At 34.8% G+C, this 71,000-nt stretch overlaps 3 protein-coding genes and 1 non-coding gene across 4 annotated transcripts; 1 reads left to right on the top strand and 3 right to left on the bottom strand.

The window, feature by feature from the left end:
- Nucleotides 1-24,656: 24,656 nt before the first annotated feature.
- On the bottom strand, nt 24,657-25,409 carry LOC148869201 (transcription repressor OFP14-like). Its single transcript, XM_088969901.1, has one exon. It carries the CDS (start codon nt 25,407-25,409, stop codon nt 24,657-24,659), a length of 753 nt encoding a protein of 250 aa, XP_088826027.1.
- A 3,360-nt stretch (nt 25,410-28,769) lies between these two features.
- On the top strand, nt 28,770-28,853 carry TRNAL-CAA (transfer RNA leucine (anticodon CAA)). Its single transcript has one exon. It is a non-coding gene; the product is annotated as a tRNA-Leu (tRNA).
- Nucleotides 28,854-43,016: 14,163 nt separating this feature from the next.
- Nucleotides 43,017-52,617, bottom strand: LOC148869199 (aldehyde dehydrogenase family 2 member C4-like). The gene is made up of 9 exons (XM_088967822.1): nt 52,391-52,617; nt 51,719-51,861; nt 48,106-48,489; nt 45,016-45,105; nt 44,718-44,891; nt 44,495-44,632; nt 44,119-44,256; nt 43,907-43,968; nt 43,017-43,343 (listed from the first exon to the last, which is right to left on the bottom strand). The coding sequence occupies exons 1-9, from the start codon at nt 52,491-52,493 to the stop codon at nt 43,070-43,072; spliced, it is 1,506 nt and encodes a 501-aa protein (XP_088823948.1). The 5' UTR covers nt 52,494-52,617; the 3' UTR covers nt 43,017-43,069.
- Nucleotides 52,618-63,517: 10,900 nt separating this feature from the next.
- LOC148869198 (aldehyde dehydrogenase family 2 member C4-like) lies at nt 63,518-70,721 on the bottom strand. Its single transcript, XM_088970350.1, has 9 exons — nt 70,263-70,721; nt 68,600-68,742; nt 66,207-66,590; nt 65,974-66,063; nt 65,712-65,885; nt 65,484-65,621; nt 64,425-64,562; nt 64,216-64,277; nt 63,518-63,887 (listed from the first exon to the last, which is right to left on the bottom strand). The coding sequence occupies exons 1-9, from the start codon at nt 70,363-70,365 to the stop codon at nt 63,614-63,616; spliced, it is 1,506 nt and encodes a 501-aa protein (XP_088826476.1). The 5' UTR covers nt 70,366-70,721; the 3' UTR covers nt 63,518-63,613.
- Nucleotides 70,722-71,000: the final 279 nt, after the last annotated feature.

Raw genomic sequence — 71,000 nt, 5'->3', positions numbered from 1 at the left:
ATGAGATTTCATTTCCAAGAGAGGGGCAAGGAATGGCCATTCCCTCAAATGGGGGAATGCCATTCCAGCAGGAATGGGAATGGGATTCCGATTCCCCCCAACCAAACAGTTGGAATCGGAATAGCCCATTCCGATTCCGATTCCAGACCCCTATTCCTACAAACCAAACAGACCCATGGAGCATGGTTATATCATTAGAGCTCATACCGTACTTGAGCTCAACAATGGACTGAGATGAATCACTAGACCTAGTTGTTGACTAACTAGTATATTGGCTAGCAAAGGGTTCTTGAAACCAACATGAGACTCCTCCCCTAAGAGAAGTATATTGAGGTGGTTAAAGCCGTTGTTTACAATAAACAAGCTCCTAAAATTGAAAATCAGAGGTTGATGAAGCCTCTGGTTTTCAAATACCTAATTATGAAGGAAAGGCCCTTTTGGGCAGCTGAAAAGCTTTGTAAATAGAGCCACATAATACACCCTAATTCATACTGGAAGCAACCAAATCCTAAGTGGAGTTTCTCTGTTCGGTTTTGTAGTTCAGCTAAGGGAGAGAAGCTCACCAGTTTGTTTTTTGGTATAGAAGAGAAGAGCAGAAGGAAATGAAGTTTAAGAGAAGATTCTAAAGCTCTTAGATGTCTAAAAGAAGCTATCAAAGTTGCATTTTCTAACATGCTTAGAAAGCTATGTTAAGGCAAACATATACAATATGAATAGGAATGAAATCAGATGCTTTTTATTCAAAAAGAATGTTATATGATCAATTTGATTGGCCAACCATGAGATAGGGCACATCCATCTAAAATTACAGGGATCGTTTAGCTATGGGATACACATAACTTCAACCAAGGGTTGTTTTAACCATCAAATTGGGACAAACATGAAATATAACATGTATGAATACATGTATAACATCAAGGAACATTATAGTAGAATGCTCGAGCCCAAATATGCTGCACATCTTGTGTCCCCATCGATGACGGTATAAAACATGTTTGAGATGTATGACTCTTTAGTCTCTGAAATATCAAGGTTTGATGGGAGCCCTCACTTAGTTGCCCTTTTATATTTTCTATCAAACCAAACACAACCTTAAGTTGAGGCCAGATATTAATTTTGTGGGTAATCTATGATGCTAGAAAGGTATGATATTCCAATACATGATTTGAATAACATAAATGTAGACAAAAAAGGGCAAAGAGAAAAAGCCAGGTTGTTGATAATTCATGTTGCTTAAAAAAACAGAATATAAAGGAAAAAGAAAACACTTTTTGGCATTAAAAGAATCTACTATGGTGGATCTAAATGGTTGTGGAATCTAGGCCCCAGTTGGTTTTTGGTAATTTATTTATTTGGGTAAATGCAATACTTGGGTAACTTTTTCCTAGGAAACACTTACCTAGGTAAGTGCATTTATCCATGTTCTTTTATTTCTAAGGTAAATAAGGCAATGACCATTTTAGCCATAAAAATCTATTAATTGAAGGGGCATTTTTGTTCCATTCAAGTGGTGGCAACTTTCTGCTCCAGTGGAAAATCTATTTATCCACCTAGGAGATGAATATATACCTAGGAAAAATAAACTATCCCTTGTCCCCACATAAATCTTAAAAAAGAACATGAGATTCTTGGTCAATGGGAACCCATTGACCGACTTTCCCCTCTATCAAAATCCAAAAAAAAGAACACCCCCTAATGAAATTCTATATATGTTGTATCTAGGGTAGGGATGGCCATTTGAGCCTGGCCTAGAAATTCTGAGCTCGGGAGTAGGTTTTTTGTTCAGGTGCACTAAGGCCACAAGTTTTATGGCCAGGCTTGGGCCTAATTCTTCAAACCCGACACCACCTGAATATATTTAAATATATGTTATTTGTACATAATATACATGTTTTTTATGTTATACTATATATTTTATGTATATAATATGACACTTATAATATGTATTATATAATATTTTATATTATATAATGTATCATATTATGTGCCATTTTACCTTAAATATATCATATATTTTATACTACATACATATGTAATATTTTATATATAAAAAACATAGGCCCAGAATCATGTCCAACCCATCTGGGCCTAGGCCTAGGCTCTAGGCAAAGCCCGGTCCAATCTAGCCCATGACCACCCCTAATTTAGGGGTCACATCTGGGCCAGTTGAGGCCATCTAAAAATGAGTATTATATGCTGTTTTGTGGTGTATTTGGTAATAGGAAATGATTCTTCAAAATTGTTTTCACTTATTCAAGACTCACAAATTCTGAGGCAGGCTTAGAGCAAAATTGCTTTGGATGGAATTCTGGAAATAAGGTAGGTTGTTGCACATTATATCATTATTGGATTGGACATTAGTACCGGCATTGACACATCACAAGGACATTAAAAGCTGCTAGGAGAATCACCCCAATTTCACAAAGTCATCTCCTCAACTTTGAGAAATTGCCCATAATCAATGTTGTTTAGGACATTACTGGCATGCATAAACACAAACCTTGATATTGACTGATTCTTTTGATTTTTCTGAGGAATCAACTTACCAAATGCAATTGCTTAGAGTGATTTATCAAATCAGTTAGTGAAAAGTTGAATCAGAATATCATTTTGCCCAAACTAGAAACGTAATCAGCCGAGGTCACTTTTGCCTATTCTCAATTTGGGTGAGGTCACTTTTTTTTTACCAAAAAAAAGGTTTGGGTGAGGTTCGAGTTATGATCCAACCAAAGGCCAGCTTTAGGCCTTTAACTAGTGGCATATATTTTGGAATGAAAGATCACTTAAGAGAAATGATACAATAGATGTGTTGTAGGGTAAAAATATAAAATTATAGGAAGCCAAACATTTTATTGCTTTTTAATAAGGGCTAGTGCTCTTAAAACTTTTCACTTTCACATGTTTTCATGTGAAAAATTATAAAAAAGCTTATATATTAAAAGAAATCCATTGGAGGAGGTCACTGAGTCACTCTCTTAAAATAATTTGTTTAGGCTCAGTTTGGAAACAAGACAAATACAAATATGTACAATGTAAATACATACAAAATAATACAAAATATAAGGTTTTGCACTCTATATATTTACATTTGTACTCCTTCCCAACTCAGCCTTAACGGGTAAAATGGATCTGAATAAAGGCAGATTTTGTTAACATTTACCCTCCCTTGTCTCTACCGGAAAAAAAAAAAAAAACACTTGTCATGTTTTAACCCCCCACTCCCCCCCTCCCACACACACAGAAGAAAAAGAGAAAAAAAAAATAAAAAAGAAAAAAGAAAAAGAATTGGTTTATTGTGGAAACAGCCAACAGGTTCGAGCATGAACATACGTAGACTCTCCATGCTTAAGTTGACAGATTTACCATCCAATATCATCCTTGGTTCTAGCTTTTCTATTTCTCTTATTATGGCTGAAAGATGCAAACTAGAAGATGTTTGGGGTTGTGCTTCTTCTCGACCTTGTCTGTACTCTGTACCCAATGTTACGGAATAAAAAAAAAATCTATTCTAAAATCTCCAAGTTTGGTAATTGTAATCATCTCTTCTAAACTTTTTAACATAGTTGCAATTAGACCATTTTTGTTAGAATCCTACAACAAGAGGTACAAAAATGTCCAAAATACCTGTGCAATTACAATTGAGGCTGGTTTTTAAAGAAAAAACAATAGAAACTTTATTAACAAAAAAAAGAGAGTTTAAAGTTGTAGCTTTACTTTTGAGCAATTGATATGAAGGGCAAATTTGGAAAATAAAACAATTTCAGAAAAGAGATTGAAAGGGCTTAGGGTAGAGTTGATACGAAGAGAAAATTTGGAAAATGAACAATTTGGTCAAAAGTAATTGCATAGGTGTTTTGAACATTTTCATGCCTCTTGTTAGATGATTCTAATAGAGGGGGTCTACTCACAATTGTGTTAGAAAGTTTAGGCCTTTAGAGGAGGTGATTGCAATTATCGAACTTCAAGGGAGATTTCAACAATGACTAGAAACTTAAGGGAAGGTTTTAGCAATTTACCTTTTTCTTTTTATAAAAGATGGCATCTAACAACATAAGTGTTTAGATTGAACAATTCCTTGAGATGGTACTACGGTCTATTTGACTAAATGATGGTATTCAATCCTTGTTTGCCCCGTTATAGTTAATTAAAGTGGTTTGACATTTTTGTTATTTTGAGTAGAAAATATGAAAGAAGTAGACACTTCGTAGGTGACATTGAGAAACCACATTAGTCTCATGAAATAGTTTGAGGCTGCATTTGGTTGAATTTGCACTTCTGCCAAACTAGGAATGACAACGGGTAGGTACCTATGAAAATTTCCCTTTCCCAAAACCCGTTTAGGCACCCTTGATCCCAAATCCATTTACCTTTTCTTCCCAATTTCTCAAACCCATCCAGTACCAAACCTGTTTAATTCATTTTGGGCCATTCCAACCATGATTTTTAAAGCCGGATCGGATTGGAAAAACCGGGAACCGGTCATCTAACCGGTTCCGTTTTCCCCCAAAACTGTTGATTTTGGTCAACAAACTACTAAACCGGCCGGTTAATCGTTCGAATGGTTTTGACCATTTTCCAATTTTTTTATTATTTTTATTTTTTTGTTAGAACAGGCCAGTCGTTCGGGTCCAATGGTTGGACCGTTCGAACCGGTAACCGGACCCCTGACTGGTTCGGTTTTAAAAACCATGATTCCAACTGATTATTATTTGACATATCCTATTATCGTTATTTCAAGTTTGAAATCCAAATTTAATTACCGTAATTAATACCCATTAAATCACCATAATTGATTCTATTTAACATTTCATTTATCATAATAGACTCCATAACTAACCTTATTTAACACACCACTTACAACATTAATTAGCTTTATTAATTATTTTCATCTCATAATTAATTCAATTAATTTCATTTAAAGCCTTGTTTATTTAAAAATTTCTAACTTACCTGGGTAAATGCACTTGCCCAGAAACACTTACCCGGGTAAGTTCACTTGCCTAGGTAAGTGTCTCCTAAGTAACACTTACCCATGTTCTTTTGATTCCCAAATAAGTGATATAATGACCTTTTTATCCATAAACTTTTCCCCCAAGTGGGAAAGTTACTTATGACTAGGAGATGAAAAACTTTTACTCGAATAAAAGAAGTTATCTTTATTGTGTGGCTCAATGCCCATTAACCAACTTCCCCCTCTTATTTACCGGTAAATGAACATGGCCTAAGTATATTTAAAACCAACATTATATAAAATTAAGATGAGAAGGATTTGAACCTATGTTTCTTACATGAAACTTAAGTATTTTAACCACTAGGTTATTTCATAATATCTTGTTAAATTAACATTAATAAACAACCATATTATATCCATGAGTATTAAAGTACAAAATATATTCATTTGCAAATACTTGGGTTTCGAGTCATAAATCCCATAATCAAACCAGCCCCGAATACTATTTCCTCTATAATCTCAATTATCCATTTAATAGACTTTTTTTATGACTACTTTCTAGGAGAATGTACTTCTACTACATATAACGCCATCTCTCTCTCTCTCTCTCTCTCTCTCTCTCTCTCTCTCTATATATATATATATATATATATATATATATATATATTAAAATTGGACGGTCCATGTCAGCATGTTTCTCCTTTGAGAAAAGCTACTTATCTATTTTCTTTATTTTTTGCATTTTTTTATATTTTTTGTTTTAAAAATATAAAACATAAATCATTACTTATCTTGATTAGATTAATAAAGAATCTTTGGATTTTCTAAGGCCTCTTATTTTAATGCATGTTATTATTACATTTGAAAAATACATTTAACAGAGATAGATTCTTTGGGTTTTCAAAGGCCTCTTATTTTAATCCATGTTATTATTACATTTAAGAGAGAGAGAGAGAATAGTAATAATATAAATCAAGATTTTTAAAATTGAATCGTACAACGAACTGATCAAAGGTCTGGTTCCCGGGTCGAATGGTCCGATCATTCAAACCGAACGGATGACCTGTACTGACAAAAAAAAAAGGCCAAAATTGTTGGATGGTTCAAATGTTTTGACCGCTCGGGTCAGCGGTTTGCTCACCAAATCAACGATTTTTGGCGAAATAACGGTTCTAGGGTAAAATGGAACCGGTCACCTGACCGATTCCCGGTTTTACCGGTCTGGTCCGGTTTTGAAAACCATGATGTAAATCAAATAATATAAATAGGTTGAGGTTAAAGAATAAAAAAATTATTAATTTAAAAATCCACTAAACTTTCACTAAAAAAAATATTAACAAAACTTAGTAAATATTAAAAGTGTGTTTCAATTCCACTTAAAAATCCAACTTAATCAACACTAATAAAAATAAAATTTAAATATAAAAATATTAATCGATAGTCTTAATAATATTATTAAATAACCTATCAGTTGAGACCTTAATAAACGCTAATAAAAATATTAATTGATAGTTTTAAAATACCAACAATTAATTAAAAATCCAAAAAATTTTGCAAAACCTAAACATAATTAAAATACTAAAAATAATTAAAAATATTTTATATTAATAAGGGTATTTACTGAAAATAATTAAAAGTACAATTAATAGTATGTTATTATTAAAAATACAAAAAATATTAAAAAATACCCAAGCCAGAAATTATTGAAAATTAGCTATATTTTTTATTAACTATGGTATTTATTAGTTATTTAATTTATTTTTATTGAAAGCAAATGCAAATTATTTTTGTAGTGACTAATATGAAAAAATAAATGATGAAAATACTTAAATTTATTGAAAAATACTCATATGCAAAAATTATTGAATAATAATGAAAAAAACTAAAAATTAATTAAAAATCTGAAAATTCTGAAAACCTAAAGCTTAATTAAAATACTAAAAATAATTAAAAAATAAATTAGTTGTGTTTTATTGCTAAAATTACTGAATAATAATGAAAAAAATAATGTATTTTAATTATTAATAGTAATATAATTAACAATAATTATTTTTAAACTGTAATTAACATTTATTATAAATTAAGCTATAAATAGTAGAAAATTACGTTTAATTACCAAAAGTTATATTTAATGACCATCAAATTACATTTAATTAGTTTTAGCCAAGAAATTAGCAATACTTCTAAAAATATGATAATTTTCAGAAATTTATAATATTTTAATAATTAATAATAAAAAGTAACAAACCATTTATAACTTAACCTAACCTGATTAGATCTATAAATTTGCAGGCTCAAACAATTATTTTTCTTTTGAGTTAGTTCTAATTGAGATATGCACCATGCCCACACATTATTAGGGGTAATCAAATCAGAAGTCTAATTGGGTATCAAACTTTTGGAGTCCAACGATGGCTCTAGCGGATAGGGCCCAAGCTAAACAACCCCTAATAAGCTCAACTTGGAAGTTAAATGCATATATGGTAAATATTATATAATATTTAAATAGTAAATTTTATATTAATAAATATAAAAATGCTATATATATTTTTTATACTATACTAGAATTAAATAAAAAAATTAATTTGTAAAAAATCATAGTTTTATAATTAACACGTGCCTCTTTGTCAATAGAAAATGTGCAAGCCCAAGCACGAGCCCGGCCCGACCATCGGATGTAGATCTTGAGCCCGATCCCAGCCCTTATATAAAGCCCGAAGCTTGATCTGTACACAAAATGTCTTATTTTTAGTATACTTTTATAAACTAATATTATATTAATTTATTAATAATTTAATAAACTATAAACTAATTTATATTTTCTAATAGTAAATTGATATTTATTAATAATTTAAGAAGCATATATATAACATAAGTACTTTTCTATATATGTAATAGTATCGGGCCGGGCCTATTTGAGAAAGCCCGAGCTCGAGCCCACGAGCCTAAAATTTTGCCCAAGCCTGAAAAATAACGGATCAGGCCGGACTGGACCATCAGGCTACCTGGCCCATGGATATGTTTAATTGTATAAATAAAAAAACATATGAAATAAAAATTTAAACATTTTTTTCATTTTTTTTAAATGGACATCTCATAACTTGGCCCAGTCTGTGGCCTGGCTTGGCCCAAGACTCAGCCCAGCACGACCTGATTTACACCTCCACTTGAACCCACCCAATACTAGGGACAAGGTGGGGAAATTTGAGGATTCCCCATCCTTGATGAGGAGTGGGGTGTCTTGCACCCCTGAACTCGTCTGACATTGAGGAGTGGTTGCCTTGCCTTGGACCCACCTGACATTAGGGACGTGGTAGGGATGGGGTAGAGTGTCTTGACTATAAGGCGGGAACAGGGATGGGGTGCCCCGCCTTGAACCCACCCCGTTGTCATTCCTATATAATTGTTAATTATTAGTGAAATTAATAAAAATGCTAGCTTTTGTAATTATTTTTATTTATTTAAAGTTAATCAAAATTTTATTTAAAAATAATAACAATTATTAAAATTACTACAAATTATTAATAAAACTAAATTATTAAAAAATATTTGTTCATATTAAATTAACAATAATTATTTTCTATAAATCAACATTAAATGAAAAATACAATTATTAACATTTTGGATATTAACAATAAATGTGAATACTTTTAGTTAATTAACAACAAATTTTGATTATTAATTTAATATTAATTAATAATAAATAAAATTATTAAATCTTTCAGATTTTCCCGTGCATCGCATGGGTCCCTACTAGTTATCTATTAAACTTTGTTTATTTTAAAATTTGCAACCTTTTACATGATCATTAATGAGATTTATAGTATTAGTTTGTTAAGCTATGTATATATGTGTATATCAATGTTTCCTTGGGACATTTTGATGGTTTATACATATCATTTTTATGGTGAAATTACACTTTACATTAAGTCATAAGCTATAAAAAAAACATTTTTCTTATGTATAGAGTTACTAAAGTTGTAGATTATATAAAATTCATATATTTTTAATTGCATCTTCAATATTCTTTGCATATTTCAACATTTTGAACCTTGCACCCGATTTTACACCACATAAGTAAAATGCAATGCCCCAAATAGTGTGTTATGCCGGTGTTAAAGATGCTTATAATAGATAGATAGATAGATACATAGATAGATATACGGGTTTATAATTGGGTATCAAGAGTGGGTACCTGTGTTACATATAATTGGATTCGAGTACCGGGTATTCTAAGGTCAAAACCCAAACCCACCCCAAACCCTATAGAGTTTGAATATAAAATTCAAAACCCATCCGAAACCCTAAAATTCTTGCAAAATTGCCATCCTTATGCAAAACTATGGTAGTGTAAATGATTTGAGTGTAGAATCGGATTTATTTTTGTTTCAAATGTTACCTTATTTTTGTTTGATTGCAATACAAATGAAGTAAAATAAAATCTGAAACAGAATAAAAGTAAAACCCAAAACAAAATTATATCAGAATTTGCATTCTTTTCATTTATACTCTCATGCATTTGTACTAATACAAAATAAGATACCACTGTAACCAAGCACAGCCTTAAGATTTGGAAAATGAAAAAACATAACCAAACTGCTTTTGCCATCCACCTTTATTTTACATCAACAAAATTTATTATAGAACTCGGACACTAGGCACTAATACTTCTTGTTGCACTTTTGAGAACAATTGTTGACACAGTCTCCCACTTTCTTATCAGCTGTAAAGTGTAATCAAGCAATCAAAACAGAGAGAGAGAGAGAGAGAGAGAGAGAGAGAGAGAGAGATGTCTTACCAGGGTTTTGCGGGGTGCTGATGTTGGAGCACGAAGACAATGCACAATTCAAGATGCACTTGTTATGAGGATCATCAACAGAAGAACCGTGGAAGATGCAATGTTTTAAACATTTCCAAGCACATGATACAACAGTTCCTTCAGGTGTCTTAATACACCAAACATAGCATGAGCGGTAACAATCATCAAAGGAGCCCTCTGCACTCTGCCCTGCGAGCAAGCCCAACGCCATGATCATCACCATGAGTACTATTACGGAATTACCATCCATCTTCATTGTCAACAAAACAAAATAAATTAAACCAAAGCTGATGATGGATTGATGATTCTTCTTTACAGAACTCTATTTTACACAGTTTCTCACTCTAGGGTTCTGTGTTGTGCCATTAAACCCCTCTAGGGGCTGAATTTATAGAAATAGGACCCAACCCTCAAAGCTGTCACATAATAATTTTCATAACTTAGTCAGTTATTTCTTTACCAAAAAGAACTTGTACTTAATTACCAGATATGGTCCGGGGTACTCTATTCTGCCAAGTCTTGAGACAGTATTTGCCGTATTGCCTCGTAGTCCAGTTCTAATGCTTTTTTCTTTGTGCAGTTGAGGCAATTTGGATTTTGAAGGACGTAAATTACAAGGACGAAGGATTGAAGTTAATCCCTGAAATTTGTTGGTTGAATATATCCTGACTTTTTTTTGTCTAAATTATTTGTTTCAACTTGACACTACAAAAAGGAAATGGTATCACTGATGCAGGTGTATATCAACCCTCTACTCCTGGGGCCGTTTGATAACAGCTGAAGTTGATGAACCTAAAGATTTATTGTTTTATTTTTTAGTTGGTAAAATTATTAAATAATAAAATTTTCAAGGATATAGTGGTTTATCCAACTTCAGTTTCAGTCATTAAAGAGCCCACAATTTCCTTAAATTCTAATTCACTAAAAAGACAATGATAATTTCTATTGGACCAAGGGGGTATTCCTTTTTTCAGATTTGGAGAGGGGGAAGTTGGTCAATGGGATTTTGGTTCCCATTGACCAAGAAACCTATGTTCTTTTATCAGATTTATGTGGGGATTAGGGAAAGTTTATTTTTTTAAGTGATACCCATCGCTTAGGTGGGTAAATAACTTTTCCACCTGAGAGGAAAATTGCCAACACTTGAATGAGACAAAAATGCCCCATTCAATAATGAATTTTTATGGCTAAAATGGTCATTGCCTTATTTACATGGGTAAATGCACTTACCCGAGTAAGTCTTTCTTGAGAAACACACATTTACCTGAGTAAATAATTTACCAAAAAACGAACGAGGCCTAAGAAAAAAGCAAAAGCAGACAGTATTAGAGACTAGGGATGTCAATAGGTCAGATTATGTAGGGTCTTACCTCAACCCTAACATGGCCTAGTACTAGTGGACCTCCAGTTAGGGGTGTAAATGGATTGAATTCGAATCAGATAAGGCAATATCTGAATTTGAATTCGATTAGAAAATCCAATATCCGAATTCAACTCGATACCTGATGGATATTGAAAGTCAATATCCGAATCCGAATCCGATTAAATATTTGAATATTCGATTCGATTCAAATTTGATTAATTAATTATTTTAGATAATTAATAAATATTTAAAATAAATATCTTATTGATATAAAATATTTATAATTTAATTATTATATAAAAATTATATAAAATATTTTATATATTATATATAAGAATTAAATAATCGGTCGAATTCAGATATTTATCGAATTGAATCAGGTCATATCCGAATTTGAATCCGATTAACTATTCTATAAGAATAAAATATCCAAATTCAACTGATTAAATATTCGAATTATCTGAATTCGATTCAATTATGTTGAATATCAAATTTAAAATCAGATTTTCAAATACCATTAATACACCTCATCCGACTAAATGATATATAATTTCCAAGTCTGTTCCGATAGATCCTATAGGGTTCAATTAGACATTGATCCAAATGATAGCAAAACGAACATCAAAATTCTGATTTGACTTATTTTTTGTGGTGTTGATGTGAAAGTGTAGGATTACAAATGATTTGAATACAAATTCTGATTTGTTTTTGTTTTAGCTGTTGTCTTATTTGGATTGTTTGACTATGATACCAAAAAAAAAAAATGATACTGAAAAAAGTTACAACCAATCAATCAGTATCATGAATTGAAAGTGTCAAGAACTCATGGGTAGAGATGTAAATGGATCGGATGGATTCAAATTAGGGTATATCCGAATCTGATTCGACATTGTTAATTGTAGATATGATACAATCCAAAGATTTGACCGAATCTGATAGATATGGATCTGAATTCGGATATTTGGATATGATCCAATTCAATTTGTTTTCTTTAAAATAAAAAAAATATTAAAAAAATAAAATATACCGATTTAAATAAAGAAAAACAAAAAAAATATTAGTATTTTTTAGTTATTTTCATCATATATATATATATATATCGTGTTTTTTATAAAAAATAAATAATATAACAAATTTACAAAAATGCTATCAAATTAGATAAGGGGTGATCCGAATTCGACCAAATAGGATCAGATCATGATTCGATCCATTTGCACCCTTACTCATGGGGGTTTGATTGGTCAATGCTTTTCCGGTATCATACCTTTCTGGCCTCATAGATTTTCATTAATATAACATGAAGAATAAAATAAAACTTGAAACATGGACCAAAAAAGGTGTCAACTGGCTATAATTGGTAAGATCTCTGACTGGTTGTAACAAACTTGGGATCGAATAATGCCTTTACCAGGGTTGGGGGATGGGATACTTTGGTTGTATAGCACAATGGATCTAAGAAAATCATAGAATTTTGTCCTCTAACTTGTCTAAATCGAAAGCAGAATTTGTTTCTACGAAGTGGCTTCCGATAACTAAAATTGGGTATTTAATTTGTTATAATAGATTTGCATCGTCTGTCCCCTAAGTTCAGTTTGAAAGGAGTATAAATGCAATTATGTAGAGTGTAAAAATTAAAGTGATTTTGCCGGCCAGCCGATTTTCTCATTTCAAAATTAAAGTTATTTTTTTAAATGATGTGGCAGATTTCTATTGGTCCAGTACAGAAAACTTTCTGTACCAAAGGAATGATGTGAACTCTTTTTCCTAGCATTGTTTTGGCAAAAGAGAAGTTTTCAGGGTTTATGATTTTTATATGATTGTACAGTTCACGCATTCAGAAGATACAGAGAAAGAATTGTTTTTTTTTTCTCCTCTTTGGGTTTAATGGCTAATTTGGAACCTTTCATTAATAAATAGGATAAATTGCATATTAATATACCCGGGTCTCACTTTATACCTGAACTTTAAAATGTTCTGTTGCAGTACCTAAACTCCTAAGAACGCCATTTTAGTCCAATATTCTTAACAGATGTTACAGTGGGTAGTTGCCCTTTTGCTGTGACAAGCAATCATATATGTATATATAGAACCAGCGACTTGGTCTCTTCCATATATCACCTATATCGAGGGGACTTGCTTCGTTCATCCAAGATTGTCAAGTGTTGGGTCAAGGAATTCTTGACTGACTACAAGGGATGACTTTGAGATGGCATTGGAGCATTTTGAGAAGGTGGATTATTGGTGGGTTTGATTTGAGACTATTCATATCTGTTTTGGTTTATTCGCGAGGAAGAAGATGATGAATAATATCTTTTTGGCATCATGTGCATCAAATAACTGACAAATTGCAGTTGCATGGTTTAAAGTTTGGGTATTAAAGTGAACTACCCTCAAAATATAGGTTATTAATATGCAATTTACTATAATAAATATTATTAGTGTAGATTGTATATCTTTTTTTTTCCCATTTTTTTTGAAGGTTACATGAAAATAGAATATAATGTTTATTCTCCAATATTAGTGAGAAACGTTTTTTTTTTTTTTTATTTGTTAGGATCATAAAGGATTTTGCATTTAATTGTTTGAGATTTGCTTTTGAGTGCAGATCTAATGGTTTTTTATGTGATGGATCCTTATCGAATTTATTTAACAGCACGTAATAAAAAAAAAGTTTGAAATGGACTTGGTACCACCCAAGGTTTTTAAAACTGGACCAAACAGGAACTGTTCTGGATCTGATTCCCAGGTCAAATGGTCCGACCATTTGGACGGAATAGACAGCTCACTCTAATAAAAAATGGCTAAAAATCATGTCCAAGTCAATGGTCAACCACCTGAGTCAATAATTCATTAATCAAGTCAATAGTATTGGCCAAAAAGTGGTTTTAGCGTGAAGCGGGCCAACTCCCGATTTTCTGGTCTGATTATCCAGTCCCATCCGGTTTTGAAAACTCTGGATAAGGCTCTTGTGCTAATTTCTTAACAACACCCCTTTATTGCATGGGCCCGACTATGGTAAATATAAAGAAAATTGCCAATGTATTTACTTGCTCAAAGATACACCTTTGAGAGAATGCCTATGCTTTTCCTCACTAGTAGGGGTGATCATGGGCCGGGCCGGGCTGAGCTTTGCACTTATGATAATGGTTATAGTTTAGGCCTAGGGTTCTGGGCCCAAAACATAAGCCTTAGCCCAGGTCTGTAGGGCCCGGGCTGAGCCAGGCCTGATTCTGTGCCAATGTCACTTCTATATAAATCATTACATATCCATATATCAAATGACATAACATGCATATAAACTTATTTTATATATTATATAATATAAAATATTACATATAATATAAATTATACATGTCGTGTTATAATATATATATATATAATATAATATAATATAATGTAAAATATTATGATAACATTATACACAAAATGTGTAAGTTTAAATATATGCGGGCCGGGCTGAGCTTGAAGTATTAAGCCCAAGCCCAATCCTAAAATTTGTGGGCCTGGGCCCAAGTCGAGCCAGAACACAAAACTTAGGCCCAGGCTCAGGGTTTCCAGGCCGAGCTGAAATGATTACCCCTACTCACTAGGTTCCATTCAAAGCGCATTTGAGAGGATTGAACAAAAGATAAGCTTTAGTTCAGCTGCATCAATAATGTTTGTTGCAACTAGCTTATCTGCCTCTGATCACAAATTATTTGGCTCTTTGGATTTTTTTTTCACCAAACATAACTAATGGGAGTTCAAATCAGCCCCCCACAACGTCCCACAACACATTGTCGCCATAGAGACCGGATCTGCTCCTCACAAAGGGTGTTTCACATGCACATCTTACCATGCTTTGGGAACATCTCCTGTACTTTTAAGTTATTGTTCGCAGGAGATGTTCCCAATGCATGATGGATGTGCATGTGAGGCTCCCAAGTGTGAGGAGCAGATCCCGTCTTGCTGCCATGTGCTGGGAACATCTCCCAATAAAATATCCAGAATGATTATGTCATTATCGGGAGATGTTCCTAATACAAGGCGGGGATGTGCTGTGGGACATTGTGGAGGGCTGATTCAGTTACAACTAATGGCTGTTCGCATGGCCCCGCACACAAACAGCCAAAGCTGTTGTGCTTCACCCCTCCCAATCGGGTACTCATAGGATGAGGTGGTACATCTTTGCATATGAAATGGTGTATTCTTAACTAGCCACATGCTAAATATCAAGTCTATATCAGCTACATAAAACACAATCAATTACTGATGAATAGTGATCATTTCTTAACTGCTGGTTGAGAGCGACGCCCTCACTTTAATCAGATGTTTGTTGGTAGATTCATTGGATCATCGTGGTGTATTAGCGTCTTAGTTGCTGACTGCAAACAACTGCTGCGTTGCTTCTCAAGCTACTCGGTTTATCACATTCCTAGAAGAGATAACATGGCTACACATAAATTAGCTAAATTTGTTATTACTTGTACAAGAGTTAAAAACTTAGTCTCAAGCTCCTGATTTCCTCCTCAATAGCATTGTACAAGAGATGTAAACCGAGTTTGTTGATGAATGAATTTGCCCTATGGGGCCTTCTAAAAAAAATATTTGAAGGGTTCCAAAGATAGAGGTTTGCCTTGCCATGGCAAAGTAGATACCGAGCTGCAAGCTCCAGCTACTGTTGCTTTTTTTTTTCTGTCTGAAAATGTGTATAGATGAGCCCACATTTTTTGCAAGCAAAAATTCTGCTCACATAGCATTCAGCGGCATGTTGGTAATATCTCCCATACATGTATTCAATTTATGAGGTAATGTTTTTAGGCCTCATTTGTCTCAATTTGTTATTTATTTGGGTAAATGCACATATCCGAGCAATTGTTTCTTAGGAAATACTTAACTAGATAAATACACTTGCCAATGTTCTTTTATTCCACAGTTAAAGTTACACAATGGCCGTAATCCATATACCTTTTATAAAAGAGATAGTTTTATGCTCTCTCATTTTGTCTATGATGTAACTTTTATTTTCCAAAATTATCCTTATAAATTTTTAAAATTTATTATATACTAAGTATCTATATATCTATAATGTGGCACAAAATATCTAACTATTTATGGTCATGCCACCATATAAAACAAAAACAATGAAATCCATCTCTTTCTTCTCTCTCACCTTATTCTTCTCCTCCTCTCTCTCCTCCAATATTTAAGATTGTTAATGGGTCGGGTCTGATTCCGGATAGCCTATATCAGTCCCATCCTAATAAACTTTACTTATTCATTTATTTATTTTATTAAAATAAATAAATTATTATCTATAAAATTTTATTTATTTAACATACTAATTTATTTATTTATTTAGAAATAATTTACTAACAAATTATTACTAGCCCAATATTTAGGACTGTCAATGGGTTAGGTCTTGTTTGGGATAGCATGTATTAATCCAATACCAATATATTTTCATCTATTCATTTTTAAAATTAAATAAATTGTTATCTATAAAATTTTATTTATTTAATTTACTATATTATTTATTTATTTAGAAATAATTTACTAACAAATTATTATTAACCCAATATTTGGGGTTGTTAATAGGTCGGGTCTGGTTTGGGATAGCATGTACCAGGCTACCAGTCCTATCCCAATAAACTTTTATTTATTCATTTATTTATTTTGTTAAATTAAATTAATAGTTATATACATAATTTTAATTTTTTTAATTTACTAAATTATTTATTTATTTATTGATAAATAATTTACTTACAAATGATTGTTATTAGCAAAAAATAGACCCAAAACTATCCCGATTAATGCTTTCTCTCTCTTTCTCTCTCTTTCTCTCTCTCTCTCTCTCTCTCTCTCTCTCCTAGAGTCCAATATTTAGAGCTATTAATAGGTCATGTTTGGTTTGGGATAGCTTGTACCAATCTCATCCCAGTAATAAATAAACTTTATTTATTTATTTTTTGTTAATTAATTACTTAATTTCTTTATTTATTTGCCCCACTCTCTCTCCCCCTTGAGCCCAATATTTATGGTTGTCAAAGGATTAGGTCTGGTTTAGTATAGCTTGTACCAATCCTAACTCAATAAAGTTTTATTTATTCATTCACTTATTTTGCTATATTAAACTAAATGAATTTTTATCTATAAACTCTTGTTTATTTGATTTACTAAATTATTTACTTATTTACAAATAATTTACAAACAAAAATTAGACTCAAGACTATCTATAAACTCTCTGTCTCTCTCTCTCTCTCCTCAAGTCTAGTATTTATGGATATCAATGAATCGATAAATTATTATTTTGTCAATACCCTTTGTGACAATGTCATTTATTGATTATTTTCTGATTCTCTAAAAAAATTTATTGTTGTTATTGATTTTTTATTTTTATATAATAAAAATGAAAATCAAGGGAACATTCTCTTAGAATTTATAATGACAAGCTTGGCATTAATTAATGTTCACAACTTTTAATCTAAATGACTATGAGATGAAAAACAATGTTTTGCTCATTTCCTAGAGAAAGAAGGTGATGGTGGATAATTGTTAGGAATGGCATTAGGGCGAGGTAAGGATGGGGAGTAGACTTGTTAATGGGTCGGGCTTTGGACCTGACTTACATTGTGTCAGGTGTGGGATTTGGGCTGGGCCCCATTCAAATTTTAGCAAAAGTCAAGCTCGAGCTAGGCCCATGAACATGTCTAATGGGGAGCCACTCCCCATCCCTATCCTTGTGGAAATCCCTATTCCCATCCTTGTTGGTGGGGACAAGGTTATCTCCATCCTTATGACTCCCTGTAATTTTTTCATGATATCAATAACTTTGTTTTTTGTTTTTTTTGTTTTTATTTCATTTACAAAAATTAAAATAAAATAGCTAAAATTTACATTTTCCTATTAAAAATATCCAAATATATTCAAACATATCCAACCATGTTTTAAAAAATATTAATATACATACATATATAGATACATGCATACACATGTACATATATATGCAGGGATCCCCATAGGACGAGGATTGGAGGCCCCAAGGAAAATTTCCATCTCTAATAATTGTCAATATATTGTTAATTTTCTAGAGAAACAATAATTTTATTTTCTCTTTGTATATATTATTATTATTCTTATTTATTCTCAACTGACCCCATTTGTACCTTTGTGTCTGTTGAGAGAAAACTCTAAGAGAAATTAAAAAGTAAAAGACAAATAATGCTTACCTAACTAAAAAAAATGGTTTTGTACTCTTTAGATTTTTTTTTGTATATTATTGATAATTATTGATTGGAATAATTATCTTGTAATTGATTATTATTCAAAGTTGTAATAATCTTTGTGCAATAGGGTTATGAATGAAATGTATTTTTTCATAATGCAATTTTTTTATTTTATTTTAATAAATTATTTTTCATATTAAATAACTTTTACTACTATATATATTTTCACATTAGATGCACGTGCGTAGCATGTGCCCTTTTGCTAGTATCCAAAAAAGTGACAGTATTGAAGGGACAATTGTCCCATACATATTAGCAATTTTCTACACATATGGGTAAGTGATTTATACAAGTCTCTAGAAAGTATTACTTGCCCAAGTAAATGAGTCACTTAATAATCATTATTTTTTCCAAGATTTTATTTCTTTTCTAACTTGTACTTTTTCTTGGTAGGAAATAGGAGGAGCTACACATGACAGGGGGTAGCTCGGTCCCAAACATCTACTCTGGAAATGGATACTAAGTCTATAGGAATGTCAAAAGAGCAAAAATGGAGAGGAATATCACAAGAAGAGAAGGCTTTCCGAGCAGCCCAGTTCGTAGCTTTGTTGGCTTCACAAAACACGTGTTGATAAGAGATTCCAAACTCTAGCAAATCGCTTGTCTTGTTCAATAATCTTCAATCTTAAGAGGATTTCGGTCTTCTTGTTTAGACAAGAAATGATCAGAAGGGCATCACCCTCAATACAAATAGGGGAGTTGGCATAATTTAGCGCCACATTGTGAGCTTCCCAAGCAACCCAATCTTTAAAGAGGTTAATGGTGGTGGATTCAAAAGAATAGGCCTTAACCTCGAGAACCTCTCCAAAACTATTTCTGACCACCCAAGCAGAGGCACGCGAACCATCACCAAGGCAGGAAGCGTCGGTCAAAGTTTATCTTGATACCCTCCCCTTTTGGTGGTCTCCACCAAAATTGTCTCTAGATACTGTTCCTATATATCTTGCTTACTAGTTACTATCAAGACAAAGCTCTGGATGGAGCTCCATGAACATTCCTATTTAGACTCCAGATCTCCTACCCACTAGAACTTTGCCCACGTCTACCCACAACACACTACCCCTATGCATTGGGAACATCTCCCCATCATAATACCTAGCGGTGGCAATTGGGCGGGTTGGGTTGGATTTGGTTTGGGTTGAGTTTTAACCCAACCCATCTAACCTGCCAACCCATTAATGACCCGATTATATAAAATTAAATGGGTTGGGTTCAACCCAAACCCGCTTTAACCCAATCCAACCCACCCAAACCCATTAATCTTATATTTATGGAGTTAAAAAACAAACTCTCTCTTAACAAATAAGTTGATCATAGCTTGGTGGTAATTGTAGTTACTATTTACAGAAGTGGTGAAGGTTCAAATCACATTACATGCATGTTATTTTTACACAAGTGGCGAAACCATTTGAGTATGTTCGGATTTCAAGTTTGACCGAACCACTTAGGTTCAAATTGGTCAGACCAACTTGATCTATCTAATTGGATTATCTTCAAGCTAATCACATCAAGGGTGGTTGAACCGTTTAGATTTGGATCAATCCGGTTAGATCAGACCGGACTGGTTGAGTCAATAATGTTGGATTGACTTGGACCGGACCATATCAGATTTGTACACGGGTTTGGGACCGAATTGACTGAACCGAAGCGGGTCAACATAAGTAAATCGAGTCAGTCCATATTTGGGTCGGGTTGTGTGGATATTGGTTGGACGGATGGTCCAGACCATGCAAAGTGTGTGGACACCAAATCATCTCGCTCGAAACCATTTCGGATTCAGGTCAACCAGAATCAACTTGTGTCGGGTTGGGCTATGTGCGTACTAGTTGGACTGGACAACCCAAACCAGGTAGAGCAAGCGTTACCGAACCATCCCGCCTAGGGTATATTTTTGGATTTGAGTTGACCCGAGTCGGTATATGTTGGATCAGGTCAAACCACGTTGAACTGGTCTGGAGTCAGGTCAAATTGATTTGGATTTGTTGGGTGAAGTGTGTTGATTGAAGACAAAACTAAATTTAGTCAACAATTAATATAAAATTAATGCATTAATTATAAGTTATTTAATTCAAATAAAGAAAATAAAAAAAAGGCTAAGGAATTAATACTTATGTCTGTAATGGTTAACCCAATGGTTATCCACAACCCATCCTAACCCATTTAAATGGGCGGGTTGGGTGATGGGTTGATCACACAACTCGCCAAGTAAATGGGTTGGGTGAAAAATTGCCACCCATAATAATACAATGTAGGAGGATGAGATGTTCTCCATGTGTGGTTGACTGGTTGTGATGTTATATGGATAAACATGGGTAGGAGATATGGACTCCAAGGCCCTGTTCTCTTTTCGACAAGTTACTTAACTGGGTAAATGCAATTACCTAGGTAAGTTTTTCTTGGGAAATACTTACCTAGGTAAGTGCACTTACTCATGTTCTTTTATTTCTCATATAAATAAGGTAATGACCATTTTAGCCATAAAAATCCATTATTAAAAAGGGCATTTTTGTCCCATTCAAGTGTTGAGAACTTTCCCCATAGGTGGAAAAGTTAATTTACCCACACAAGAAAATAAACTTTCCCCGGTCCCCACATAAATCTGAAAAAATAACATGGGATTCTTGGTCAATGGGAGCCAAAATCCCATTGACCAACTTTCCCACTCTCTAAATCTGAAAAAAGAATGCCCCCCAAAATGTATCATGTATGAATCGATTCATGTGTTTTAAGAATATGTGCAATATTTTTGTTTGTAGGGAATCCCATTGCTGTATTGAGAGAAGTCACATCTGCCTCCCACAAAATGTGCCCCAAAAATGTCCCACAACACATCCCAACTTTGCATTGGGAACACCTCCCAGTGACAAGTATGGGAGATGTTCTCAATGCACTCTGAGATGTGCATCTGGGGCATTTTTGGGGCGTGTTCTATGGGGAGCAGATGTGAACTCGTATTGAGATAGTCTTCTAAACCCGTTTATGAAGCACTCCAGATCTAGTGCTTTGGACTCAAACGGATTTTCTCTTTCGAGTCCATTAAAATTTTGACATGTCAATACCTGCTCAACTAGTCATCACCTGCAACGGGTTGAAACTTTATCATTGATAACAACATTTTTAAATAAAAAATTAATGTTATAAAATTTTTATAAAGAAACGATTTCTCATACTCAAACCCTATTCCCCCAAACCAACCACCTCTCCATCATGTTCAAACCGCAACAAAAACAATAATATATTAGGTGTATTAAAGGGTATATACCAGGCATGTTCATTGAAGAAGATCAGAAGCAATGTGGTAATGGAATAGCTGCTTGCAACAATGGCAGAGTTCAGAAAGAAAAAAAATATTAGTATTGGAGGTTCCTTAATGGCGGGTCTTTAGTTAGGCAAGGCTTTTGAAGGTAAGACTGGTGGTGGAAATGGAGGAGATGGCAGGGTGTTGAAAGAGGTCGAAGATGGGTGCTTTGAAGGTAAGGTTCAAGAGGGAGAGGGGTTTCTGTGACAAAGTATAACCCATCATGGTCGGAGAGGTTTTGATTTTTGTCGAGGTGAAGCTTGAATCGGAAGCTACTGTGATGAGCGCATTGCCATTTGAAGATTATGAAGGTTATAGGAAATATGTTGTTGTTGGAGATGAGTGGGGTAGGGTTTTTGTCTTCTTTCCAAATGGAGATGTCTTGGTTGAATTCTACACTATGTGATTCCCCCATTATGGCCATGCTTTTTTACCTATCTGTCAACAAGAACGAGAGTTTTTTGGTGACTGGATACAAAAATGGGGTGGTCTTAGTACATCGTGTTTGGAAGGCTTCGAAGATTAGCATTCCCTTTTCATGGTGAATTTTGGAGCACTTTTCCTCATGGAGAATGGTGCTGGGTCTTTAGATTTGAGGAGCATGACAGTTGGGGAATCTGAATGTGAAGGGATGGACCACTCACAGTTGCGGTTTGAACAACATTGATGGAGATATTAATGCATGGTTGAGTTGAGGGAGTAGGGTTTGAGTGTGAGAACAAAGAATGTGAGGGGTTTAGAATTTTCCATCGGTTTAGTTTACAAATATTTTATGAAGTTTCAATCAGTTGCAGGTAGGGGTGGTAATTGGCCGTGTTGGGTTGGGTTTGGTCTGGGCTGAGCTTCAACCCAATCCATCTAACCCACCAACCCATTAATGACCTAGTTATATAAAATTAAATGGGTCGTGTTCAACCCAAAGTTGCTTTAACCCAATCCAACCCGCCCAAATCCATTAATCTTATATTTATGTTCTTAAAACAAAAAACCAACTCTCTCTTAATAAATAAGTTGGTCATAGCTTGGTAGTAATAACAATTGTTATTTACACAAGTGGTGAAGGTTCAAATCACATTACATGCATGTTATTTTTACACAAGTGGTGAGGCCATTTGACCATGTTTGGGTTTAAGGTTTGACCGAACCACTTAGGTTCAAACCGATCAGACCAACTTGAACTATCTGACTGGATCGTCTTCGAGCTAATCACATAAAGGGTGGTTGAACCATTTAGATCTGGATCAGTTCATTTGTACCAAACTGGACCAGTTCAGTCAATGGTGGATTTACATGGACCGGACTATATTAGGTTTGTGCACGGGTCTAGGACTGAACCGACTGGTTTGAAGTGGGGCAAGAGAATTAAATCGGATCGGTTCGGATTTGGGTCGAATTGTGCGGATGTGGGCCGACTTATCCAAACCGGGCAAATCAAGTGGGGCGCCGAACCATCTTGTCCGGACCTATTTCGAAATCGAGTCGACCCAGATCAACATGTATTGGGTCGGGTTTGGACCGGGCTGATTTGGATTTGTGTTGATTCGAGACAAAACTAATTTTAGTTAATAATTATTATAAAGTTAATGCATTAATTATAAATTATTTAATTTAAATGAAGAAAATTAAAAAAAAAGGCTAAGGAATTAATACTTATATATGTAGTGGTTAACCCAATGGTTATCCACAACCCAACCCATTTAAATTGACCCAATGGGTGATCAACCCATTTCCAACCCGCCAAGTAAATGGGCGGGTTAGATATTGGGTGGGTTCAATGAGTTGGGTGAAAAATCGCCACCCCTAGTTGCAGGTGATGACTAGTTGAGTAGGGATTGATGTGTCAAAATGTTAATGGACTCGAAGAGAAAATCCCTTTGAGTCTAAACACATTGGATCTGAAGTGACTGGTTCAATATCTGTTTTTGGGAGTCCATCGTGGTCTCATTGTGTCTATATTTTCTTTAATCGTCTCGGGATAATGTGAGGGAAAGTTCCCGATTAGTATCTTGTACTTTGGGTCTATTGCCACTTTGATCCCCAAACTTTAAAACATGACAATTCAGTACCCGAACTTTCAAAAAGTGTCAATCCAGTACCTGTCATTAACTAATCCTTTAACCAACCGTTAAGTGATATTTGAAAAGACACAAATGCCCTTTGAGTGTCATCTAATTTTCTTTATCAACCATCCACATGTTGATAAAAATGAACAGTCTCAAATCTTTGCCTCTGCTATTCAAGAAAGTTGGGATTATGTCTCAGTGGGCATTCTGGTGACCCCAACTTTCTTGAACAAAAGAGGCAAGGGTTTGGGATTATTCATTTTTTGTCAATATTTTAATGATTGATAAAGAGAATTGGATGACACTCAAAAAGTATTTATCTTTTCAAATGGCACTTAATAACTGGTTAGCGGACTAATTAATGGCAGTTGGTACTAAATTGCTTTTAAAATTCTAATATCATCTATTTTAAATTTGGATGACCAAAATAGCACTAAACTCAAAATACAATATACTAATATAAAATTTTCCCATATTGTTACACAGAATCAAACACGTGCATGCAAATCTCAGCATGCATTGAGAACATCCCCGCGTGTCCCCGCACATTAATTAAACACGTGCATGCTAGCGAAGGAAATTAAAAAGCAATTTAGGTAATGTCATGAAACACGTGGACATCGGGGTCATAAGGGAACGATGAAACCATGTTTGCAGCAGAAGTAAATTTCTCCTGCCAAAGAGAGTATTATTTGGAAAGGTTGGATCAACTTAGAAATGCGAATTCCTTCCCGAAGATATCAAATTCCGGCTGGGCATGGAATGCCACGTTGAACAAACACAAACCTAAATGCAACGCAGAAAGGACGGACCAACAAGGCGGATATTTGACTATTTGTGAAATCTTCGCCAAATAAGGGCCGGGCGAGAATCAGTGAATAAACAAATAGGAAACCATTACCAATGACCGGAATATTTTGGTGCCTTTGCCGGAATCCTGCAGGTGTTCTGGCGTAAAGTCGCAATCAGGTCCACGAACGCACCAAGTATGTACTTATGTGACTTCTTCTCGTTTAGTATCAAGTAGCAAAAGAGCAGTTCTTCCATGAAATCCCAGTCGATTGTCCGGTATCGCCAGAAATAGGCATCTACCATTTCCTTCATTGATCGCTGGAAGTCGTCGTACGGGTTCGAAGAGTACGTTAGGATGGCAATACTGTCATCAGGGAGATTCAGACTCTTCATCTGAGCTGATAGTGCTATAGATTCTGGTATATAGTCAGGGAGAGTGTTAGAGCTAGAACCGATGTCATCAAACGTTGTCGTGCTCCTGCTCGATCGAGCTTCTTCGATTAGTGAATTCGATGAGCTTGGCAATACAAAGAATCTTTGCGATGGACCGGCGTCAGGTGGAGGGCCAACAAGCCCGGACGACTCGAGAAGAAAGCTAGTCGAATTTCCTAAGTCATGAGTATCTTTGTGGTAGAAATAGTCGACGTCGACGTCGGCGAGCGCTGCAGTTTCATCGCTGTTATGGGAATCTGGTCGGTGACGACCGGCGGCAAATGAAGGGGTCTTGGGGTGCTTGCACCCAGGTAAGGTCCAACAAGTAGAAGAGGTGATGGCTCTGTGAGAGATACGAAGTTGTGGAGTTGGTTTTTTGAGCTTGGAGAGATAAATCTGGAGAGATTTCTTGAGTTTTATGGGCATCATTGGGCTGTGAAGGATAGTTGAATAGTTGAGTGGAAAATGTGCAGATGGGGAGGTTTTATATAGGCAAGATGAGGTAATTAAGTAATGTTTTGAATGTAGTATCTGGGCGGAGTAAAGGTTAATTTTCTTTGAAGGGGTCATTTATCACATATATCTCTCCAGAGATATTTTGACCGTTTTAGGTTTAAATTTATGAAAGAAATGTATTGAAGTACATCTCACTATTCAGGTAAGAATAGATCTTGGATGGATTTTGTGCAAACTCTTTACATGAAATGTGAGAGGTACTGATTTTACAACTTACAAATAACAATGCCTCCGTTCAAATCAGCCCATCATAAAACTGTCCCCCACAACGTCTCACAGCACATCTCCGCTATGTGTTGGGAACATCTCCGGGTGATAATATCTAAAATGATGATATTATTATATGTAAGAGTGACAGTATTGATGTTAGATGCATAGTTGGATGAGATAACATGTCGTCCACATGTTGAAGGTGGATAGGCAAAGTTGTCTGATCTATTAATGTGTCATGTAGGGAGAGCCCTGCCAGTAGCATTATTCGGGATCTCCTAATGGGCATAGACCGGATTGAGTGAACATGCCAGTGATCCATACAGATAGGGTGCCTATGTTTGACATAAATGCATCCAAATTGATATTGTTATTATGAATCCATGTTACTTAAATGTTATGTGGAGAGTTTTGTTGGCATCCTAGCTAGGCTGTTGAATTTAGATCGTCATTTTTCCATTGTTGAATATAAATAGCCAATTTTTCCCTTAAAAAAAAGTATTGGTTTAAATTAGGAAGTTAAGGGGATATTTGGAAACATGGTTGATTTGGGAAAAATATTTTCACTCCTTGATAACGACCAATATTGTATTAAGGCTGGGTTTTTTTCCCAACATGACACACAATTAAATTACCTATCCATAAGTAGAGTGCTTGGAAGGATTCTTGGAAGAATGAACAAAGGTAAGCTTGGTGTTTGGTATCATTTTCGTTAATTTCTGCATATGGGTTTTGTTTGAGACATGCCAGATTTTAGGTAATTCCACCACAACGTATATTCTGAATCCTGATTTATCTTTTCATGTTCATGCTAGAGTGTTTCTTGGCAGTTGACACTAAATAGAAACTTATACTGAAATAAGATTCATATAACCAACCCTATGGGATTTGGGTTTAGGTTTAGACGATGATGTCAAAACCACATAAGTAAGTGATGCATGAACACTTGTCCAGAATTTACTTCCGCTACTTCTTAAATGAAGGGGCACTCACTAATGACAAATGACAGCCTGCCAAAAAAAGCCTTAATACAATGCTGGTTACTATTGATTAATGAGGTTATTTGCGTCTTCATTGAAGTAGCAAAAAAAATATTTTCATAGTATAAGGCTAAGTTTGAGAAGAATGCCAATGCAAAATCTTACATACTGTTTTTAAACCTTGTATTTGCACTCGTTCCAAACTGAGCCTAATTAAGCACTTGAGTCTAATGGTAGCAATAAAAAAAAAAAAAAAAAACAAATGATAGCATAATACCAAGGTATCAAAAATTACCCAAATGGGTAACTGCTAATTTGATCTTGCTTTTTTTTGTTTTTTTTTTCTCTTTCTTTGGTGGCAAAACTTACTATATTAATACTTCTCTTTTCATTTATTATATAATAATTATGTTGACCTAGACAATAGACTTTCTCGAATATATATGGAAATTAACTGGTTTCATGTTTAATTATCTTAATGCTCCATGGAATTTCCATTTTGAATGATAATGATGGAGGGGTTACTTCTAAGTTCTAACCTCTAACAATATTATTAATTGTAGGGCCTTTAGGAATAATTAAAAGGGAAAAATTACTTATACCTCCTTTGATTCCAAGTATGATACATTTTAAAATATGACTAATTACATTGAAATTCCAACTAATCATGTTAAAGACATACATTAATGTTTGAGTTATGTGCATTCAATTTCCATGGAATACATTATAGATTTTGTCACTTCCTTTTTGTTTTCTATCAAATACTTAAAGCCTCCTCGTACTTTTGAGTTTTGACCTCTTAGAGACCTTCTTTTTTCACCTCAAACTTTATTTAAGGTGAAAGGGTAACGGCCTAAAATTTTATTAACCATTTATCAAAAGAGTGAACGATAAAAGCCAAATTGATTTTGAACTTAAACTTCTCATATTAGTAGAAACCCTATACTCAAAGTCTCAAACAATATAAAAAGTAAACAACGGTGTTCAGTGTGAACTTTCATGATAAGGGCATGGTTGTAATTTCAATCTGTGGTATAGGGTTATCAATGAAAGGGGTGTATTAGTGTTGCCATATTTATTTGAAACTTGAAGGTAGGTTTTTCATGGAGTCAATGTATCATACAAAATGAAGCTTTAGTTTCATAACCATACGCCCATCTTATTATGTTGATTGTCCACCTATGATGGGCTGAGGAAGGAGGGGGCTGATTGATTATAACAAAACTGTGTCGACTCAAACTTGGTTAGACTGAATCAAGAATTGGGGCTTAAAGTTTCAAGTGCTCTCTTTATTACCAGCTGGGTTGACTCATAAAAAAAAATTAAAATTTAAACCTAGTCTCAAACGAGTAAATATCGTATTCTCTGCTTATAATAGTTGAACTATACTTGCTGTTGTATTTATTATATAACCCATTTGGGACTTGGGAGAGCTGAAGACCAAGTTTGGTGAAAAATCAGGAGAGCCCAAGTCGGACTTCAGTCAATCTTTTTATGGGTTGTCTGCTTCAGCTTCTTTAGATAATTTATCTTGAGAACTTCAGGGCAGCTGAACCAGTTTAGCTGAAATTCTCAGTTCAGCCCTTCCAAATGGGCCCTTACTCATCTGAGGGACTGTCCGCTTCAGCCTCCTTGAAAAAGTGCCCATTTGGGAGGGTTGAGCTGAACATTCAATTAAACTGATTCAGCAGAAGATATTTAAAGAGGCTGAAATGGACATGGTCATTCAAATGATTGACACTTGGGCTCTTTGGATTTTTCACTGAATAAAACTTATCCATCTCAAAAAGCTAGAAGCTGCTGCACTTCATCCCCCCAAATCTCAAATGTAAGTTGGGATTATTGAGAATATCTCCTGCACATGCATATAAAATTCACGGGATGATGTTTTTAATGTGTGGCTAGATTTCAGTGCTAAATAATAAAGGTTGTTTATTAATTTCTAATGGGCCCAAAAATAAGAGTGTGTAAAATTCTTCATCCAAAAAACAAAAACAAAAAAAAGGAATAATAAGAAAAAAAAAAACTTTTCTTGATTAAATAGTTTTAAGGAAAAACGAAGGAAAAATCAACTGTCATCGTCAGGATGGCCGAGTGGTCTAAGGCGCCAGACTCAAGTTCTGGTCTTCGAAAGGAGGCGTGGGTTCAAATCCCACTTCTGACATTTCTTAAGCATTTTGCATATTCTAATGTTTTAACCATTCACACCCATCGACCAGATACTACTAAAACGAGTTCACATCTCTGCCTCACAACACCTTATACAACATTCCCGCCGTATATTAGAAATATCTCCGATAATATTATAATTGATAATGTCATCGGAGAACTCCTAATTATACATACATTTGGAACATCTCCATAGCGCTCTTGTGGGTAGCGTAGATAGAAGATTCGAGTTCACTGGACTTTGATAACATGTTCGCTACCTGCGGCAAAGTTTTTACATTGGAAATCGGGAGAGCATGTGATTTGTTCACAGACCTTGGTGTACATTTGTTGGTTCTGTTTAAAGACACTGGGGAACAATCAAATGCCACGTAGGATGGAATAGGTGAAAATATCCTTAGGAGCAAGACACACACAAAAAAAAAATGTTAATTTCACATAAACCAAAACAATACATTTTACTTGAATTGCCCCAACCACTAACACCAATGATTTAAATATCGAGTCGTATTGATATTAGTCAATAATGATATAAGATAGCTATGAATACAAGCATATTCTGTCAGTATCGTCTTGTGATTTCAAACCACTAAATCATACTTTATTTTGCGATATAAAGTGAAATAAAATAAATTTTATTAATCTTTTATGTTCACATGCAATTTAAATAAAAAAAATATAAATTTATATTTAACAAATTTAACTAAAAATTAAAAAATAATATTTAAAAATAGTATTTTATAAACTAATAGAATAAATAATGTATCAAATCCACATTTATATAAAAATATAATTTTTAATACCAAGAAATTTATACAAATAGAATATTAATAATAGAATAATTATTTTAATACTTAAAATTTATAAATTTGCACATGATATAAATCTTCAAAATTTTTATATACTTTTATTAGTTATTAACTAATAATTTAATTTACATTAATACGTAATAACAACATATTTATTATTTACAAAAAATAAAATATTTATATACAAAATATTGAAGAATATAATATTAAATTGAATCTATCAAATCCACTAATCTACATTTATTTCAAAAAATGATTTTTTATTTCATAAAATTTCTAGAAATAAAAAAATTAATAATGGAATAATTATTTTAGTAATTAAAAACTATAAATTTGTATTTGATATGTATCTTAGAAATTTTAACAAATTTGATATACTTTAAGTTAAGATTATATTTTTTATAAATTATTAATTGATATTTTAATTTGCACTTGAAAATTTAATATTTAGTTGAATTTTTCTTATTGTTAAAAAATTAAAATAGTAAAATAAAAAAATAATTGATATAATAATTAAAATATAATAGGTGTATATGATTAGTATCTTGGACTCTTGACTAATGCACTATAAATAAAATTATGCATCTCGATTCACTAATCGTAATAGATTTCTTCATATATTTCCTTAATATTTACACCTTCTATATATTTATATACTATTTTGTGATCATTTTGATCTTAAATTTAGTGTTATTAATATATTTATGAAATTTGTATGTATTTCCCTAGTGTATCCATATGTTTTCATTTTTTTCGTCTGTATCCATGCATTTCCAAAGCGTATTCATATCCACATCCATATCCGAGTTGTTCGATACGATACTGATACTTTAATCCTTGATTGGCACTCCACATGCACATCTTAGCATGCATTGGAAACATCTTCCATACACACATGGATTGTGCTATGGTGCCTGTATGGGGCGCCAATCTAAAGCAATGTGGGGTTGGTAGAAGCCTATATGGGCTACATTGGTGAAGATTTTGTAACACGTGACGACTCCTAGTATCAACAGGCTAGGCTAGGTTTAAGGTCAACCTAAGCCCAACCTTAAGAATTGGGCTTAAGGCTGGAGATCAGACCTGGCCTGAGGCCATATGAGACTTTTCCAACTCAGTCATAGCCCACAATGAAATTTGGCATAGTTGGATTGGTTAATAAGTCCACACTAAAATATGGCATGCATGTATATCTATGCATGTGTATAGGGATGGAAACATGGCAGGTTCGGAGAGGGTTTTGTAAATTCTAGGCCCTATCTGCTTTTCTAAACCTCCCAACCCGTACCGACCCCAAAACCCGTTGTGAGTTGGATTTTGAGAATTCAAACCCTCATTGCACATGAAAATGCAAAACCCTCCTTGACCCTACCCTCATCGCATTCATGGGTAGGGGCGGGTTAGGTTTAGAACTCACATTTAATTTCCTATTATTTCTTGTCATATATATATATATATATATATATAAGCAATAAATAAATAAAATAACATAAATATACAACAAAGTTTCCAAATATTTAATTAAAACATGTAGAAAACACAAACTTTCGATTGTCCTTCACATAAAATTCAAAACATTATTAAATTCAACACCTAGTACATAAAGTTTATATGCTTTCTAATAATATATAGGCCAGGGAGGATTGGGTTTAGCCTAATACCGTACCCTACTTGTACCCGTACAGATTGTAGAAACCCAAAACCCATCCCCGCCGTAAAACCCATGTTTCAAGTAAAAAAAATCCGCTCCATTGGGGAGGGTAGGAGCAGATACCCACCGGATAAGGTAGAAATTGCCATCCCTACATGCATGTGTAGTCAGACTAGCTCGGGTGGGCTATCTAAGGGTTAAGCTTGGACCTTACCTCAAAAATAAAAAAGCCCAAAATTTTGGACCCAAGCCCATTAAGTCCATTTTGAGGATCAAAAAGTTTGGGTTTGGATTGAGCTCACCCAAGCTGAACCTTTACTTGGTATCTCTTTATCAACATTGTATTGAAGTTGGAAATTAGAATTCTTTTTTCTTTATTCCATTTTTTTCCAAGTGGAAATGAGATTATGGGTCGACGAAGTCTGAGTATGTATTTTTTTTTCTTTAAAGATAAAATTGGACTTCATTAAAGGGAAGGTTAAGGGAACATTTGGATCCCTTTACATGATTCCACAAAAAGATGAGTTAAGTTTACTGAGCTGGCATAACTATTTACAAAAGAGTTCATATACTGAGCTCTCATTGCCAGTTCGTGGGCTGGCAAAACAACATCCCTGCTTACATACATGATTTTAATATTAAAAAAAAAGATAGAAATTAAAAAATATGATCATATAGTGCTTGTTGGATCCATGGTATTTGCTTGTTTGTCCCATTGAGCTTTGTTAACATTGCTTTAGCATTTGAAAACAAAAATCTTGTCTTTACACCCATACAAAAAAACTTTCTCAGTCCTTTAATCACTGCCCAGAGCTTAGCTATTGCTAGTGATCTTGCCAAGCATGGTTCTCCTTCTGCAAGGATAAGACGAGACTTGTGAGTGAACATATATATACTAGTAGATGCAGTTTGTGTGAATGGATTCCATGAGCCATCACCAAGAATGATAAGAAAGTTTGAGGAGAAAACTTGTTCTAAGTCCCATTCTGAATGAGAATCTAATGGATTTAGGAGTTTATGCCCTGATTCTTTATAGCTGCAGTAGTTTTCAGCCTTTCTTAGTATTTGAAGAGGGTCTGGGTTCACTTTGTTAAATATTTGATCATTTCTTGCATCCCATAGGCTTTTGAAGATGGCACGTATCTTTGCAATATAGTTATATTTTATCACTTTATTTTTCAAATGGGAGTTATGCTGCCACCACCACTGAATTCGGTCATCTTGGCCAGAATTCAAAAAGATTTCTTGAACCAAACCAACCTGAGCCTAAATCTAGACTGCCCTAGAGAGAGGGCACTACAGGAAAAGGTGCTCTTGGGTTTTTGGAGATTCTTTACAGAAAGTGCATCCAGTTTCTTCTTTTCTCCTACAACTCCATATTTTTGTCTTAGTTTGAACAACTCTATGGAGAACCTTCCACATGAAGATTTCACACCTGTGGGAGCATGGGCTTTTCCAGATTCTAGGCCAACGTAGAGGGCTTATTTGTGTTTGGAGTGGAGTTTCTAGGAGTGAGTGATAAGCTGAGTTTACTGTGAGTTCTCCATTGCTTGTATTCTTCCAAAGAAGTCTATCAGGCTGTTGCATGTTCATCAAAGGAATATTTAGTATTGCTTCAACACTTCTTTCTTCAAACAGGTTGTTGAGGAGACCAACATTCCAGGTCTGATGATCCGTGATTAGTTCACACACTTTCATGTGGAGGAGTTTGGAACTCTCAGTTCTTTTGGCTGGGATGTTGCTCTTAAGTTGAGGCACCCACGGGTCCATAAATGCTAAAATAGATCTGTCATCTCCAAGCTTCTAGAAAAAGTGATTCTTTAGTTCATTTTTTTTATTTGATAATACATTTCTACCAAAGGGAGTCTATGGCTTCTGCCTTTAACTCGAAGAAACATTTTCCCTTGAAATATTTTGCTTCTAGTTGTTGGGACCAAAAGCTGCTCCTTGAGTTTAGGAGTTTCCAAATTATCTTTAGCATTAGTGCTTTGTTCATAAAAGAGATCTTTCTTATTCACAAACCTCCCAAGGATTTTGAAGAGCATATTGTTACCCATTTCAAATTATAGTTTCTTGCTATGGTACAATTGCCAGCCAACTAGAAGTTTTTTTGCATTCTATCAATGGTTCTACATAAGACTGAAGAGAGGAGATTTGTTTGCATGGTGTACACCGGTATGATTTGGGTAATTGCTTTTATTAGAATTGTATGACCTGCTTGGGATAGGGTTTTTGCTTGCCAGTGCTCTACCCTTTGGGTGACGTTGTCTAACAACTAATGTTTGTTGTGATTTACACCATTTTCTTTGTTGTGATTTATAATTTTCATTTTGACTATACGGCTCAACAACTTTTGGTGGGTTCTGTGCATGTTTTTGCTAAACATCACACCGGATTTTGTAGTATTAACATGCTGTCCTGAGATTTGTTTGAAGAGATGGAGGGTAGATTTTATATGGTGGAACAACTCAGGGTCTGCTTTGTAGAACAAGAAACAGTCATCTGCAAACAACAGATGGGTGATGGGTTGTGAATTTTTTGAAATTTTTATACCTTAGATCTTTGAGAGGTTTTCTTCTCTATTAAGGAGGGATAAAAGAGCCTGCATTCCTATAATAAAGAGGTAAGGTGAGAGAGGATCTCCTTTCCTTAGACCTCTTTTGGTGTGAAATAAACCCATTTCCGTTCCATTGAGTTTGATTGAGAAAGCCCATTCTCTTCATTGACTCCACTATAAAATTCTAGCCCATTCTGTCAAAAGCCTGTGCCATGTCGATTTTCATGGCTGCCCATTTCCTTTTCCCTTTCTGGGTTTTGAGTTTGTGGGTGATTTCCTTAGCTAGGATGACATTATTTGTGATACTCCTCCCTTGAATGAAAGCAGCCTGGTTTTCTTGGATTAGGTTTTGGAGAAGTGGCTTCATTCTGTTGGCTAGGACCTTGGCTAGGATTTTGTATAGGACATTACTTAGGCAGATTGGTCTGAAATGTTTGGTTTTCTCATCATCTCTCTTCTTTGGTATGAAAACCAGATTGCTGTGGTTTAATTTTTTAAAATTCTTTTTGAGTGAAAGAAGCTTTGTATCATCCCTATAATATCATCACCCACCAACGACCAGAAGTGTTGGAAGAAAAAAGGTAGTGAAACCATCAGGCCAAGGGCTTTATGAGGATTCATTTGGAACAAGGCTAGCTTGACTTCCTCTTTTAGGGGAGGTAACATAAGCTTTTGACTTTCTTGTGTTGGTATTTGATTGAATTGGAGCGAGCTTAAGAGGTTTGGGTTGAAGTTCTCTTCTTGACCTGAAGTTTGAAGGAAGTGTGTTTTCAAAAGGTCTACAATGGCTTCCGAATTAGAGACCCATTTGTCTTGGTTATCTTTCAAGCTTTCTATTGCTCTTCATCTCCTTTTGAATTTTGCTCTCTAGTGAAAAAATTTGATATTTTTGTCTCCTTCCTTAAGCCATAATTCTCTAGATTTCAGTCTCCAAAGTTGTTTCTGAGCTTGAAGCCATTTATTGTATTGGCTTTCCAGTTCACTGAGCCTGCTACCATCTCTTTGGTTTGATTGAGTTAACAAAATCTTTTGCTCCAGTTGTGTCAAGTTTTTTTGGATATCACCATAAGTGTTTTTATTCCAATTTTTGAGATGTTTTTTTTTTCTGGAGTTTTAGCCTTATTGTTATTGAATGGGCTCCGGATCCAGGGATTTGTTTATTCCAATGTTCACTAACCAACTTTTCACACTCTTTGTGATCTACCCGCATTGGGAGAAAGTGGAACTGCTTTTTTCCTTTGAGGGACCTAATAATAGATGAAGACCCTCTCAACACCTACAAAATTTAATTGACAAATTTTTCTCTGGTCCTTACTACACTTGGATAAACAAGCAGCATGGGAAAAAATGAGTGAGAGAGAGATTAGATAGAGGTCTTGCAAAGAATGCACGTCGCATCCTCATTCTACACGAACGGTGCACATACTTTGTCCTCATAGAAGCCGGACTCTTGAAGTCTACAAGGTACTATTTTGTACATTGGAAACATTTCCCATGAAAGACTACATACAACTACCGCAGAAAACATTTTGGCTATTGGGGTCCAATAGTTTAGTTTAGGACCATATTGGAGAAGGTTTCTGCTACCAATCCTGTCCCAACAGACTACTGAAGCATTACATCGAAAACATATACCTTATCATCCATGGGGAGATGTTGCTGATGTATACGACTACAGTGGCTAGTTGAGACGTTATTAGCACACTGTATTGGTAGATGATCCAAACTCATTGGGATGATATTATGGGTACGGGTAAAAAAGACATCACATCATTCCCATGTCAGCAGGCATTGGGAACATTGGGGATGTGTTACGAGGCACTGGTGTGAAATAGATAAAAAATTAGTTGCATTCAATTTTCTTTTGACAACAAAGACAAACAAGGACCCAATGAATTGATGTATCATGCCCAGGAACGTTTCTAACAAATAGGGATTTGGTCTGAGACCAGTTTTTCAGTCTGCGCAAATCCATACTCATACTATTTGAACAGCCTCTTATAACCTTATATTGGGAATATCTTCCCATGAAATAAATTTCATTATTAGGAGATATTCCCAATGCAGGGCTGTAAAAGCTATTGATCATTGTACTGACCGAAACCTAAATCATTGGCTTCTTATATAGCGCAACTCAAATCAATCTCACATCCCCATCCCATCATATATTAAAAACATCAATCCATGAATAACAATACAAAATACGGGCGATATTCCCAGTTGAGCTGACTCACATTGTGAGTTTTGATGCGAGGAACGATCTGTGAGGAATAAAGCCAAATTCGTAGGCAAAGTTTTTCTTTTTTCTTTTTTTTTTCGTTAAATCCACGTATCAGAATATGTGGGAGTGTCACCCAAACTTTATTAACCCACGGTATCGATTTCTGGAATACATGGGAAGCTATGTATGTATGGCATGTATCATTCGTCGAAGAAAAAGTATAAAAAGAAAGTATGTACGAAAACAACTTGCGTCCTTCCTAGAATGCGGGAAGATCAAATCTTGAGTGAAACAAAGGACGACACCTTCATTTGTCCACATCACTGTGGATCGTCGTTTCCAAATATGTTAAACAGGAAGCTATCAGCTAGTGTCGTACTCTAACATTACACTCAAACCCTTTTCATACATTATATTTAAAATCTCCATCCAAAATAAGCTAAGCTACTCACTGATTTGTGGTGTTTGGGGGGCTTTTTGGTACATGACACACCTTTCGGTTTGTATAGAAAGCTCAAAGATTAAGGGCCTGTTTGGTGTGTTTTTTTTGGAACATCTTTTGATAGTTGTGATAGTTAAAAGATGCCTTGAGCTTTTACATGAAGATCTTCAGTATATTTGGCAGGTGCGTCTTTTTATATTTGGCAGGTGCGTCTTTTTGTGCATTTTAACGTGCAAGAATAAAATGCAAAAGACGTGAAAAGTTTTATTTAGAATTTTCCGAAATCAGCTCTTTTTGTGTTTTTTTGGCATTTGGTACGTTTTTTGGCGGATACATATTCTACTTGCCAAATGGAAATAAATTGAAAATCAGTCTTCCCGACTTATAAACAGCCAAAATACAACGTGGAAAGACACACCAAATGCAGTCTATAAAAACCAAAAATCTGGAACATTCAAATAACCTTTCCAGCTGTTTTAACAGCCTCATAGATCGTAATGCGAACAAAACACAATTTTGATCTTTAAAGGCAAAATGCCAAAAGTTCAATACGTCTTTTCCTCTATTAGGCTGTCGAAAGATCTACCTGCAAAAACTTATTAAACAGCCGGTGGAGCAACTTCTTTAGCTAGAACAATAACGATGAACAGATTGTTCAGATCTTTTTTTTTTTTTTTTTTTAATTTAATTTTTCAAAATTTCAGTGATGTATACCAATGAATTAACGCGATGGGAGAGAAGCTTGCGTCCTTGATTGAAGGAGCCAAAGCAAATAGCCAAAGCGGACTCAGTCAAGATTCTTCTTTTGGAGTTTATCTTTCACTCGTTCCACGAAGGATACAATCCTCCTTCCGAGCACTTCACTTGGTGAATACGTATAATGCTTGTCTCTTTCTCTTTCTCTTTCTCTTTCTCTATATATTAGGCTTCGTTTATTTTTGATTATTGCATATTTTCATTCTCTCTCTCTCTCTCTTTCACACACACAGATAAAGAATCCTGGGAATGAAATGAAGAAGACGGCTTATAGAACAATAAAAATCACTCTGGTTTCTGCAGAAATTTTCAAGAAGAAAAAAGGAATCAAAGTCTACGCCTTGGTGTACATGGATGATGAGCCAGAGAAGAAGAAGGTAACACACACTGAGAAGGGTCTAGAGCCCAAATGGGGTTGCACCATGGGGTTCGAGGTCAGACAGTCTAGGCTCAGAAGCAGCAAACTCATCATCAAGCTGCGGCACAAACGGTTTATTCTTCCAGACAAACATATCGGACAGGTGCGTATCAGCAGGAAGGAGGTGGTTGACAAGCCAGACAACGAAGTCTTCACTTGCAACGTAAAGAAGTACAGACGCTTATTACCTAACAAGAAACGAGGACGGCTCAGTCTCTCCTGCCATCTCGAAAAAGAAGTTTGTTATCAACCATCTCCCAGCAGAGCGGTGGGCTTCGCCAAGTGGGCGCTCAATTTCGGCCTCCAACTCATCCCTGGATTTACTTTCCTCTGCTCAAAATGACCATCTCCCATTGATGTTGGGTTCTGATCTATCGCCAAAAATCCAGTTTGGTTTATGATCTGACCATCTTTCCAACTCCAACTCCAAGAGTGCTGCAAGCCTACCATTCTAAGTGAGATAGGATTGGATCTGCTACTCACAAGCTGTTCCCACATTTCTGCCCACGGAACGTTACAGTTACCTACTGGAAATATCTCCTTAATTTGTCATTCATATAGAGATGTTCTTGATACACCACCGTGATTTTCTATGGGTATGGATGTGAGAACAGTTGGTGGGTAATAAATCCAAAGTGACTTGCACTCCAGATCTCTTACCCACAAAAATTTTCACATTCATACCTACGGTTGCCTTTGTTTGTGATGTAAAAATATCGGACTGGTGTTATATTATACTCCAGTCCCGTTTTGTATCCCTTGGGACGGAGTGTAATTGAATACTAAAAATCGATATGTAAAACTTCATTCACACCAAATTTTACATATTGATAGTATATACAAACATTAATTTTGATAAAAGCAATGTAAACATTTACATCCATTATCCAAATTTTCATTAATTTACATCAAGAGTAATTTTAAAGTACTAATCGATGTGTCTCATGAATATATAACAAGGGAGACATTCGCAATATATGCTTATAATATCTTGTGGGTAGAGATGTGGGAAGAGTTTATGGATAGGATATCCGGGCTCAATTTTTTGTAGCTTATTTGTATCTATTTGGCCATGTTTTTGATTGTGTGTGACTTCTCACTTAGGGCTGCAAATTGTATCTGTTTATCCAAATCTGAATTCAAATCATTTATAATTAAATTGAATATATGGATTTACCCCAGCTCAATTTGATGTAATCTGATTGAATTCCATTTAAATTATGTGACCCCAGCTCAATTTGAGTGTTCTGTCTCAGCTGAGTAGTTGGTTCAAGTTTCATATATATATATATTTTGGACTATTAGCTCAAAATATCAAGGAAAGAGAGGGGCATGGTGAACTGAATTTTACAAAATTTTAATTAAGAAAAAAATGGTGAAAAGTTTCAATGGACAATCTCGTTCTTTTAAATTCAAGAAAAAAGAAACAAACAAAGTCTTTTAAACAAAATTTGTATTGGTTTTAAATTTAATTTAACTTAATAATACTATTTTTTCATATCCAAATGCAATCCGAATTTGATTCAAATCTGATATAAATCTAACAGATAACATGTGATTCAAAACCAAATATAAAGTTATAAACAGACCAAATTTAGATCGAACTTATATCACCCAAAACTGACCTGCCAAATTCAAAGTTATAAACAGACCAAATTTAGATCAAACTTATAACACCCAAAACTGACCTGCCAAATTCAAAGTTATAAACAGACCAAATTTAGATCAAACTTATATCACCCAAAACTGACCTGCCAAATTCAAAGTATCAATATGTATGTTATGATGTGTATCAGTTTTCAGCTAACAAATATGTAAAATACAATAAATAAGGGAGTGGGGGTGTCAACTGGACCGGATTTGGTCCAATCCAATCCAATATGAATACATTATAAATGAACCAGATCCAATCTAATACCTTAAACCTTTTTGGACCCGTCTAATTTAATATTCAATCTGTTCAAATTATTTTTAATTTAGATTGGTTCCAATCAAAACCTAGTCCAATATTTACCCTTGTATTCTTATATTCTAATCAATGGATCTTGAATATTAATTCAATCTGACCCATTACATTTCCAAGACAAATAAAAAAGGGTAAATTACAAATACCCAAAGACCCTCCACTATCTTTTGCAACAAATTCCTCCTAAACATTTAGGTTGCAACAAATAGCCCTGGCTGTGAAGTCAGATAATAAGTGTTAAATTACCAAAATACCCTACTAAATTTTTTCTATTTTCTTTTCATTACCGTTCTCTCTTAAAACATCGTTGACCAAAAAAACTTCAATTGTAATTGTTCATTCACCGCATCAAATAACACAACACTGCTGCCGCCACCTCTTCCTCAACTCCCACCGTGACGGGAATTGTAACAATCGGAACAAACATCACCACTGCCACCTCCGACCGACCTCCATTACCAGTAAATGGTGGTGTTTGTTCGTTCACTCCCTTCTCCGCGTCATACAAGATACCAGCGAGCAGGGTAGAGAAGATCGCCCAACTCCTGCTTCTACCATCATTAGTGTTGTTAGGCCCTAGAATCTGCAATTACGCCAACTTGTACTGTGATCACCCACCGGACGACAACAATGTCGAGGAACTCGCTGGTATTGATTTCAATGGTTACCACTACAAAAACAGTAGTGGCTCCACAAACACCATCCAACAACATATGAAGAATCAACCCTTCCAAGCTCTATCCTTCGCCAGTTGCAGAATATGAAGAAGTTGTTCAGAATGCAGAGATGTTCGTGGAAACACTTATGGATCTTCACGCTAATGGGGACAAGGTTATCCTCATCCTTGTCCCCACAGGGATCCCCATTCCTCATATTTTTTATAATGTTAACCATTTTGTTTTTGTTTTTGTTTTTTTATTTTATTTAAAAAAATAAAATTAAATAATTAAAATTTACAATCCTATTAGAAAAGATTCAAACATATTCAACCATATTTTTAAAAATATTAATATATAGATGTATGTGTACATATATACATATATGATGCATGCATATATACATATATATTAGTGGGGATCCCACGGGGCGGGGAGTGCTCTCCCCATCCCCGCCCCATCCCCGCTAATAGGGATGAAAATTTCCCTATCCCCGTCCCCGTGGGGGGAAATCATTCCCATCCCCGCCCCATTCAGTGCGGATCCCCATGGGGATCAGGGAAATGGAAACCAAACAGGAGTGCTTATAATTTCTTTTTTCGCTGAGTATTATGACCGGCTGAAGCCTCTGCACCATGGGCAAGAAAAAGCCATCAGCGAGAAGTTGGTCACCTATGGAGCAAACTGAATGAGGCTGAAAAACAGGTTTATTAGGAGAAAGGATTGCATGATAAAGGAGAAAGGATTGCATGATGCAATGCTAACGCGAAAAATTCAGAGGGTATTTGTCACAAAAAATAGTGCAGGGGGTCTTTGTCACTGATCCTATAGTAGAAGGGGGATCTTTGTAACCCAATAAAAAAAACCCAACCCCAAGATAAAACTGAAGGCAATTAAAAGACCCTATTTTAAGGGGTTGAGATAGTTCAAAATTATTTATTGAAGTGATAAAATATTTAAGGGTATATTGCCCTCACAACCCCTAATTAATGCTCAATTTGGAAAGAGTACAAATATAAATTTGTAGAGTACAAAACCTTATATTTTGTATTATTTTTATGTATTTTATACTGTATTATATATTTGTATTTGAACTTTTTCTAAACTGAGCCTAAGGCTATCTTTGGGAATGGTACAGATATAAATATATTGTGTAAATACATATATTGTCATTTTTTAATGAACTGTGCATATTTGTATTTGCACTCTTATGAAACAGACCTAAAGATAAAACAACAAGTCATTCAATTCAACTGCATCAGCAACAGTATTACCTATGATCCAAGGAAAAACTTTGGTTGTTTGGGGAACGCCGACAGATAAAAGTGCTTTTGGAATTGCCATGTTACAATGAGAGTGGAGTAAAATAGTAATTGCTTCCCATTTCTTTTGACCAAAAAATTAACTAAAAATAGGCATGAATGGATTAATGTATCCAGTCTAAAAACGCTCTCAACAGCAAAAGAAAGTAATCTCATGATCTATAAGTTGAGATGGTCACTCGCATCCCTCCAAACATGCATTGCAGGATAAATGAAAACTACATACCTGCAGACCCTCCACATGATAAGGCCATTGAACCTCTAATTCAAAACCTTGGCCTAATTTTAATTTCCCAAAACAATCAAAAGAATCCAGTTCAAAGGCTTTCGAGGCTTATTTCCATGTCGAGATGGATCCCACATAACATAGAGGTGCAATTATCTCTCAACCTCAGGAAGGGTCATTAGCTAGTAAATAATACAGAGTTAACCCAGTACTATGTTTCTCAACAGTGCACTAGTTGACACTGATCCGGGCTACAGACTGCCTAACCTGAACCTGACCCGGTTCTAAAACCTGTAATGCAGGGGGTTAGAAAGTAAAACCAAAGAATCTCTGCTAAGATTATTACCATAATTATTGGGATGTAGGGCAACTTTAAAGAAATAAGAAAAGAAAATTCTACTTTCATAACCATAATAACACCACGCATGTGTAGCGAGTTTGCATTCATACTGTCAGCCTAGTGCAATTTTTATAATGGCGTGGGATCTGCTACAAAGATGTGTATAATGGGCTACATAACCCAAGAGTAAAAGATGTCGGTAAATTTTGATGGGATCAAAATATCGATATGCATTGATACCCAATTTATCAGTATCAGTGTCTATTAACAGATTAATAGTTCGATACTCTTATTTTTTTATTATGTTATTTTTATTTTAACAGTTCGAGAGGAATGCCTTCCACCGTCCCAAACTTTCAAAAACCCTAAACTCCTTGTATTTTGGTGTATCCATGAGTCTCCATGACCTTGGATATGGAAAGGATATATCTTATTGGGTTTATTGGTGTATCCACGAGTCTCAATGATTTTGGATACATGACGTATCATATTGATATTTTGATCCTTTATTATTTTAATACATTCAATTGAATTGAATTGTATGTTGATATATTTAGTTTACTAAAAACATTCAGCAGAGAAGGACGATAATTTGCTTGTAGACCTGTTCATGGGCAAGGCTTGAGTTTAGCTTTTGCCAAAATTTGGATGGACCTGGCCTGTGAACAGGTCTAATTGTTTAGCATCACTCCCATAATGGAGATGTGGGATCAAACCCACAAAATGGTAGGCTCTCTGTGAAAAAGAAGAAGAAAAGAGAGATTAACAACATTTTATTGTAACATTGGGACTGATTTTGAACACAACTAGTTTCTTTTTATTTGGTTTAATTCACAGATGTATAAATTTAGAGCCAGGGAGAATTATGAAGGGGAGTTACAACAGATTTCACTTGGAGATACTTATGGAGGCCTTGAAATCCCAAATCTCTTCCAAACCCACTCATCTTATACCCTCCAAAAGGACAATCAGGGTCAAAGGCAAAGTAGCAGTTGATCCAAATGGTGCCAGCTCGAATTGATCTCGACACCCTGTTAGCCAGGTTCAAGTCCTTGGTCACAATTCCTGCTGCAAGGCCATATCTTGTGTTGTTGGCTCTCTCAATTGCTTCCTCAACAGTCCTACAATTGCATTAATTGCATTTTAGTGTCCTTGGTTTAGGCTGAAAAGTTGTAAACATGAACTATGAGCCTAAAGCATCAAATATCAAACTTAGACTGTTGTATGAACCTGTCTAAGATGTTTCTTTGCAAATATAGCTGCATTAGGAGACGATGCAAATAAGTGTGAATGCAAATACGCAGAGTGTAAAGCATTTCATATAAATTGCAAAGTTGAGTTAGTTTTGGACTGATAACTTTATCTTCATACCAAACAGACTTTTAGTTTCAATGGATGTAAACATGAATTCCAATAAAGCATGCCTTTTTTTATCAAAAGCCCACTTGAATGCAAATTTACTTCCTTTTTATTGATGTATTTTCACATCTTATTATCAATATAAATATGCATTGAAAAATGCATTTTCTATCATTTGTCAATATATAAATGTAATGTTGTCAAACATAGGCAAAAGTGAACCAGAGTGCAAATTTACCTAGAACCGGGATTTATACTCCATTTACATCGTTACCAGACAGCCTATGGGATCAAATTGAAGAAAAGGAGAAAAGATCAAGCTTACTTGAACTTCATGAGAGACATCACAGGTCCAAATATTTCCTCATCCACTATCTTCATACCTTCCTGGCAAAGTCATTCACATTGATGAAGGAAACCCATTTTAATTACACTTGCTTTAGAATTCTTTACTTCCTTTCTATAGAACCAAATGTATGAAGAGACAGAGACAAGATACAAACATTTGCAGATGTGAGAAGAACTGATGTAGTGTACCTTAGCATCTGTAAAAATTGTGGGCTCTATATAGTATCCCTTCTCTCCATGGCGTTTACCCCCAATCAACAAGGTGGCTCCCTCCTTCTTGCCATGCTCAATGTAGGAAAGGATTTTATCAAACTGGGTCTTATCAACCTGCACCAACAATGAAGAGATCACAACCCATAAAATCTGATAGTACACTTAATTCATCAAAACTAGTGATTATTTTTTATGGTCTGTAATAAGACCAAATGGGGCTTTATGTTTTACAGTTTACCAAACAGAGAACACTCCGAAATGTTCATCCTCTGTTGTGGTTACTACCACTGTTATGACACTAGAGTTCAAGTATCATTGTTCATTGAAAAAGAAAGAAAAACCATGGCTTTACCTGGGGACCTTGCAGAATCTGAGGATCAAATGGGTCGCCAACTGTCCATGTTTTTGCCCTTTCAGCAACTTTCTTCACAAATTCATCATAAATCCCTTCCTGAACATATACACGGGATCCCGCTACACAGATTTCTCCCTGATATTCAACCCAATCACCAAATTACAATACTGAACTAGATTTGTTGCTCTGAACTATGTACTAAGTAAGAAAAAGAAATTGCCTTGTTATACAAAATGCCGAGCAGAGCGAGATGAACAGCAGTGTCAACATCAGCATCATCAAAGATTACGAGAGGTGATTTCCCACCCAGTTCAAGTGAAACGGCCTTCAAATTGCTTGTTGCTGCAGCCTGCATAATCAACCGCCCAACTTCTGTGGATCCTGTAAAACTAATCTGAAGCCATCACAAGTAATAGAATCCAAAGGTCAGTTTCTCTGTAGATTTTACTAAAGAAGGTTGAATGGGTTTCTCTTTTCTGGGGTAACTAAACATGTTATAAGGTGAAAATATGGATTGCCTTGTCAACGTCCATGTGAGAACTAATGGCAGCACCAGCTGTGTGCCCAAATCCGGTTACAACATTGAGTACTCCATCTGGGATTCCTGCCTGGTAAAGTTGAAGAAGAAAAAACCATTAGAAAATAAATTGCAGGAAATTATAAAGGGAATACTCAACCTACATATAAACGCACCCTAACAAAGATTATTCTAGTTATTAATAGTTGATTGGAAAATCAGATTTAATGCAACGGTACTGAAGTCTGAAGCTATTATTAAGAAAAAGCTTCTCTAGTCAGCATCTGCTTTGCCATATTTTTTTGCCACGTGGAAGGATGATATGGTTAATCCAAGCCATCAACCAAGTAGGGGACCCTCTAAGTTGGCCACCTGTTCCAGTCTAAACCAATATGGGACCCACTTAATATTACTGCCTTCCACATTGTCCACATCTGCTTAGAGAGTTAAAGCAAACGACAAACACTAAGCATATCACAGAAGATGCATTTATGCACTTTGATGATTTACCGTAGACCTGGCAAAAAGTCCGCCCAACCTCAAACCTGACCCAAGTGACCCGAATTAGAAGGCGACCTGACCCAAGTTGACCCAAAAAGATTTTGGATTTGGGTTGGGTGACGGGTCACCGCTGAATCACCTGTTTTCAAACCGGTGTGGACAGTTAAATCATTCAAATTGGACAATTAAACCCATATTTTTTAATTTTGTTAAAGAAACTATTGACTTGGCCAAAAATCAACTGATTCAGGCAGTTTACCTATTGATTTGATCCATTTAACCTGCAGGTCAATCTTAAACCTAAATATTTAGAGTTAGGGTCTATCCATTGTTGATCCAACCCAAAATGCTGATTTGGTGATTTCCACTTCATGGGGATGGTGTTTATAGCTGTGGTATAAATACATTTGAGAAATTAATTTATGAATTTTGAGATAGAATAGACTATAAAAAAGACCTAAAATAAATGTTAAAATACATCACTACTTCATGCCACATGTCCTCAATACATGAGAAATGCCTTTCTTCACATTGATTTTTATGGCTCAATTATATTAATACAAGTGACACAAAGTTGTGATGTGCCTAGTTGGTTTTTTTTTTTTTTTTCTTAATTTTTTATTCAAAGGTGTGATGTGCCTAGTTTTGTTTATTTTCAGCTGAGACTCACGAAATATGCCGTTAATAAGAGATGATGAGAGAACCCACGCCACGAGGCCAATTTGGGCCTAATCAATTTGTCACCATGAAAGATTCCTTGACTTTTGGTGGGCATTTTTTTATGCATCTTGACCCTTGGTCCTTCATTTAATTCTAAGGCTGTGTTTGTTTTGGTGTAAACTCTGGGTCAGTACTTCGGTTTGGTTTTATCCGTAGCAAAAATGTTATTCAAGAAAGTTTTTACATCGATAATCAATATAATGTTAACACTGATTTTTTAATGACTATTTTTTCTAACTCTCCTGTCGGCATTTTTCACTCTCGATAAACTATCATCACTCTACTCCACCGTTGTAAAAATGATTTTATACCACAATGAAACGCAGCCTAAAGAATTAAATCAGGATCTAACTTCCAACAAAAAATGCATCGGAGAGATTTTCTCAATTCACAGAAGGTATGGGTGAGCAAAACAAAAAAAAAAAAAAAAAAAAATCAAAAAATCGAACCAACCAAAAAAATCAACCAAAAATTCAGTTAATCAAATAGGTCGATTTGGTTTTGGTTCAATATTTAAAAAAACCAAAGGTATTGGTTCAGTTTTGGTTAATCAAAATAAAAAACCGGTGGTTAATTGAACCGACCGATATACATATATTTATATATTTTATACTTTATAAATTAATATGTATGCCTTATATATATTTTTATAATATATAATATATTATTTATTATTTAAAATATAATATTATATATATTTCTACTATTTTATTATATATTTAAATATATAATATTATTTTATTATATATTTAAATATATATAATATTATATATATTTCTACTATTCGGTTAATCAAATAGGTCGGTTTGGTTTTGGTTCAATATTTAAAAAAACCAAAGGTATTGGTTCAGTTTTGGTTAATCAAAATAAAAAACCAGTGGTTAACTGAACTAACTGATATACATATATTTATATATTTTATACTTTATAAATTAATATGTATGCCTTTTATATATATATATATATATATATATATATAGATATATTTATAATATATAATATATTATTTATTATTTAAAATATAACATTATATGTATTTCTACTATTTTATTATATATTTAAATATTTTTCTATAATAAATATTGTAAATAATAAAAAACCGAACTGACGGTTAACCGATCAGCTTCAATAATTTCAAAAATTAGTCCACGATTCAGTTAACCCAACTGTGAGCACCCCTAGGGAAGGAAACTGCTATCAATAAAACGCTTCTAACAGTCTCCCAACAGGCCACTGGAACTGTACATTGAAAACATTTATGTTGTCATTCATGGGGAGATTTCCCAATATATATGGGATTGGCCAGTTAGGACATCTTAGAACTTAGGAGCATATTGTTGGTAGCATATACGAGCTCTCAATTCAAGGCTGGTTACCATTTAGTACGCTTTGCTGGCAGTGAATCCGGCTTCAAAAGAATTTAAACTGCATTAAACCAAGGCCTGGGCCCTTCAAATTAGATCAAATGCTCAATCTGAAGCCCAAGTTGCATCCCTACTGTCCAACATACCTTCTTTTATGGGACACCAAAAATAACTTTACCAATACAAGTGAAAACCAATGTTTTAAAAATTGGATTGGAAATAGAACCATTTTGGCTATCAGTTTTTGGGTCAAACAGTTCAATCATCCGGTTCGAATGAATAGTCCGTTCTGATTTAAAAAATAAAAAGTTAAAATAAAAAGGTTAAAAATTATTGTCTGAATTGATAGGTCGGTGGTTCAACCACCTAGATAAACAACTAAATCAACGGTTTTTGGCCTAAAAACAGCTTTAAAGTGAAACAGAACCAATTGCTTGAATGATTTCCGGGTCAACCAGTTCGGCCGTCCAGTTTTCAAAACTATGCTAAAAACTTAATAAACATACCAGCTTAGCCAAATGTGCATAATAGAGAGCTGAAAGTGGAGTCTGTTCAGCGGGCTTCACTATCATGGTGCAGCCAGCGGCCAAGGCTGGGGCAACTTTGAGGAAGAAGATGGTGGATGGGAAGTTCCAGGGGGTGATGTGCCCTACAACACCAATGGGCTCAAGCAACGTGTACGCTTGATACTCATTTGCCATTTTTAGTGTCTGTCCATGGATTTTATCCGCAGCCCCTGCAAAATAACGGAGAAGGCCTGATACTTCTGGTATGTCCATGGCCTTGCCCATACTAAACAGCTTTCCTGCATCAATGGTGTCAAGTGCAGCCAATTCCTCTATATTTTCATCTATCAAGTCTGCTAATTTCATCATTATCCTTCCTCTTTCCTGGATCAAGAAGAAAAAAAAGAGATTATTGAAACTACTTAAAGTTAATTAACATAAGATTAATAATATGCAACTTACTCGATCCTGGCCGGACCAAACAGAAGGGAATGTTGCCAGACAGATAACCAGAATGATAATTGAAATATTGATTATATATACATGTTATATATGTATATTTTTGAATACAGTGTAAAATTTTTTTGGACTAAAATTACCTTCTATTTACTTATTTCATAAATAGTATAAAAGTCACTTATTTATAGTTTTGGTGCATGCTCTAATGGTTACTATAGTGGTCATATTTGCGTATTTAACCAATCTCAGGGTTGAAAATGTAACTTCAATTATTACTTTCCACATCATTTAATCCCCTCTCATTAAGTCTTATACTTAAGGTATTAAATATCATTTTTTATTAAATCCTATGTTTTTAAGTTATTTTCACTAATAAATGCTACTACTTAAATCTATATTAATATTTTTAACAATATAAACCCATGTATTTTAAAATCATTCTTTATCTAAGCATTTCAACCATCTAAATCAATTTGATCAACCTATGAAGTCGTAGTTAGGTAATAAAATTTGTATATTAGAAACAAATATAGAAATTTATAAAAAATTAGACACATTTATGATATTTTTATGATAAAAAAATAAGTATAATAAACATGAATTATTTTTATTGATAATAAAAATGAAATACATAATTTAGAACTAACCAAAAATGAAATATAAAAAATAATAATAAATAGTTCAACTTTTGGGTTTGGGTTAAATGTGTTAACCTTTAATGTCATAAAGAAATAATAAAAATTAATAAACTATAAAAATATAAAAATAAAAAATGCATAAATTTTGTAAAAAAAAGGCATTCAGGCACATTAAATAAGAAGTAAATATAACATATCAGAATTATTTTTACACACAAAAATACAAAAAAAAATTATATAGAAAAAATTGAACATATCTATAATTTTATATGGAATTGCTTTGACTTCCGGTTTTTGGATTAGCGGTTCAATTGTCTAGTTTGAGCGGGTTAAACTGGTAAGATGTAAAATATAATGTAACATTTTTTTACCATTAAATTAGGATTATGTTAAAGTCCACAACATATATACATTATTATGAGAGGAGAGTGTGAGACTTTGGGGAGGCAACCGGTAAAATCTGAGAAGTGAAAAAAAAAAAAAGAAAAGAAAAAGAAGAAAAGAAGAAAACGTTACTGGAGGTGGTTGTCACCATGTTCACCGATTGTTATTGCAAAACTGTTTTGCCCTAAAGAGAAGAAGAAGAAGAAGAAGAAGAAGAAAAAAAAAGAAACTGCCCATAGCAGCTATCTTTAGGAGTGGAAGGGAGTGGTGACTTAGATCTGTGCAGGTTGAATGAGAGAATGAAGGATAGAATCATTGGATGCTCAGATTTTAGAAACTCGGATTGTGGAAGGGAGCGGCGACTCATACCTATACAGGTTGAAGGAGAAAATAATGGATGGTATCGTCGAAGGGTAAGTTCGTTGGAAACATAGATCGTGAATGAGAGTTGTGACTCAGATCTATGCAGAATAGGATGGGTTCATCAAGGTCGTGATGATATTAGAACTGGGCATTGGAAATATAGGTAGAGGAGAGAAAGTTGTTCCGATGTTTTGTGAATAATTCTCAGACTGAGAAGAAGAGAAGGGAAGAATCCATGGAGGCAAAATTACATCCACAAAACATAAGGAAATTTGCACAGGAAGGATTGATTGGTTGCTGAAATTTTCAAATAAGTGTGGTTGCTGAAATTTGCACAGGAAGGATTGATTGGATGCTCAGATCGGTTATACTCTTTTTATAAATTTAATAATTTTCTGTGTATCTACAATATTTGCTATTTTGGCTATAAAATATAATTTTTTATAATTTTTGTGTTTTTATATTATTTTTAATTTTTATCAATTATGTATTTCATGAAATTAGAATAACATATATAGTTTATCAATTATTTTGTTTTGTTTTTGATTTGTGGATTTTTTATAAAAAATGGAATTTTTATGGTTTTTTAGTTGAAATATATAGTTTTATGTTTTTTTTATGCAATTAGAATAAAATACAGAAAAATAAAAAAGAAATTTAATTTAAATTAGAAGATAAAAAAGGTGAGTCATTAACCCACTTTGACCCACTAACATGGGCTGCAAATGGGTTATTGGGTCAATATGCGTGGGTTGGTATTCAACCCAACCCATCCATTTGCCACACTAGTTATCTCCATGTTTATCATCATCGCCACTACAACATTGTTTGCTCTCTTCTTACATCTCTTTCATCTCTCTAAATCTCTCTCAAATCCCATATGGCTTGTTTCATTGGTGTACCTTAGCTTTTAATATAAGATTGATGTTTAATCTTTCATCTCTTGCATTGATTTTTTGATTTCTTTATTGGAATTTCAATTTTTTTTGATGTTGCAACTTAAAAAGAATCATAAAATAAATAAAAAAATTCAAAATCAAAATGGAAAAACTAAAACCCTAATTAATTTTGGCCATTGGGAATAATCGAACAAGATTATGACATATAAAATGTTCTTTTTTCAATTTTTTTATTTTCTAATTTTTATTTTAAAATAAATTAAATATTTGGGATTAATTTGAAAGCAACTCTAGAACCATTAACTAGGTTGAACATTTTAATGGTTAAACCGTCCAAGTCAGCGGTTATCTGATCATTTCAACATTTTTTTTTTTTTTGTAAAATAGCGGATCAAGGCCAAAATGAAACTAGTGACTTGATCAGTTCCCGAGCCAAACAGTTTGACCGTCCGGTCTTGTCCAATTTTTAATACATTGACTAAAATACTCAACTTTGAATTTAGTTTCTATTTAATTGTAAGGTTTAAGTTGTAAATTAAACTACTACTTTTCACCTAACTCAATTCCTTCAATTTAAATGTTATATTTTTTTTGATAAATGAACAAAAGAAAAAAAGATACATTAAAAATGTAAAACACTACAAAAAGAAGAGTCTAGCCAGCGAGAATGGCTTGTCAATGATGACTGAAACTTTACAATTTAATCTACTTATTACATATTTGAAGAGATGTTGACAAAACAGATGTTTGGTTTATGTAGCATTTGCAAAGAGTACACTTACCAAAAAAGGAATTGCAAAGAGTACAAGAAAAAGATTATAAATGAGGAGCAAACTAAGGAAGAAAGTTAAACAAGAGGAGAGAACTCACGGAGCCAGGCATGCGAGGCCATCTTCCATGGTCGAAAGCTTCTCTTGCAGCCTTGACGGCCATGTCGACATCTTCTTTATCTCCTTGTGCAACTCGAGCTATCACTTCTCCCGTTCTTGGATCAATCGTCTCAAATGTTTTCCCTGTTCATGTTTTCCGACACACATTAACGATCAACCAATAATTTAACAGGCACAAGCCAGATCAATCGTGTATATATAATTGATTTGGCAATAGAGATAGAGAAGATAACACCGACGACGACGAGGATGCACCAAAAGCAATTTCTATGAGTTTTCACTTGTAAACATCCATCGCAATCTAGTGTAACTACTTAATTTTCAGAATTCAGAGCATCCAAAGATTAAGAAATGAGAGCAGACGTTCATTCAACTCTGTAATTTCTCCTTTGGATGAACAAGAATGAGCTCAATCTGCCTCCAGTGTTTCTTCCAAAAGAATTGTGGAAGAGACGTGTCTGGTAAAAAGGACTAAAGGAGCTAATCTCGAGATCAACGTCATGCAGAAACCAAAGAAATACTAAGATAAAAATTCACGGCAGGGGAAAGTTCAAGGCTCAACTAAGTATAGGCACTTGTTCTCTCGACGGATCAGAAGTAACTGAGAAACAAAAAGGAAGAAGACGAAGAAAACCAATTAGGAGATGTAAACCTGAGACGGAGTCCACGAACTCTCCATTGATAAACAGCTTCGTGAACTTTATTTTCGGGATCTTGACGACATTTTCTGCGCTTCCATTACTTTCACCTGCCATCCTTCTCTCTCTCTGTTAGAGGTTCTTCTCAGTTCTCTCCCCCCCCCCCCCCCCTCTCTCTCTACTAATCTGCGTGTAAGAAGGGAGAGGTTCTTCTCTCCTTTATAAAGAAAATTTGTAGCCCGCTGGCCTACGCTGATTTTTTTATAAAAATAGAGCACATGACAAGTTAGAAATGAAATTAATAATAATTAGACTAATCAATTGATAATTAAATATTTTAAAATGAGACGCAATGGAACAGCTCCATTTTCTTATGGGTCTTGTACACAGATATCAATTGGCCAGCTCGATCAGTTCGGGAAAAGTGCAAAACCTTTGTATTTCGTATTATAAACTTTATATTTATACTGTACAGTATTTGTATTCGTATTATTTCTGAACTGAGTCAAAAGATCGAAACATGACACCCAATAATACCCTTTATATTTTCACAAAACAACATACCCACCATTCCATGACAGATAGACATCAGACATGGCCCGTGAAGCTAGCATTTTATATCCTTTTGATTGGTAGCCTTCATTGTTGGACAAATCTTTCTCTTTTGTAACCTTTCCACCTATTGGGTGCCAAACGAGCCCAACTCATTTTTGATGGGGCCGGAGGGGCTAGAAACAAAGTGGGCTATTCAAAGTTTCTCATAAGGTATAAGTTCGTGTGGGGCCATTCATATATAACACTATACTGATGTGTTCACTCTTGATTGATTGATTAGTCTATTTTGTTTCTCTCAAATATCAATTAGCGCTGGACTGAAACTGTGAATCATGGCCTTTGATGTAGCTCTATCTTAAATTTGATGAAATGACATAATGTGGGGTTGCGGCGATACATGGAAGGCCGAAGACCATGATTTGACGAGCTCAGCGCAGATTTCTCCTCCTTATTAGTTTCTGGCCCATCTGGAATCTTTTGAGGGGGTTCTTTAATTTGGCTAAAATTGGTGGATGATTGGGAGGCATTTGATTGCAGCTTCTATGGACATGGACAGATAATAAAAAAAAAAAAAAATCAAAGTCAATGGTGCTTGTGATCGTGCCGAAAGATTTTTTTTTTCTATAAAAAATCAAATTTCATTTGAATCTTCAATAATTGAACAAAAAAATAATTAGCATATAAAGACGATAAAAAGATATTCTCTTCATCCAAATCAACACCCTTTTATAATATAAAAAAGATGAGCACCATACATTAAAATAGCGATTTGAAAGGATTATGCTATCACAACAAGATGATGAAAGAACGATTCTTATATGTATTGTTTCATATGCATGTAGGCATTGATTCGATCACCAATAAAGTATTAATTTGCTAGTAAAATGAAAAACTTTCCAACATTTACCAAACATCGATTAGGGACGATTGTAAAGTTTTCAATTTTATTTCTTCTTTTACATTGAAAACTTTGCTTTACACCTATTTATTTTACATTAAGGTCTCATTCACTTTTCGGTAAATTATTTATCCGGATAAATGTAATTATCTGGGTAGTTTTTTTTTTGGTAAATACTTTTTGGATAAGTGCATTTATCCATGTTCTTTTAGTCATAAAAATTCATTATTAAAAGACACACTTGGTCAATAAAAATCAAAATCCCATTAACCAACTTTCTCCTCTCAAAATCCAAAAACACAATAAATTTTTGCTCCCAAAAAACAAGACAGCTCATCAATGGATTGATTAAGACCTTAAGATCATACAGCAAGTATATTTCTAAAGAAAAATCTTCACGCAATCAAGAGATAAGACTTTGAGATATTTTAGGGCATGAGCCCCAAGTCAATATACTTATTTTAAAAAAGATAGGATGTAATGAACATTTAATCAAATGAAGCTTGGATGGGGAGGGGCTTGGTTCCATTCTGAAGCTATTGCAATTGTATGAGCCCACATCCATATCAATGTTTATATATTGTATGCATTTAAAATTACACCAATGGAATTTCTGAAATCATGGCTTGTTCTTCCTCAAATAAATTAAGAAACCCTACCTTGTGTGTATTACATATGAGTCTTATTCCTCATTGGACTGGCAAAATCTTCCAAAAGTCTTCATTCAATTCATCCTTCTATTTATGTTCCAAGTTTTATTTTGGTTTTGTTTTGGATGAGTTTGAATAGAATATGATAATAAATAAAACAGCATAAGTAGCATTATTTTATTATGGAAGTTGAAATATAATAAAGTTTAAGGAGAGTAAGGCGCCATTTGGGAAGAGTGAATACAAATTGTTGTGTTGTGCATTGAGTTCTTGTTGTGGCATGTTTTATGTTCTGATTCTAGATCCAATCCATTTTTCAGCTTATGGGTCTGACCTGAATTCATTGTGTTATGTTGTTTGGAGGTTTTCTCTTTTATACACATCTTTTTGACATGCACAAAAAGGTAGAGCGAGTTTTTGAGAGAGAACTGGGTTGTATTGAAGTTCAAGGTTTTATGAGAGAATTTGTTCAACCTTGTATTCTCTACTAACACTCTGCAGAGTTTATTTCTGCTCTTCCTACACTTGTGAGCATAATCTATTAGCTTAATCACACAAATTTGTATGCTCTCTCTAATTTTTTTTTCTTGTTTCTCTTTATCTTTGTTTTACTTCATTTTCATATGCCATTTGAATAAGTATTTTCTAATCTTTTGGTTATATTCAGCACAAATACAAAATGATTTTTTTTGTATCTGCATAAAACATATTTGAGATGAGTACAATTAACATGTTTGTATAAGGATCTGATACATCAATACACTTGGGCACTGTGGTCTACATCCATAGTAGAGTTCTGAAGAAAAATCCACTGTGAAAAGTACTCCAAGGGAAAAGTTACACCACTTCTTTATCCTTTTTTACATTCACCTTTCTTCTTTTTCACCATAGCCCTACCTCTGCCCTATTTTACATGCTCTCTACTTCTGGCTCAGTTTGGAGAATTGGTATCTATTGACCTCAAAGCCATATCCTATTATGTATTAGGAACATCTTCCATGAATAATAATATGAAAGTATAAGAAATATTCCTGATGTGCAATTAGTACATGCTGTAAAAGTATGAGGAGCAGATCCCAACTCCAATTTAAAAAGGGTATGAACACAAGCATATATGCACCGTACATATTTATATTCATACTCTTTCCAAATTGAGCCTTTTATATTCCTCATTTTCCATATATGCTAAACCAAGGTAATTCCAGCTTGTAAAGAAGTCTTTTACCATATACGCTTCCAATACTGCCCCAACAGGCCATTACAGTTGAATAACAAAGGAGATGTTCCCACTGCAACGGCTTTTGTTAGAGTATTGAACCGCGGTGACATGGCTTTGCGTGCCACATCTTCTATCATTCCATCGATCTGAATTCTTCTTTTCTTTGATAGGTGAAATTGGGTCAGGGTCAGGCCGGTTGGCCCAAGCACCCAACTCCAGAGGGACCAGACCTGCTGCATTGTAATTTTGGAGTTGATTACTGGCCACGTACGACATCATAAGAATTCTCAACCATGCATTATTAAAATATGTGACCAGTCATGGACCGGAACTTGTTGCTTGACCTCACTCAACTTTATTGTATGGTGGAGTGATTTCTTATGTAACTGATGAATGACATTAAGTGTCCATACAACGTCAATTTTTAATTCCAAGGTGGAAAGGTAATTGGGATTTGGGAATCTCTCCTTTGTTGGTTGTCATTCTCACCTGCTGTCATCAAAGTCTGCTTTTGAGAGAACTGCTTTAATTGATTTTTTTTTCATGTTTTTTAAATTGGATAAATCAAAAGCCAATAAAAAAACCGTTTAGTGAAAAAGCTCAAAATGGGTTTTTGCATATGAAAAAGTGGAGAAAAAGTTCCATTTATCTTTTTAGTTTTGCAAAAAGCTATTTTGAACAAAAAATGAAAATTATCCAAAAATCCCACTTCAAAAAGTGACTTTTTTCTTAACAACCTTACAAAATGAGGGGTGGGGGTATATCCATTTTTTCAAAACGCCCATTTTAAAAACACTGAAGGGGTGTTTGACAATATGATTGATTTACAAAATCACAAAAACAAAATCAATCATCTTGTTGAACACCCCCTAAAAAGCACTTTTTAAAAAACAAGCTTGATTTCTTTGTCACTAGTTTTTATCTAAAAGACTTCAGCCTCCTCTAACATTTCTGACCAATTAGCAGAATTTCAAGGATTGCCTTAATTTAAATGTCTGAAGAAAAGACTTCTTAGTACATTAATCTACAAGGATCTGGCTGTCTAGTTAATCAAATCAGCAACCTTCACCAATGTTTTTAAAAACAATTCGGAAACTAGAACCGTTCTGGCTATTGGTTTTCGGCCAATGGTTTGTTCATGCGGTTCGAATGAATGATCCGTTTTGATAAAAAAATTAAAAAAATAATAAAATTAACTAAAATAAAAAACGACCAAAATTATTGAACAGGTCAAACTGACCGACGATTTGACCACCCGAATTAATGAATCATTGACCAATTCAATAATTTTTTACCAAAGACCAGGTTTGAGATAAAATAAGATCCATTACCTAGATGGCTCTGGGCCGAACGGTCTGACCATCTGAGTCAATGGTAGTTTAAATACATTGACCTTCACCACAGTGTGACACCTAGAGCAGCGATAGGCCTTTTGAGAATGAATCTTGTATTTTGGTAGACCCGGAACTCAAGACCCATGGCATGCTTGGATAGAGAGGAGCTTGCTTGCATCATGATGTTGTAATTGTGTGTGTGTAGAATTCTAAGTTTTCTTTTTTTCTTAATGCATAGAAAAAGAATTTTGGCGTTCCAGTGACAAAATCTTCCAAGTCTTCATCCAATTATATCCATCGATCCTTCTTTCCAAATTTCTACTTTTGATTTTTGAATGCAACATTTTCGTTCCATGCTTTTGACATCAACCTGTTTTCTTCTATCTGAATGCTTATTCAGTTGTTTGTTTGGTTCTTATGGGCCTTTTGACTAATTGAGCAAGAAATCAAATGCAATAAGACAGGACCATTAACCAAGAAACATCAGGCCCCAATACCCACTACACCACGTGATTGTGCTCTTGGTTTAGACTTTGGATTTTAAAAAGTAGCTTTCTAAAATTTGAATTTTCTCACCAAAACCTTTAATGGTCATTGACTAAAGTTGTTAACTGACATCACATTCGTTTAATTCAAATTCATGATTATATAAAGAGTCACTTTATAAAGAGTTAGAAACTTTACAAAATGATTTTTCATTTTTCATAATCTATAAAAGGGATATAAGTAGTCAAGACGTTTTTATACAATACATACACAGAATTCCTTGAAGAATTTTCAACTTTATTGGTGTAGTTTATTTTACTGGTGGCTTTGTTGAATCTTTGTAAAACATTTTTTAGTACTGAATGAAGATTAGTTTAGAGCCATTACAGTGTACAAGATTTGAATTAAAAAAAAAAAAATACAAGAAACTGGTAGAGATAAGTGTAACAGTAGCATAAGGATGGCATGATTATATATTGTTAATTAGACATTAGAACAGAGAATGTTCAAGTGGGAGTTTGAGATTAAGAATCTTCTCCCAGACAGCCCAAGATACAACTATACACATAAGGAGTTTGGATATATTACTCACAATGCCTCCCAGCCGGACATCAGAAAATTTTTCCTTATTTTGTGCTGTTATTTATAGAGAGATGTTTCCTATACGCGATGCCATAGGATTGTGAAGTTGGTGTGAGGTGTGTTCTGTGAGGAGCAAATTCTGACTTGTTCATTGATTGGCCCGGCCTATTTTTGGTTAGTCTTGTTGGACAAGATTTTAGGCCTGCAGGGTTAGAGCTCATGCCCAACTTGTTTCAGTCCAATTTCGGGCTTTCTGAAAAAATCCTGCCCAATTCTGACTACGACTTGCTAATGCTTTATATAATAAAAAAATATTTTATATAATAAAAAATATATAATATATATTTTTTCTTTTCTCCTCTTTTTTTTCAAGCCAAAGTGATATCTTTCAATATTTTTGGATTATGAGATTGTTCAATAATAATAAATTAGTTTTAGCCAAACCTTGGAGCATGTATATTAAATTCAGTGGAAGATGTTCCTAAAATGTGATAAGATTCCCACACTTGCAGGGTGTGTTCACAGTTTTCGCTTGCAAAGAATCACATCGCATTTCACAAAAATCTTTCAATAAATTTCATTTGCACAGATGTAAATGCATGAGAGTGCAGAAGGCCAAGCATAAACTCTAGTGTACTTTTGCTTCAGTTTTGATTTCTTATTTGTTTGTGATATATTCCACTTTAAATGAAAGAGAAGTAGAGGGTGGTTATCTGCCTTGGAGTAAGATAGGATGCAAGACGATGAATAACTTATTTATATAAAAAGGAATTGAGGTAAGAGGAAAGTGGTGCAAGATGCCAAAATTTATACCTGCCATTAAATGCAAAAGAGATAAAAAGGTATAATATATTTTTATATCAGTTAAGAATGCAAATCATAATCACAAACAAATAAAAGCAAAACTACAGTAGGTATAAATTTTGCACCCAATGAAAATTTGCACCGTAACCAATCGCAGTCTAAAAGTTCTTCTTTAGGCTCCGTTTGTTTGTGATACAAATGTTAAATTGAGATATTTATGTATTCCGGTTCGTGTTTGTTTAATATGTAAAAAAGTAATGATTATTAGATCAAAAATGTATTTTCTGACATTTTTGTATTTTGAGAAGAGAACATTATTATACCTATTTTTTAAATATAATTTTGTGTTTTTTTAATAATTAACTTTTGACCAAAAGTTAAGGCATTGGAGCATAAGTAGATCTGGCAAAATGTTGACCCAACCTGCGAACCCGATCCAACCCAACCCCAAAAAACAGGTTAGGGTCTCATATTTGCTACCCGAATGTGAAATGACCCGATCGACCCAACAAAAAAAAAAACTAGGTTGGGTCATGTGTCAACCCGCTGACCCGATTGTCAAGTCTAATTGGGATTATTTATGCATTGTTAGAAGTTTCCACTCTTTAATTTTTTCTATTTAGTCTTTACTTTTTGTTGTTTACTCTTTAAATTGTTAAATGTTCAAGTTTTTATTTTATATTTGGAATTTTAAAGTTAATTCTTTTAATTTTGATATTTTTCATTTAATTTTTTTTATTTTAATTATTTTTTGGGATAACCCAAATTGACCCATGGGTCAACCCTAACCCGAATATTTAGGGTTAGGGTCTAGCATTTGACAATCCAACCCGACCCGAAATCAACACAAAGCACTTTGGCCCAACCCGAACCTAACCCTCCCAACCCAATTGCCAAGTCTAAGCATAAGATAGTTGGAGCATTTAATGATGGACCCACACTTTGCACCAATTTCAAATAAATAAGATGATTGCAAAAATTATTTATAATGTGAACTGTATTTTCACTCATGAACCAAAAAAAGGGTAAAGTGTACACATTTGCATTTGTATTGCAACCAAATGCAGCCTTAATAATGATGATGATGCATGCAAATGTGAACTGTGTTTGGTTACAATGCAAATAAATTTGCACATATGTAAAATCAAGGCAGTGCAATGAGCAAATGATTTGAATGTAAATTTTGACCTATTTTTGTTTCAAATTTTAACTTATTTTGTTTGATTACAGTACAAATGAAATAAATTAAGATATGAAGCAAAATAAAATAAAATCCAAAATAAAATTAAACAATTTTTTTTTATATTTACACTCTAATGCAAATGGCAAAGCAACCAAACACAGCCCAATAAATAGTCTATCTTTAAATAAGGACAGGCTAACCTCCCTAATAATAGCAGTAGCAACTGACACCATATCTTCTCATCAATCGAAATTCTCAAGCAGGAAGACTTTCTCCTTCAAACACGTTGCTTGGTTTCTAGGCCTCCTGAACTGTCAAAAAATCAATAAAATAGACTGAAATATTTTGGATCCCATCTCATTAATCCAAAAGCATGTTGTATTTTACTTTCCCCAGGTCATAGGACAAATAAAAAATCCAACCCAAAGACTTCTAGCTTTAGGACCTACTACATTGATGGATCATCAAATCCCATCCCCAAAATAAAAACCTATTTTAGTTTTTCAAGGCATTTAGAAAATCATATATCCTAGGGCTTCTAATAGGGCAGTTAATAACGGTTGATATAGTTTAACAATATATATCGTGTGGTTTGAGAAAATTATTTAATATTTTTTAGTTTTAAAATTTATTTATATATACTTTGTTGACCTTTCAAAGCTTAAGTTGAATAAGTAAAATATAAAAGAACAGAAGTGTATCCTTAACAGTTCATTAAATTTTCAAAACATGCCCTACGCTTTTTCTTTCCTTCCTTCCTCTCAATTCAATTTCAGCCTCATAGCCCTCACAACCTCCCAAATAACTTTTTCACTAAAAAACAAAATAATAAATCATTTAGTTCAACCACTTCATACTTAGATACGTAGTTGGTCTCAAAGAGGGATTCTGTGTATTTTAAAAGGGGTTAAAAGTAATTTTAATATTTTAATATTTATTATAAAATTTCTTTATATAAAACTTATGTATGTTCTCATTTGGTTTGTGTGTATAGTGATTGTGCGTACTCTGCTAGAAAAAACCATGATGTGAATTTGGAAAATAGTTGCTGACCCGTAGTTTGAATTGTCACTTGGATTCCTCTAAAGAGGAGGAACAGGATAAAATCCACGTAACTGTAGGCTTTCCATGGTAAGGTTAGCAGACGTCATGTGCACCCTACTCTGTTCCCAACCCATGAAGTCTCCTTTAATATATGTCAAGTAATACCTAGGGGTGAGCTAATGGGTTGGTTCTACCTAAAATTGGTTGGAACCTACATCAAACCAGCCTTGGCAAGGTCAGTTTTAATCAGTTTTTGGGTAGGGTTACGTCGCAAATTTTTGGAACCAACACCCACTCAAGCCAGACCTAGGGTCTAGGGATATACCTTACCTGAATTGACCTAGAGAACTGGCCTTGATTGGCCTTGAAGGAACCACCACCCACTCCCCACTCTTGTCCCCACAAAAATCCCTACCAACGAGGACAAGGATATCTCCATCCTGCAGGCGGGGATCCTCACTGCCCGTGATTTTTTTTATAATGTTAAATTCATTTTATTTCTATTTTTACTTTTATTTCAATTTAAAAAATTAAAAGTAAAATAGTTACAATTCATAATCCTATTGAAATGTATCCAGATATATTCAAACATATTCAACCATATTTTTAAAAATATTACTAGACATACATATACATACATACATGCATACATATTCAACCACGGGCAAGGAGGAGTATACCATCGTGAAGACCACTAGAGTTGGGGAAATATCGCCAGAGACAAAAACTTGAGCGATTGTTCGTTCAATTGCTGAAAGGAGCAGTGGAACCCTAACAAGCATATGAAATCTCCAAATGGTTTCATAAGCTCTTCGAACAAATTTTTGAAATCTCCAAGTGAGAATTGGACCCCTTTCAATCAACAGTTCTGTTCAAATTTAGTCTGTAATATAAATATATATGGACCATTTATATTTGGACCAGTCCGTTCTGTCCAATAACACCTTTCAGTTGGACGGGGTCCAACCCGAAACTAGTCCATTGACACCCTTAACTACAACCAGCCAGGGCTAGGGCTGAGCAAAAAAAACCAAAAAAATCGAACCAAAAAATTGGTTAACTGAACCAGATGATTTGGTTTCAGTTAACTAATACAGAAAGCCGACGGTTAATCCAACTGACCGGTATACATATGTTTCTATATATTTTATATATATTATAAATTAATAACTATACATTATATATAAATATATATATATATATATATAATATGATACATTATTTATTATTTAAAATATAATATTTTATATATTTATAATTTTTCGTTATATATTTATAATAAATATTGTAAAAATTAAAAAACAGAAAAAATCGACGATTAACTGATAGATTTCGGTTACCAGTTTTCCAAAAACTGATAGATTATATAAAAGCAAGAAATGATCAACACGTCTAGGATATCAAACCGCATCCTCATAAGCTTCTAAGCAAATTGAATTAGTTTCTATTACACTATAATGCACTTGTCAATGATGATTCAAAATATGTTGCCTCGTCCAACGTGAACCGTTAAGACTTTCATGCTTCTTATAAATTATATGTGATGCCTTTGTTAGAATTTGATCTAAAATAGGAGTTTTTGAAGTTTTAGAAAACCCCTACTCAAGTTTTGTTTACAAAATACGGGAATTAGATTAACGATGGAAGGTAAGTCCCATCTCCCTCCTATCATTTACTTCTGTGTTTTCTACATGTTATATGCAGGTTTCTGACATGTACAAAACCATAGTTCGGTTACGTTCTATGCATATTATGTTGAGACTTTGTTTGATTTCAAAAATTGTGTTTTAAGCATTTTCGAACCTGAAAACAAGTAAAAAGTATGCTAAATGTGTTTGTTTTGTTTTGTTTTTAAGGTTGTATTTAGTTGCAATGTAAATAAATTTGTACTGATGTAAAACTATAAATTCTGACCTATTTTGGTTTTAAATTTTAGCTTATTTTGTTTGATTGCAATACAAATGAAGCAAATTAAGACATCAAGGAGAATAAAGTAAAACCCAGAACAAAATTAAGTTCAATACACTAAAACCAACAATTCAATTATAGTTTTATGCAGTGGGGAGGGTTGGGTTTGCTTAATTCCATATACCTACATGAATATAGTAAAATCCTGAAATTGCCATCCCTAAGGAGGTGATCTTGTATGGAGGTGAAAGGCCCCAAACATGGGAGTGACCACCACCACATTTTTATGATCAAGTTTCCTTTTCTAGTGCCTTTTTATCCCCAGTGTGCTTGTATGGTTTTGATTTTCCTTAGCTATAAATCCTTTGAGAATTGTCGACTTGAGTTAACCTCATACTCAAGTCTTAATAAAGTAGTGAGGCTTGCTGTTTGTGGAACAAGAAGAGCGTCACACAACTTTGGCTTTAGCATAGTAAAGTGACAAGACACAAAGATTTGATTCATTTCCTGTAAATGGCAATTACAATTTTTTTTATTCATCTAGCTTTAATTAATATTTCATAGAAGTACAGATTTAGAGCCATGGAGAATTATGGATGGGGGTTACAACAGACTTCACTTGGAGATACTTGTCAAGGCTGTTTAATCCGTTGTCCCTTCCAAACCCACTCATCTTATACCCACCATAAGGACAATCATTGTCAAAGGCAAAGTAGCAATTGATCCAAATGATGCCAGCACGAATCGATCTTGAGACCCTGTTGGCCAGATTCAAGTCCTTGGTCACAATTCCTGCCGCCAGGCCATATCTTGTGTTGTTGGCTCTCTCAATTGCTTCCTCAACACTCCTAAAATATTACAGTGCATATCAGAAGAGTTAATCCAGTATTATGTTACTACCTGACCAACAAAGATTTTCTATATATGATTTCTGAAGAATGGGAAATTGAATAGAAGATATTCATTGTAAAGCATATTCTCTAATTCTAAGATTAAAGAATCTGGGGTCTTGGGAGGGGGTGGATTGGATGGGGCTGCTTTTCGGTTAGACTCAAACCCATGTTCTCCCGCTTGGCAGCCCAAGGTTTTAACATTACACCAGTAATGGCCCCCATAGGTTCTTATTCTAAGATATTTATGCAAATTCTTCAATTGGATCGAGAAAATTAAACTTACTCGAACTTCATGAGAGACATCACAGGTCCAAATATTTCATCCTTTACTACCAGCATATCCTCCTGGCAATGTCATTCAAAATTACAAAAGAAAAAACCCATTGTAGCTAAATTGCTTTAGGATCTCACTTTGTAAACAATGGAATGATGGAATACAAAAGTCATAATGAAGAACATTACTATACACATGTGAGAGCCGAGATGATGTACCTTGACGTCTGTGAAGATTGTGGGCTCAATATAGTAGCCCTTCTCACAGCAGGGTTTACCGCCAGTCAACAAGGTGGCTCCCTCCCTCTTGCCATGCTCAATATAGGAAAGGATTTTATCAAATTGTGTCTTATCAACCTGCACCAAAGAGGAAATTATACATGCTGAATTTTTGGCACTACCTCATCAATATTGCTAACCACATTCATCATTGATTCATGGGATTCAATATTTCACAGCGATAACGGGGAACAGAGAAGAAATAAACTGAATTGGCTACCCATTATGTTAAAACCAGCTCACTATTATCAGAGACTATGCTGTCTCCTTTGTAGTGGCACGAGGTGTCAAGTTTCAGGTGTTTTTTCCTTTGGAGGCGGATGCTTTATCGCTACTGGAGGCTCTTAAATTGGCTGTTTCTCTCCATCTTCATCATGTCTTTGTTTAAGGGGATGCTCAAGTTGTTGTTAAAGCCCTGTTGGAGGATTCTTCACTTCCGCCATGTATTATCAACATAATGTGGATAGCAGGGTTCACTTTAGCAAAAGAGGCAAATAATGGAATGGGTTCCATTATTGCAAGTACATTTTCTCAGCAGAGCTTTGCACAATACTCAGATTACAACGATCTTAACTCAACTCACACCTACACTTGAGAGTTAACATCTAATGAACCAGGGCTGTTTTAGCATTGGTCTGGAAACAGTAGCATAATAAAAAAAAAAAAAAAAAAAAAAAAAAGGTAGAGCAGGGTCCTTGTCATTGATCCCTCCAGTTTGTTGGAAGGATGAGAGCATATACTGTTTGTTATGGATCTATTTGAATATATTTTTCATATGATAGACTAGCAAAACAAAATTCTATCATCACTTCTAAGGTCTTCTTGCAACATTGTTTTACCCTACTGGGAAGAATTTATTCTCATGATATAGCTTTGCATTTACATTGCTATTTAGGGAAATTTTCAGATATAAAGGGCATGTTTGATGAGGACAGATGCTCATGGTATAAACGTTCATTGGAAAGTAATTAAATAAATGGGAAACAACAACAAATTTACCTGAGGTCCCTGCTGAGAACGAGGATCAAATGGATCCCCAACCACCCAAGTTTTTGCCTTTGCTGCTGCCTTCCTCACAAATTCATCATAAATCCCTTCCTGAACATAAACACGAGAACCCGCTACACAAATTTCTCCCTGAATTTCAATCCAATTATCAGAGTTACACTACCAAACTAAATAAAACAATTGTAAATAAGTAAAAAAAAAAAAAGAAAAAAACTTTGCCTTGTTATAAAGAATGCCGAGGAGAGCAAGATTAACAGCTGAGTCCACATCAGCATCATTAAAAATTATAAGTGGAGATTTCCCACCCAGTTCAAGTGAAACAGGCTTTAAATTGCTTTGTGCCGCAGCCTGCATAACTAACCGTCCAACTTCTGTGGACCCTGTAAAACTAACCTGACAAGTGATAAAAACGGCAAGTTAAATAGGGATTGTTAGTTGGATATCGATGTCCATACTATTTACATAATGAAATAGGGATTACCATATCAATGTCCATATGAGAACTAATGGCAGCACCAGTCGTGGAGCCATATCCAGTAACAACATTGAGTACTCCATCGGGTATTCCTGCCTGAGAGTTGGAGGAAGAGAAAAGAAAGAACACTAGATGGGTTATTTGAAAAATAGTTCATGTAGTAAGAAAACTAGCACCCAGTTATGTTTATTTTATGTTAATCAATCACTGAAAAATAGGCATTGTAAGTTGAAGTCTACCAGCTTAGCAAGATGGGCATAGTACAAGGCTGAAAGTGGTGTCTGTTCGGCAGGCTTGACTATCATAGTGCACCCCGCCGCCAAGGCAGGGGCAACCTTCATGAAGAACATGGTAGAGGGAAAGTTCCACGGGATGATATGACCTACAACACCAATGGGCTCACGCAATGTGTAGGCTTGAAACGGCCTTGACATCTTCAACATCTGACCATGGATTTTATCTGCGGCGCCTGCATAATAACGAATCATATTTGCTACTGATGGGATGTCTACGGCCTTCCCTGAAGTAAACAACTTCCCAGCATCTATGGCATCAATGGCAGCCAATTCTTCTATACTTTCATCTATTAAGTCTGCAAATTTCATCATTATCCTTCCCCTTTCCTGGTCGTAGAGAAAAAAAAAAAAAAAAAAAAAGCAGAGATCATTGACAAAATTAAGCTAATCACCATGTGTCATGAGATCGGCACTGGTAACAAGACCGTGTTTGGGATTGCTTCTTGGCCTAAACGGGTTTTTGAAAAAAGCCACTTTTTAGGGGTGCAACTTAGCGGAACCAGCCTGAGCCCAGCCCACAATTTTACATCGGCTAGGCTTGCATTTTCAATTCTTTACGATGGACATGGGTCCAAAATTTTGGAATTTTTATTTTTAGAGTTGGACACTTAAGCAGCCTGAGCCCAACCCAACTATAATACATAGATAGATAGCCCGAGTCCAACCCAAACCCAACCTGAGCCCAACTTAACCTGAGCTCACACCCAATCCAAGTGCATCAAATTCCGCTCCATAGTCAAGATGCTATGCCCTGTCCTCGATGACAGAGCAGATTTGGGGTGGGAGTTTCCCCACTCCCTCTCTATAACAGGGAATCCTTGAATTTTTCCCACCACAAGGCAACCACCTAAAAATAGAAACTTGGAAGTACATTAGAAATGGAATGGGATCCTCGGATTTTAAGAATTGTTAGAAATATTTTACAAATAAGAATTGTTATCCAAAAACAAACTTTAAGAATTTGGAAAAAAAACTTAGAGATATTTTAAAAATTAATATTAAATCTAAGAATATTTTTATTAATTTACCATCGGGTTTGAGGAATTATATGCAAACCATGCTCCCGCCCAAGGTTCAAAATGTCATCACATATCGGGTGATACGTATTGTATCGGAGTCTTCCCAATACACCCAAGGGGTGTTTCAAGTCGACGAGTGGTTTAGGGGTAGACCGGCCCCTCTGAACCAGATCCAAAAACAAAAATAAAACAATAACAGTACAGGTCGATACGCCCGCCCTATACAATATTTTGAACCTTACTCCCGCCCCATCCCCATTTTGGGGCAAAAATATTCTCCCCATCCCCGCCCCTTCCCTGTTTAAGATCAGGGAAAGCTCGCCCCGAATGGGCGAGGTAGGGCGGGGCCCCACAAGGACTCACGTTGGACAGATCAGGCTTGCCCTTGAACTTGCTCATTTTGGGCTTAACAGAGCAAGTCCAGCCTAGGTTAAGGTTAAACCCAGCCCAGCCTGCCCAACTTTTTGAAAGAAAGCACTTATTTTAGAGATTGGTTGGTCACACTAGTTTGAAAAAATTAAATGGTTTTTTCTCCTTTTTTTCTTGTTTTTTCAAATTGTCCTTTTTTACGCAAAAAGTCCATTTAAAGCTTGTTTTTCATCCAACGGTTTTTTTGACTGGATTTTGCTTTTCCAACGTGAAAAGCAATCTAAAGGCCATAATTTTTGAATCATTTAAATGTTGTTTTATATTTAGGGAAAATTTCTGATACTTTAGGCCTAGTGCCACTTTGGTCTCCATACTTTAAAATGTTATAATTCAGTACATGAATTTTCAAAATGTGTCAATCGAGTACCTACCGATTAATCAGTTGTTAAATCGCATTTGAAAAAGACACAAATACTCTTGGAGTGTCATCTAATTTTAATTTTCTTTATAAAAAATCTAAATATTAACAAAAAAAATTAACAAACCTAAATCCTTGTTTTTTATTCAAGAAAGTTGGGGTCCTAGATGCCCATTGAGATATTGAATTGTTCAATTTTAAAATTTGAGATTTCCTACTTTTTTTTCTATGTATTGCTGTAATTCTGGGCAGGTAGCGTGTGGGTAGAGAATAGTGGGCAGGAAATCGGATTTAAGCTCCGCAATTCCGCGGGAAGGGAAGGGTCAAGTTAGCTGGCGCGCCTTTTTTTTTAACAAGGAAAAATCTATGATACTTTAAACCTCAAAGATTGCAATCCAACGGTTTTAGCATGGTGAAGTGTGAAGACCGAAGACTATTCTATTGGATCAGTACCCTCTATAAGGTCAAGGCCAAGTAGTGGCCTGAACCATCAGAAGCCAGAACAAACAAAGGAACAGAAAAGCACTCACGAAGCCAGTCATTCGAGGCCATTGTCCTTGGTCGAAAGCTTCTCTGGCAGCCTTGACCGCCAGGTCCACGTCTGCTTTGTCTCCTTCTGCAACCCGAGCTATTACTTCGCCGTTTCGCGGATCAATCGTCTCAAACGTTTTTCCTGTTTATTCATCACAACATGACAAACCAAACATCATCATTCATCACACTAACTTACAAATTATATATGGATGCAATAAATTTTCCTTCCACTCTACCCCCACCACTTGTTCCGTATGGTATGGATGTATTCTCGGTTTTCTGTTATTTTATTTCAATCGCTACGGTTGGTAGAGCCTGGAAGGCCTACATCTAACGTTCGATGGGAAGCCATCTACCATGTACCATCGTGGTCGTTAGGGTTGGCCCGATTGTGAAGTCTAATTGAAAATATTTATGCATTTATTCTTTAATCTTTTCTATGTAATCGTTAAATATTCAGGTTTTTATTTTATATTTAGAATTTTAATTTTTCTTTACTTTTTTAAATATTAGTTATTTTTTAAGATGATCCGAATTGACTCGTGGATCAACCCTAATCTGAGCATTTAGGGTTAGGGTCTATTTGACAACCCAACCCGAACCCGACTCACGCAATCCGATTGCGAGATCTAGGTGTGGCAAATTATTGAGTATTAACCATTGACCAAGCTATCTCCACTGTTCAACGAAAGAGAGCTCTGACTCTCTGTTAGGACCGGTACGGAACCGAGCCGGTACTCTGTCGTCGATGTCGAGTTCGCTTTCGTTAGCCGATGATCCAGTAGCTGAGTTGGTAACTCAGCATCCCTCCGAAGTCCGAATACGGAGGCGCAGGATCAATCCGCCGAACCCGAACCTAACGTGCACCCTACCTCTGTAATCTGTAGACTCTATACTCTGTAGAGGGTAATTGTCCCCATACTCCACCCTGCCAACCCTGTTCCCATTGAGTCCACCTTAATCTAACTATTGAGTCAGCTTTAATGAAATTTTTGTTTTCATCGGAAGAATTAGAACAAGCACTGAGTGGGCGCCTGGCTCCAGAGGTGATTCCTACATTCAAGAAAATTCGATTTCTTTGGTTCCGATCGATTTTGACATCGTATGGACGAAAATTATTTCACACTGAAATACTTCAGCTTTCTTTTTCTTTTCGGCTCACTCTATGGCAAGCCAAAGGACCTTCTCTCTGAAAAAGGGTTCTACCTTACGGGAGGATGAAAGATAATTTCACATCTCGGAAAATAGGCTCAGTTTGGAAGGAGTATAAATACAAAAATCCCTATTTTCTATGTATTTACATCGTACATATTTGCATTTGTACTCCATGGTCTTAATTTATTGCCAGAAAACATAATTACTTCATTATTTAACAATTAACAAGAAAGAGGAGCTACGATAATCATCAAAATTAAGAACAGAAATAGTGATTTGCGATTTAATGACGATTATCGTAGCTTTAAACATATCTCGCAATAAATAAATAAATAAATAAAAAGCTAATCTCCAATATTTCGGAAAGATACCAAAAGTTAAACAAACATAATAGAAATCATATATGCATTGCAAAATCAAGTTCAGTAGTCGAAAAGCATCAGCTATGTACAGACTTGTAAAACATAAATGGCGGAGAGGTAAAGAAATGAAAGAAATGAGAACCTGAAATGGAGTCGACGAATTCCCCGTTGATGAACAGCTTCGTGAACTTGATTTTCGGGATCTTGATGGGATTCTCCGAGTGGCCGTTGCTCTGGATCGCCATCCTTCTGTCTCTCCTTCGGACCTACTCTAAGGAAGAAGAGCCGTCGAGTCGAATTCCCCGCTTTGTTGTTTAACGCAGTGGAATCACTACTTTATAGGGGCAGAGACTCAGAGAGGTGCTCCACGAATGACAGGATACTACCGTCGTGTATTGGGATGAGGAGGAGATGCTCCCAATGCGCGGCTGTAGTTATTTGCTGGTTGATGTGGGAAGAGTTTTGTGGACATAGATCTGTGCTCCATAACCATAGGGTCCACCCCTGGCGTGTTCATCCGTGATTGGCTTAGTGGAGCTTGATTCACACACTTGTTCGCAGCAGATCCCGACGCTTTCCATGTGTTTGTCAACTCATGTCCATCCCATCCATGCATTGGAGTGGGATCCATATAATGAGATCCGTAAAATTTGATTCGATCTTCCTTTTAAGGTACGGACTTAATAGGATCCAAGCCCGATAAAGCGAATACGGGTTCTAAACTTTCTAGAGTTGAGGAGCTCTGTGTGAGGAATAAATCCTGAGAGAGTTTTGATCAATCAAGTTCAAGTGCATCTCTAATAATAAAAAATAACACAAATTTATATTAAAATAATTAATAAAGTCGAATGTCCATTTAATTTCATTTAATTTAAAAATT

The sequence above is a fragment of the Nelumbo lutea genome, chromosome 2 (assembly GCF_056320005.1).
Source record: "Nelumbo lutea isolate HS-2025 chromosome 2, American lotus-T2T, whole genome shotgun sequence".
In the NCBI taxonomy this organism is placed as follows: Eukaryota; Viridiplantae; Streptophyta; class Magnoliopsida; order Proteales; family Nelumbonaceae; genus Nelumbo; species Nelumbo lutea.
The sequence above is the reverse complement of the archived record's forward strand: the minus strand, read 5'-3'. Positions and strand labels throughout refer to the sequence as shown.

Coding starts and splice junctions, on each gene's coding strand:
- LOC148869201 (XM_088969901.1), bottom strand. CDS start 25,409: ATGCCCATAAAACTCAAGAAATCTCTCCAGATTTATCTCTCCAAGCTC.
- LOC148869199 (XM_088967822.1), bottom strand. CDS start 52,493: ATGGCAGGTGAAAGTAATGGAAGCGCAGAAAATGTCGTCAAGATCCCG. Junction 43,969..44,118: donor CAATTTTTACAGATGCTAAG/GTACACTACATC, acceptor TGACTTTGCCAG/GAAGGTATGAAGATAGTGGA. Junction 43,344..43,906: donor ATGTCTCTCATGAAGTTCAA/GTAAGCTTGATC, acceptor ATGCAATTGTAG/GACTGTTGAGGAAGCAATTG.
- LOC148869198 (XM_088970350.1), bottom strand. CDS start 70,365: ATGGCGATCCAGAGCAACGGCCACTCGGAGAATCCCATCAAGATCCCG. Junction 64,563..65,483: donor GTTCTCAGCAGGGACCTCAG/GTAAATTTGTTG, acceptor TCTTTGGTGCAG/GTTGATAAGACACAATTTGA. Junction 64,278..64,424: donor CAATCTTCACAGACGTCAAG/GTACATCATCTC, acceptor TGACATTGCCAG/GAGGATATGCTGGTAGTAAA.